The sequence below is a fragment of the Ornithodoros turicata genome, chromosome 1, assembly GCF_037126465.1.
Source record: "Ornithodoros turicata isolate Travis chromosome 1, ASM3712646v1, whole genome shotgun sequence".
Taxonomy (NCBI): Eukaryota; Metazoa; Arthropoda; class Arachnida; order Ixodida; family Argasidae; genus Ornithodoros; species Ornithodoros turicata.
The window spans coordinates 101,886,233-101,958,321 of record NC_088201.1 but is presented as its reverse complement, the minus strand read 5'-3'; the positions used below and the strand labels follow the sequence as shown (position 1 = coordinate 101,958,321).

The 72,089-nt window shown below is 45.1% G+C and overlaps 1 protein-coding gene and 1 long non-coding RNA gene across 2 annotated transcripts; one reads left to right on the top strand and one right to left on the bottom strand.

Annotated features, from left to right (window-relative positions):
• Nucleotides 1-35,975: 35,975 nt before the first annotated feature.
• LOC135367157 (uncharacterized) lies at nucleotides 35,976-37,186 on the top strand. The gene is made up of 3 exons (XR_010414376.1): nucleotides 35,976-36,041; nucleotides 36,616-36,676; nucleotides 37,085-37,186. It is a non-coding gene; the product is annotated as an uncharacterized LOC135367157 (long non-coding RNA).
• Nucleotides 37,187-40,972: 3,786 nt separating this feature from the next.
• On the bottom strand, nucleotides 40,973-64,244 carry LOC135367149 (galactoside alpha-(1,2)-fucosyltransferase 2-like). The gene is made up of 3 exons (XM_064600278.1): nucleotides 64,079-64,244; nucleotides 53,579-53,912; nucleotides 40,973-41,689 (listed from the first exon to the last, which is right to left on the bottom strand). The coding sequence occupies exons 1-3, from the start codon at nucleotides 64,164-64,166 to the stop codon at nucleotides 41,044-41,046; spliced, it is 1,068 nt and encodes a 355-aa protein (XP_064456348.1). The 5' UTR covers nucleotides 64,167-64,244; the 3' UTR covers nucleotides 40,973-41,043.
• Between the last annotated feature and the right edge of the window lie 7,845 nt (nucleotides 64,245-72,089).

Sequence of the window (72,089 nt, the reverse complement as noted above, 5' to 3'; positions counted from 1 at the left end):
TAATGTGAAACGTTTAAACGTCTTGTTAATACGAGACGCAACGCCTTTCGAAACGGATAGCTATTTAAGCAACTTCTTGTCTTTAGTAATGGGAACCATGGATGCGCCAATCATTACGGGGACAGACACAGAAGTTGTCCCCGTTATGCCTGGCGCGTCCATGGTTCCTATCAGTAATTACCAACTACGCCAGTTTCTCACTGTCTTATCAGTAGCTTATTACTTCAGTTCACATTTGGCTTTTAAGCAATCCCTATTTGTGTTCATTTTCGTCGTACATTTCATAATGAACCAACGTGTTTCACTATAGTTCTAAACATGTCAAGCTTGTAATGGCGGTGATGACGTTTGAATCTTTTGGGTAGTTTATACCAAAAATTCCGTATTTATCTTCTTTGCGCGAGTAGTATTTTGGTGAAAAGACCAACGCGGCAGATTGCCATCTTGAGCGACTACTTTAGCCTGAAGCATGTAACCTGTTCTTTCCTACTGGTTCCCGCAATTGCAATAAAAAAAACAGAACATTTGCAAGTCACGCGTTAAGAACCAATCACTGTCCCGAATGATATCATTCTTGCGCCAGAGTGGGAAAAAAGGGATGAGTACGACTTTTGTGGCATGATGAGCTGACGCGAATTCCTACAAAGAGCCGTACACCTCCCGTTATGAACAAATTGGGATGGAGAAAAGGATAACACCCAGAATTGTAATTCTGCCGGACGATGTCGATGAGATAAAGCTCCGTTTTTGGAGTGTCAGCGATCCCAATGCCATGAGTGCGCGCGGAGCGGAGTTCGGTGTACGCTGTGAACGGGGGTCGTGGCAACGCTCTATTAACCACCAAGAAACGGAATAAAATGCGCCCTGGGCTGTGACTGTTCTTTATTAAACATAAGACGGTCACAAATGAGCGGGACAAAGTAACATGCCACTTTAACGATAACCTGCACTGTCTTTCAAGGAAAGTAAGGTGTAGTGTTTAGAGGAGGAAAGAAAATGATTAAAAACGATTATGTAAAAGAAAACGATTAAACGTCTCCTACGAAAACATTTATATACGTATTCGTGCCGCTGTACGTTTATGCTAACGAAAACGTTTAAACGTATCCTGGTAAAACGTTTAAATATGTATATGTGCTGCTGAACGTATATCTAACAGAACACGTTAAACGTGTTTTAAGAAAACGTTTAATCTGTGAAACGTGTTACGATATGTGTATGTTCTGTTATGTGATGTTCATTGCTTATTGGGTATTTACACTGATAAAACAGAAAGAGATTGAACTCACTCCGTGTGTTCCTGAAGAAGGCAGCATCTCATTGAGAAGTACAGATAAATCGATCAGAATGTGCATGTCGTCCTGGATCATATTGAACGAATATTTCAGACAAACACTGACGAAGGACACAGATGACACACGCTCAACAGCAACGAGACATCTAATGACTACCCCACGAGGGCTAATGACTAATGACACCTAATGACTACCTAGTGACTACCCAGATGATCTAATGACTACCCCCGAGCATTGAGTGGACACAAACGAGGGCGACACATCGGCACAACTGGGAGCGACCAAGTCCGACAGACAAGTGATATCGTTAGATAAAACAAAAGTGAAGCAGAAGTTTTTTATACGTCGTACTTGGGTATAGTTTTCACTTTTCCGCGGGAACGCCGCTTCCTCGTTTGTAATTTTCTTTACAGAGTTTACCCCCTCGTAATTCAGTGCAGGGCATGTAACTAAGGATGTTTTGCGAAATGTCTAGATAAGCTACTCACTCACTATATAAGCTACGCTTACAGTATCGACCCACTTTTCCCCCATTCAAGAAGCCGCCGGGGGCGTTCATTCGCTCCGGCGGTCACTTGGCCGGGAGCTTGTCGAGTGGACGCAGACATCTTGGGGCTTTCGTTTTTTCGGGCGTGCACGGCCTCTTTGGAAGTTTTGTGCCTAAAGCTATACGATATGCTGTGCTGTGCGGCGCTCTATTGTAAAAACAGCAACGCAAGAGGACACAAACTCTACAGATTTCCTCTCGGAAAGAACGATGAGGCTTCGTCTCCAGGATTGGTTGGCGATCGTGAATCGCGAGGTAACAAGGCTCTACCAGGTACGTGGCATCGCGCACGCAAGACTGCAAAAGTTGCGGAAATAATTCAGTTAGTTCCTTTTTCAGGACCATTTTGAACCCAGCCAGTTTGAGCCAAACAGGGCTGACGCGAGACGGCTTCTAAAATGGAATGCCGTGCCCACGATACCGGGAAGCAACAAGAGCGGAAGCAAACCCGCAAAAAGCTACCAAAGGCTGTTGTGACAGAAGTCCAAGAACCAGGTAATAATGGTTGGATTAACACGCTAATAAATCGCGAACAGACGGACCGCGAATCTGGCAGAGCTGCGTAAATGGGGTTTGATTGTTGATTTATTTTGACGTTCGACGAAAAAAAAAAAAAATTAGCGGCCACAAATAATTCGCTCCATTCATACACACAGAAATCCCAAGGCCGAATGAGATTGTCCCTCTCGTGCCTTCTAGAAAACAGCATACTGCACCGCTGGTGCATGCATTCAAGAACGAGTACCTGTTATTCAAAGATGAAAAGTCACTTCCATAATTAACTGAGTCAATTCTTTCACGCAAAAGTCCCACAATTCACAAGTGTAGGTGTTGAGCCCTCCGTTGCACATGAATTGATGGTGATTGATCCTTCACTGTCATACCCTGGTACAACATCTCACTTTCTATCCAAGCTGTCAGAGCACACCAAGATCATGTATTAAATATGTTTTACAGGTCTTGTAGTAGTCGGTGAAGCTGCAGAAATGGAAGATATGACAGCCTGTACAAGTGGTATGAATAAGTGTCAGAAATGAAAATTCAGATTGATCTTGATGCTGTTGATTTTACAAGAGAGAAAAAGAACAGCCAGTTGCTAATTTTTCTGAATTCCACGTAGAAATTCCACTGGAAGATGAAACTGTTGAGCTCGACCCTTGTGCTACACAGGAGTACATTTTCATGAACTTTGTCGATCCACCGATGCTCCTTCCTGGTAAGAAAACTGAAAGTTAGACACGTAGTAGCTTATATTTGCAGAATTGCCTTGATTCGATTCGGTGTAGCTGGAACAGGTTTGAAAAATGAGACATCCGAGAAGATGACACAAAAATGTCATTTGCATTAGATCACACGGTAGTTGGTGAGGTTTCTGAAATGCAATGTGCCTGTGTTGATGAATTACTTTAGTTACATGACTTGTGAGACAATATCATGTTTCTCAACAGCCCACGTACTATTCGACAATGAAGGTCAAAGGGAGGTCAATACTTCATCAGTCTCAGCTACCCATTGTAAGCGCCACTCCCAGTAGCAAGTATGATTTTGATTTCTTGGTGACTGATGATTGAGAAATATTTGTGCAGTTGAAGATTATGATTCAAACCGCTCCCTGGATGTGAGTGGATTGCTGTCCAGCTCTCTGATTGCTCGAGTTCAAGCTAACCTTGCGACTCATAATGCTGTCACAGTATTTCCGGGCAAGCCGTAAAGGCAGCTATACCATGTCAGTGACCGCTCTGATCTGTTGGAGTTTGTTGAACTCAGAAAAGGACTTGTGCAAGAGGAGGGCCACAGCAAACATGACAGTGTTGCAAGTGTGGAACCCGAGTTGCTGGAGTGGGAGGAGAACTCAGCTCTGAGCTGACGCTCAGTCAGTCTGCTACGTAGCAGGGTTTGCTACCAAAAGTGTTGCCAGACTCCACAGGCTCTGTGCAGCATGCAAAGCATTTTTGGAAGACGACTTGGTGAACAATGATGACGAATTGCTTGAATTCAAATCATATTGTGGTGCCGGTGAGAAAAACCCACTTTAACGGCCAGTCAAAAAAGTTGTCAACTTGTTGCACACAGAAAAGGTGTTTCGACAGCATGAAGACAATATTTTGAATATTTCTATACCATGCCTATATCTATACCTGAAATTGTGCTGCAGTCTGCCCCTTCACATGAGTATGCGTCCTGCCACGGGATTGCTAGGAAACTAGTGGACAAATTCCTGATGCGTATTGCCCTCAGTAAAATAAATTCTGTACCATGGGCTGCGTCGTCAAAGTGTTGCATGCCAGTGTTGCAGTTGTAGCCATGCTGAGTGTGGTGTTACTTGCTGAGCGAAGCAAGTAATACCACCACCACACAGGAAAGACAGCACCTCCTCCGGTGATCTGCAAGAAGATGGCTGAGAAGAAAAAGGCCCTTTTCAGGACCTTTTCTTCTCCGTGCCGTGGCCGCACTGCGTGTTTCCCTTATAGAATTCTTAAGCTGCGCACACAGAAGTTGGGAAAATAAAATTTCTGTATTTTTGTATTTTGTAGATCCTACACTCTCGGGAAAAAAATCGGAGAGTAAGAGTAAAAAAAAAACGATGCGTTTTTTTACCCTTATCCTATGCGGTAGCGCTGTACGGATAGACGCCCTGGCGGATATTAAAGCTAAAAAATCGAAGCTTTTTTTTACTCTTATTTTAAGATTCAGTGGTTGACTGTTATTCCATCCGTCATAACCTTACCCTGATACTAACGCTTATTTATCCCCCATATGCCTCATAGTAAGGGTAAAAACGAAGGACGTTGTGAATCTCAAAAAGGCTTTTTGACTGTCGTCTTAAGCGTCTTTTGGGTAAGCAACTGTCGGGAATACTGCCATGAGGGGGGGCTATGCCACATGGCAGAAAACGGTCACCCGTTTTACTTCTGTAGCATAAAACTGCTATAGGCATAGCTTGTTGCTGAGCCAAAGGACGTGGCAGTTGACAGTCACGTACGCCACAACAGCTAGGAATACTGCACTGCAAAATCGTATGACAGAGATAAACGCATTCATCATGTGAATAACTGATATAAAAGGCACGTTCTTGCGCAAAGCAAGTAATGTACAAGCGTTCTTGCGAAGGTCAAAAGAAAAATAAGAAACACGAGTGCATCACTTGAACCGGGTTCACCCTCTCAGCATAGCCCGCGTACGCCGCAATCTTATTTAAACCAGAACATCTGGATACATGGAAGTATTTCCCACAGCGTTAGCAGCATACATCGAAACCGTAATACAACAAAAATTTCACCAAATAATTCCACTTTAGAAGGCAGTGTTCACAGAAGAACAATTGAAAAACAATACGCGTCAATATAGGCGTAAAGGGCTAATACTCCGACGCAGAGCCTCAGTTTATCCGTCAAGACGAAATCTTATACGTCAGAATATAAGAGTAAATCATGTTCCCCGTGCCATTTAGGCATAAAACTCCGCCCTTTACGCTTACAGCGGGCGCGTTTACGGATACTAGAAGTAAAACACAGCTTGACAGATATGGCGTCAGCCGCATTGTCAAAATTTACGCTTAGTAAGGGTAAGATTGGACGTAAGCGCAAATCTATCCGTTTCTTTCGCGAGACTGTATAAGCACATATCACAACCACAACGGCGGTGTCAAAGATTACAATCGCCCACTCAAACTGGAACTTATCTTCAAATTAAATCAGTTTCAAAGAGACAACGCAATGTAGATCCTATCAACACACATAAAACTTTGAGCACCCGCAGAGATCGACGCGAGCGAGCAAATCATACCAACGGCTCCCCCGAAGAGAGTGGGGATTGTACGGGGACCGTATCATAACGTCATAACTGAGAGAAACCGAAACAGGAACCACTTTGCTGCCAGGAGAGGTACGCCACAAAATGTCTGCCGTGTTCAGCGGCGTAGCTCAGTGTCGGTACTGTAAGCTACCGACTGTGTAGGTACTGTTATATGGTGACTGTAGTCTAGATGAGAAACATGACGATATGCTCGTACTCGCTCATGAGGCTTAACTTCAAGGTCATTCTTATCCCCCCCCTCCACACCGCCTGTCGTTCGCCATCGGAGCACAGTGTCGTCTGTGAAATGGCCATGTGAAAGTTGTGACCATCTGCACATCTCCTTCCTTTTCCCCAAAGCAACATGCCGTCGGCTCACGCCCAACGTTACCTCCCATATGGGAGGTAACTCGTAAGTGTACCTGTACGAAAGGCGATAACGTACGCAGAACTAAACCTCCGTATTAGGGAGCTTTAGTTGCGCTATTTTGCACCTCCGATAAGCCTCCAACTCAGCGCTGCGGTTACTGCGCATGCTTCGCATGAGTGGGAAAGCTATCGCGCTCCCAACCATCCAGCATTTATCGGGAGCTTTTTGGGTCTGCCTCGGACTTCTGATAAGTTCAAAACCACTGACGACAGCCTGCCCCGTGCTAGTAGTGCTAGTGGAACAACAGTGGAAGAACAAAAGTTTCTTTATCGGTCAACTTTCGTATCGTCAACTGAAACACGGAAACAGAGCATCACCGAAATGCCTGCTGATCGCCGCGGCAATTCCCACTCGTATCTCACAAACTGTCTTATTTGATAAGTGCTCCACGTAAGAATAGCCTTAAAATGTCACTAAAATCGCTCTCTTCTCCGTGTCCATTAAAAAAGTGTTTTAGGCGCTGCAAACCCGCGCTTGCATACGAGTTAATCCACTCACGCGAATCACTGTATTTTTAAATGGGAAAATACGCTCGCAGCCTTCACACTTTTTCTTCGTGCTGATATGTCAGGGGACGCGAGTCTTTCACCATCCTTGAACCACTCCTTCTTCTCCAGTGTTAGATTCGACTTGCTGACGCATTTCTTCAAAAATCCGTTAACTGCTTGAAACGATTGGACACCTTTACGTATCGTTTTCCATCAGGAGTTCCCGTACGTCGTTTCGATCTTGCGCAAGTCAAACGCATTGATCAAGCATTGCATTCATTGGAATCACCCGGTTTTCTTGAACACAGATGACTTTGTGTTATGATGACTTCTTCCTATACTATTCTATACACACAGAATGAATTGGAAATGTTAGCTCAGCTTCCTCACGATGAGAACAACCTTACCTTCCCGACTCTCTGTTCGAAGGATACCTGTGGAGTCGGCTCAGGAATCTCAGACAAGTAGCTTCTTGAAGAAACGCAGATCTCGAACGACTTACAACATTCATATAAAGCCCCGGTTGTGGGAAGTGACTATTTTTAGACCACGACGAAAACGGGCTAGCCAGTGCGAGCGGGCCGCATGATGCAGCAGGGGTTAGCAATAGGGGATCATGCAAAGAGTGTGATGCCACAAATGGTTTGATAACACCGGAAACAGGACTCCAAAAGCGTGGGGAGACTACTTGTACATGATATAACTTTTTTGTTTGTCTGTTTAAGGAAAGCCTCCATCGTTCGAGAATGCAGGAACGAGCTATATAAAACAGGCGGCGAACATACACGCGCCTTGAAGCTTGCAGGGTTTAGCAGTTTTCTTCTTTCCATTGTGTTCGGTGACATGTTCGGTGATGCAGAACAGTTTTACTTTTTTGGGATATGATATCAAAAAAAAAGAAAACAGGTTGCGCGTGGTGGGTTTGAGAGTGGATTCGTGGTATCCCGAAATGAAAGTTCCACCCCCATTTTCGGAACACAATGGCGTTGCATGGTTCAACATGTTTACGGGGAAGACGTCTGTTTTATATGACAGATCACTTGTTTCCGCATTCTCAAACAACCTTTTTATAACTAAATAAAAAAAAAAACTTTGATGTAAAAGTAGTCTCCACCATATTGAAGGCTATAAATTACTGAGAAATGGGGGTAATGGAACTTTCATTTCGGGATACCACGATTCCACTCTCAAACCCATCACGCGCTACCTGTTTTCTTTTTTTTATATCATATCCCAAAAAAGTAAAACCGTTCTGCATCATCGAACATGTCACCGGAACACAATGAAATGAAGAAAACTGCTGAACCCCCTCTGCAAGCTTCAAGGCACGTGTCTGCTGGCCGCCTGTTTTATATAGCTCGTTCCGAACGATACATTCTCAAACGATGGAGGCTTTCCGTAAACAGACAAACCAAAAAAGCATATCATGTACAAGCAGTATCCCCACGCTTTTGGAGTCTTTTTTCCGGTGTTATCAAACCATTTGTGGCATCACACTCTTTGCATGATCCCCTATTGCTTACCCCTGCTGCATCATGCGGCCCGCTCGCACTGGCTAGCCGGTTTTCCTCGTGGTCTAGAAATAGTCACTCCCCACAACCGGGGCTTTATATGAATGTTGTAACATACTTATAAGTCGTTCGAGATCTGCGCTTCTTCAAGAAGCTACTTGTCTGAGATTCCTGAGACGACTCCACAGGTATCCTTTGCACAGAGAGTCGGGAAGGTAAGGTTGTCCTCATCGTGAGGAAACTGAGCTAATATTTCCAATTCACTCTGTGTGTATAGAATCGCATAGGAAGAAGTCATCATAACACAAAGTCATCTGTGTTCGAGAAAACCGGGTGATTCTACAGAATGCAATGCTTGATGCGTCTGACTTGCGCAAGATCGAAACGACGTACGGGAACTCCTGATGGAAAATGATACCTAAAGGTGCGAAATCGTTTCAAGCAGTTAACGAAATTTGGAAGCGTCAGCCGTCGAATCTAACACAGGAGAAGAAGGGGTGATTCAAGGATGGTGACAGACTCGCGTCCCCTGACATATCAGCACGAAGAAAAAGTGTGAAGGCTGCGAGCGTATTTTGCCATTTAAAAATACAGTGTGTCGCGTGAGTGGATTAGCTCGTATGCAAACGCAGGTTCGCAGCGCCTAAAACACTTTTTATATGGACACGGAGAAGAGAGCGATTTTAGTTATATTTTAAGGGCTATTCTTAAGTGGAGCATTTACCAAATAAGGCAGTTTGTGAGATACAAGTTGGAATTGTTAGAGCGATATGTGGAAGCGGAAGAGACAGTCAGCCGGATCCCCGTAAGACGTGACTATGCTGGAAAAGGAACCACACAACGTCGCCGATGGAAATAACTGAGTTGTATCCACGTGCTTACTATAGAGTCTCGTAAATAAAGGACACCTTGTTTTTATGCCACAAACAATTTTTTCATCATCTTTATTGATTTTAGCGACGAGATTATTGGAAACAGGGCTCTTCAAGCGCGAATCAGAAGTGAAAAATAGTTTGCACACACATCCACGTCCATACTAAAAAAAATATTTGACTATGATTTAGCGTACGCCTTTTTGTGACAAACGTGGCGACAAATGGAGCGACTATGTTGTAGAACATCGCCCTGTGCGCACGACAAATAGAGCAACTTCCTCTTTCTGCGGGGCGCGAGCCAGCAGCAACATCAGCGTCCTAACGAGTGGTGGTTTAGCCCGGCACTTTCGGTCTCGAGCTGGTTGCACATGGTCATTTTTTTTCTGTGGGTTTTGTACAGCTTTCCTTGAAGCGCTTGAAACCCCATGCAGAACCCGCCAATGAAACTGTTGAGCCCGGAATGGCGCTGTGTAAACTTCGCCTGCTTGGATAGCCGGGAAGGTAGACGTTGTTCTGTATGGAGAATCGTCGTTGTTTACGACACTGTGATCATCCACAGATTTTTTTAATGAAAAAAAAAAAAACGTTTATTTTACCGAAGCGTTGTACAATCCTTGGAATAAATAGACATGGATGTGTGTGGCGAACTATTTTTTCACTCCTGATTTGCGGTTGAAGAGCCCTGTTTTTCAATAATCTCATTGCCAAAATCAATAAAGAAGATGAAAAAGTTGTTCGTGGCATAAAAAGACGATGTCCTTTATTTACAACACTTGGATAATCCCATTTGGAACTCCTTGGAAACCAAACTGCAAAAGCGAGCCCTTTGTTTTTGGTTATAGAGAAGCTTGTTTCAGCAATGAGCAGGCTATGACAGGTGGTCTGCTTTGACGTGGGCTGATAGGGATTTTTTTCTTCGCATAGCGTTGTGTGATCACAGTTTACTTTCGGTATATGTTTTAATACGAGTGGCCTCAATGACTTGGAAAACGTGATTTACGACCTCCGAAGCTTTGATATAAAACAGATGGCTCGAACACGTAGTGGCAGGTTCATCCTCAAGGTGACCCAGTTTTTTGGAAAACAACCTTGGGAGTACGAGGAAACAATCGAGCACTGATATAAAACAGATGGCCCCAGCATGTTGGGACACGGACCGAGAGAGGTATATTACGCGCGTGCGTTCCGGCCATCTAGTTTTCTGTGCGGATTGGCAAGTGAAGTGTCCCTTGTTGACATGGGGGTAGGTTTGTGAACCTGGAAGGTGCGCGATAGTTTAATGTGTCTATATCGGCGCATGTTGAGCCCGTGCGTCGCTATCATCCACAGAGCGTGTGAGGTGTGCGCGGGCAGGTTAAATTCGCGTGAGCTGTCCACGCGCCGCCGGAAATTCTTGTTTCAGATATTGCTGCATGGTGTCGCGTGACACGTTTGTGACTCTATGTGGTGTGAAACCTGTCAAATTTGTAACTGTGATACTCTTAAGGTGAACACATGAGATGAACTTGTTCATAGTGCGACGAATATTGCACATTTTGTGTGATCATCCTAAGTTTATATTTCTAGTGGTGTTTCTTACTGTTCAGTAGTGCTCGTGCGAACGCGGAGGTGTGTCGCGTGAAATATACGCTGGCTCTGTTTGTGGTTCACACATGGGGTGTGATGTAGATTTGTAAACCTGGAAGGTGCGCGATAGTTTGATGTGTCTATATCGGTGCATGTTGAGCCCGTGCGTCGCGATCATACGCAGATTACGCATTCAAAATTGTGTTGTGTGTGTGTGTGTGTGTGTATAGCTACGTGATAACGGTGTGTGCATGCCTCTCAGGTGAAATTGCAATATACACCAGATATGGGCAGGCTAAAATCGCGTGTGCTGTCCACGCGCCCGAAATTCGTGTTTCAGATATTGGGTGCTCTATGGTGGTCGTGTCGCGTGACGCACGGTGAATCTATGAGGTGTAAAACCTGTCGTATTTGTAACTGTGATACTATTAAAGTGAACAGATTTATTCTGAGATAAATTTGTTTATAATGTAATGAACTTCGTTCATTTTGAATCTGTGTGATCACCCTGAACTTATATTAATGGTGCTTCTTACTCTCTAATAGTGCTCTTACGTACTGTTTTGAAGGAACGCGTGCTAGGTGTGTCGCGTGAAATATACGCTGGATACGCTTGCACAGAATGCCTCCGTGAGAGCTCTGAAGGGTATCTGAAATTGTGTTTCGTCCTACTCAGCTTGGGTTGAGTCTTCTTTCTAATATTGAGTACGTGCGGAGTTTCACTGCATAGCACTATGGCACTATGAGTCTACTCGATCACTTTGTTTAATAAGCGTTGGAAGGTCAGTGAGAGAAACAATCTTGAGCTTCACCGCATAGCATCACTACGCTTCGCCAAACGCACACCGTCTAAAGCAAAAATCATCCTAAGCGTCCTCTCAGGTGCAGCTCTACAGGGTTTCCTCATGATCTGCTCAATCGACATTGAAATCGTTTTTCTCTAAAACGAGCTTCTGCACAGCATCAATTATCCATGTTTCTCGATCATGTGCACTTTCCTGCTCAGCAGTACAAACGTGTCCGGAGCTAGTGGGTTTCACTGCTTGGCATCACGATGAGTTTTTTTTTTTTTTTTGCGCTCTGCTTATTAAATATTGCAACTTTTTTTTTTGTTGTTGCTGAAGCACACTATCTGTGACAAAATCCGTTGTTCAGCTTTTAAGAATGAACGCGCTTCACTCTATAGCATTATTTATGTTTTTTCCTCGCCATTCTGCTTGATAAACACTGAACTAAATTTTGATGTTGAAGTGCAAAGCACACTATGACAAAAAAGAAAGCCTGTTCCCAGAGGTGGGTTTCCCCCTGAGCATGCATCCAACATGGTTAAGCCAACTTTACTCGTGTTCTATGGAGAGATGGGTAGAGTGTGTTAAGATGTGTTCATCGTACCCTGAACATTTTTTTTAATTTACCGTTAGCACCGCGAGGCAACCGTGGCTATGAGGGGCATGGATAGCATGAAGGAGGCTGACTTCAGATGGTGACCCCGAACATGTTGATGTAAGCTGTTTTATTCATGTTTTGTAATGTTCAGCAGCAGATTTGGCTTCTAATGCTGGCTCTCTTGCTAGAAGTATGAACCAATAAGCAGTTGGATAAAAAGGAGTGACCAATGCAGTTAGAATGGACATTATCAACACTCGCGTCGCGGCTGCCCATCGCCAGCCTTAGCCTTCTTTGCGAATAAGGGCCGGCGCCATCTATTGAATATGTAGGGAACCTTCTTCGGCGCCGTCAGAGCACGTGCAGAAGCATTGTGACAAAGGTCCACTGTGAACCAATGAGCAGCAAGGTGGAGGCATGGAGTTACCAATGGCTAATAGCAGTTGGAGTCTACCAGCCTATGAGGGAGCTCTAGAGATGATAGAAGTGACCGTCTAGAAATGTGAACCAATTGTGTAGAAAGTACCAATCTTCTTCTTGATGCAGCTGAACCAAGCCGTGCCCTACGACGCAACTGGACCGATAGCATAATTTCTATTAAATGTGTAGGGAACTTTCTTCGGCACCGTCAGAGCATGCGCAGTAACGTTGTGAGCCAATGAGCAGCAGAGTTCGACCGAGGAATATGACATACCCATCACCGACAGTGACATGAATGGCGACAACTCTATCGAACTTGCCTTTAATGCCCCAAGCACAGAGGGGCAGGAGCATCTGCTATCTATCATCGTAGGGAGGGATCAAGAAATATTGAAACTTCCAGGCAAGTGTGCTGCCTTACAGGAACAGCTTACATCTGCCAGGGCAGCCATTCACGAACTGCGGGCACAAAATGAATCTCTAGCGTGCCAGCTTGACGAAGAAAAACAAAGGACATCAAATTTTTCCCTCGAAAAGTTCAAGCATTCAGATGAAGATATCATGCTTTACACCGGTTTGCCCTGCTATGAACAGTTCATGAGTTTGATGGAGTTCTTGGACCCAGGTGAACGTGGTTGTAATGTTTTGCGCAATGAGGGCTGCAGTAGTACAACAAAGTCTACTGCAGGCCGGAAAAGAAAACTTAGTGTAGAAGATGAACTCTTCTTGGTCTTAGTTCGACCGCGACTTGGTCTGCTTGAGGCTGACCTAGGTCACAGGTTTTGCGTCACGCAATCTACGGTATCCAGGATATGCACATCATGGATAAACTTCATGTATGCCAAGCTCTGCACCCTGCCTCTTTGGGCCCCAAGGGAAGTCATCGATGCAACAATGCCGACTGAGTTTCTGCACAAATATGCTTCAACAAGGGTGATCCTTGATGCGACCGAAATACGCTGTGAAGTGCCTTCATCTCTGTCACTACAGTCAAGCACGTACTCGTCTTACAAGTCGTGAAACACATTTAAAGGTCTCATAGGGGTGTCACCAAATGGGCTGGTCAGCTTTGTGTCCGAGCTGTTCACGGGATCCACGTCAGACAGAGAGTGCGTCTCACGGAGTGGGTTCCTGGGGCTAGATTTCGAAGAAAATGATGTCATAATGGCGGACAAGGGTTTTCTTATTGCGGACCTCTTGGAAAAGAAGGGAGTACTTCTGAATATGCCCCCATTTCTGAGAGATGGGACATTCTCAAGGGAAGAAGTGCTTCGAACACAAGAGATTGCTTTCCTACGGATACATGTGGAGCAACGAATACAGCGCATCAAGGGATACCACATCTTCGACAGGCCAATCCCACTTTCGTTGGCTCCTGTCATCAACCAAATCTGGACTGTGACAGCTATTCTTACAAACTTTCAAAGCCCTTTAATTCAACACTCAAGTAGTGCAGTTACAGAAGAATAAAAATTGGCGCACATTTGGAATCAACAGGATGTGGAATATCCATGATGCCCTTCCATAAAAGAACTGATGTTCTGAGGCTGGAACAACATAGAAGGGAATATTGGTAGAGCCCTGGACCGGCAATCCAGAAGATGTGGGTTCGAGTCCTACAGCTGGCTAACCTTTCCAGTGACTTTCATTTTTCATGCCCTTCCATGTTATTTGCATCACAAAAAACAGCAAAATGAATAAGAGAGCTGATGTTTGACTGCTCTACAGGACATCCGAAGGCGTAGTGCACGGGAAACGCCATTCACATCCAACCTCCTCCACAGCTGCGGAACTCTATGCCATCCTTTTCTTTCTACAACACATTGCAAAAATGAAGTTGTTGTTGACTGCTCTACAGATCGTTTACAGAACTGTGCTGAAGGCATCCAGAGTTTGTGCAGCACGTCACGAGGACTTTATTAATGCTTTGAAGTAGTAGAGTAGCACAGTGGCATGGAAAGCAGGAGAAAATTAAATCGCAAATTGACAATATGCCCATGGTGTTAGAAAGACATCAGCATTCAGACAGCGCACAAAAGCAGGCAGGGAGAAGCGTTCATAGAGCATGTTTGAAAGCAGGGAAAACGCATTTGGTGGGATAGTCTCGATAACGCATTCTTTCATAAATGGCACAATTTTAGTGAGAGTTTCACACTATACACATTGACACAAAAACGTGCCTCTTGTGGTACAGTTTGCATGGCTTGAGTAGCTGCATGCAGCATTCAGAGCCCCGTTAGCCAGGCCCTCCCACGAAGAGGGCCCGTTGCCCAGCTCCCACCACGAGGAGGAGAGGTTGAATGCTGCTGTTTATGGGAGCTGTGAGTCCGTAGTCAAAGATTCCAGGGCCAGGCAGTTGTCGTTAAGGGTTCAGGAGAAGTTGGATGCTGCTATTTATAGGAGCTGTGTGTCCGTAGTCCGATTCTCAGGGCAGGCAGTTTTCAGTAAGGGTTATCAGGAAGGGAATCTGTACTTGTAGTTCAGAGGGGGAAAAGCACAATACATCTTAGTGAATACATAAAACACGGTCAAGGCAGATGCTGCCAGCTCTTCACAATGTAGGGAAGCATATGGGAGAAATAAAACTCGTCAAGTTTTGACTTCATGTCCCTCCATGCATGTTCATCGAACCTGATGCGCTCGATAGCAATCCAGTTTTTGGAGAACACAACAAAGTCAGCCCACTGACATCCTGTTAATGCCATTTGTCCGACTACTTGAGCGTAGTACATGGTGGTTCCTTTTGAGGCTTGGCTCCCCATTCTCACTAACACTCATGCACGATAGCTGCAGTGTAGAGATATCTGGATCAGTGTCTATCTCTAAATGTATCTAATCTCTCAGTGTCTAAATCTATCAGGACTGGCACCTAGCCACGGGCACCCCGGATGGACGATGAGACCGGTGTGTCGCAGTGAGACATCGTGGCCACAGCGCTTCATAACTTCGGCATAGCGTTCTGCTGCTGGCCCTTCATTTTTCCGCCCGTACTGTATGGCGCGTACTCGTGAGAGGTCCTTTGGCTCGATGAGGTTCCGCAGGCCTTTCTCGCTCCACTCTGTTCTCCTTGTCACCTGACCGAAGCACGATGACGTGAGTCTGTGTAGGCGCCCTTGATGCCAGCATGCACTAAGTGCCTGCTGCCTCGAGTTCTGCTCCAGCTCCCTGGCCTCTTCCACTGATACACTGATGTCCTGGCAAAAGCAAAAAGAGTGAATATCAATTTTGAACCAGACTTTGTGAAGAGTGATGTGTTAAAATTTGGGACAACTGCCATCGATCATCCTCGGGTCAAACAGCATAGAACATCGAGACCGAAGAGAATATCGTCGAGGGAAGGAAAGACAACCACGCTTAACATGACTATTACCATATTCCAATGCTGTAGCCAGAAAAAAATGTCAAGAGGGGCTGTATGGGAGGTTTATATGGCAGGGGAGGACTCACCCTTTTTTACTCTTTCCCAAATGCACTACTAAAGGTACGGTTTCAGGGGCCTTTTGGCCCCAAAGCGCCCCCTCACTGCACACCTGCCGTATTTCCCCCGCATTAGCCGGTATACGCTGGGTTATCCAGGGGGGACAGTTTTTGTGACTCTGAAAGTTGGTACTTTACACCCGAATGCCGTCAAATATGGGGTTTTGCAGCGTGCCAGTTCATCTTGGCCTACTCCAGCATGCAGTCTGATGAAGGGGAATATGGTATCATTTGTTGTCACTTTTGCAGAGAGCATGACCCAGGTTATTGATACTGACAACGAGAACAGTCTCAAAGTTCTATGTGCATGGACCCATGGTGCCTGTGCGAAAGATCCGCACCGAATAGTGGAGTATGTATCGAGGCGAAAGCATGTGCTTGACCCTCCAAATGACTCCTCTTCGAGGGTGGCCAGGTTGCAAAAAAGCACAGCCCTTGACCCGTAGCATAGAATATGTGGTTTGAGTCCTGCAGCTGGCTCAGTGACCATTCCAGTGGCTTCTTTCGAAGTGTAGAATATTTCCTGCCACTGCATTGTGTTTGTTCTTATCTGCACAATTTCCAACAATGTAAGCACACACGTGATATGCAAAGATACATGTAAGGGTATGAACAAAGTCATACACTTACCATCAGTATTCTTTGTTCTTCTGTGGCGAACCCGTCCGGAAAGACATACTGTGTTGCTCCGCAGAAGAGTGGCAGTTCCGGCACAGAGCTGACCATACTGGACCCTGCCGAGATGTCAGCAGCGATCCACGTCTTAAAGTTTGCAGGCAGGCTTGCCTGCTGGTTGGTCAATGGTGAGGAAGGAGGCACCACTCCAAGCTTCGTGTTGGCAAAAGGACTCCTTGCAGCCCGCAGCACAGCAGCGAAGTCATGGTTCCCAAGGCCAGCTTGACGTTCACTCAACTTGTGGAAAGACTCCAGCTTGTGCTGTTGGTCCATACTCCTGGCCTGAGCATCGAACAGCTGCACCGGCATTGGCAGAAGTACACCACCTTCACGGGGGCTCCTCCAATCTACCTCCTGTATCCTCATCGGTCCAATATTTTGACGACGAGGACGCCTCCACTGTTGAGGTAGCTCGGTACATGACAGCTCCGGTGGTGCCTCCTTGTACCCTTTCTTCTCCAACAAAATAAGCAGTCGTACTGCTGCAAGGACATGACTGCATGGGCTTTCCTTTCCAATAGCACAGTCACAGTATGCATCGGTTACTGAACAGCTTTCAAATTTCAGCTATACTTTATACTCCGGTCCAGTTTTCCTCTGGCTCCTGTAGCAAGTTGCCCGAGCATATATGATGCCACGACTGTAAGAGAGCAGATGTAATGTCTCAATGTCAAAGTCTCAATGAATCGGCATTCAATGAAACGTCCATTTTTCGACGAAACGATGTTCGATGAAATGTCCCGGAACCATTTCGTCCACGTCAAAGGAACGAGACGATTAGGCTTATCATAACTGCTGCTCAAAATGTTGACAGAAGTGGCTCTCCCGTTACGCAAAAGTGATGTCAAACGTGAACAAGTGAGCGAGTAAATTTTCACGTTGGGCGGATACCTCACACACAGGCATTTGCAAACCGCGCCTACTCCGTTGAAAATAGTGGTAGCAAAGCTGGACGTGTCCCTCCTTAATTGAGACGCTTCACACATATTGCATTGTAAACGAAAATATGGGACCATTCCACAGGCTTAATGTGCGCCTACGACAAGCAAGTAGCAGCAGTTATACGCATATTTGCTAAACCGTGCGAAAATGCAGGCTCTGGTCTCAAATATTCCCGCGTCGTCATGATCTACGAACGCTTAACTTCAGAAGAGCAAAAAACGTTACGTACCTGATGTCGCACGCGTTTGTAAATATCGACGAAGATTGGGCGTACGCCTCGACGGTGAAGACGTAAGATTTCTTCTGTTGCCGGACCGACGGCTCTGCCAGCGCGCACAAGCCTCCCAGCGTATCATCTGACAGACAGGGTAGAACTTCCAAGTCGTTTTTCCACATGTCATGGCCAAAAGATGGAAAACGCAGTCGAGCAGTCATCGTAGAGCCGATAGACTGCGATAGAAGCACGTTTACCGGGACGATTGGGTCGACGACACAAAGATGGCTGACTAAATCTCGGCGCTCGTTGTTGCCAGACGCAGAGTAATTTTGCATAGAACCTATTGGATTAGAATGGCCTTCTGTTGGATTTGAAAAAGATTGCTCTTATACAGTATGCAACTATACTACTCCGTTCTCGGTTTTTTGGCTTTTATGGGTAACAGAAACGACTCGGTGGCAGCTATATAAAACTTGTCGCAGTTCACGTGCAGAAACGGCGCTTGGCTGCGTTTTCTTTTGACCAACATGAAAACTAAAAGAAGAAAAAGGCATTCTGGAACAGATAAGCTGTCGACGAGCCGCACCTTCCAGTGGTTTCATGAAGTCATGCGGGTCAGTTTCACATATTTTTTGTTTATCTTGCTTCATATCTAGCCAATCGAACCATTGATACCTACGGAAGAAACATTTGTTGTAAGTACAGCCGCGTCCGCATGTGAACGTTATTTGTGATCACGAAGCCGCCGTCATCGCACGGTGAAGTTGACCGGTTAACGAACACGGAACCATGGGAGGGTTTACCTGCTCATGACGAGTTGCTCTTTCACGCTGTTCATTTCCGCCACAACTACGTGTATGCGTTTCCCAAAACGTGCATATATGAACCTAGAAGCGTTCCATGTCGGTGTATTGTTTCGGGCTTGTCTATGCTGAAGGTTATCGCCCCTGTTGTAGCACTGAAATATTTTTCTATGTAGATACCTCCCGTCGGAAATGAACACTACTGCCCTATAGCGTGGCCACCTCCAATGGATTCTTTCGAATCCTGCTCTCCGGGTAAGGAATACAATTATAATTCCATACTGGAGCGAAATCTGATCGCCTTGATACATTCCTTTGTTTATTTGTCCCATTCTTAGGCGATAAGCAAGTCGGCCCGCAACCACACCAGCTTTACTACCACACGATGCAATTTTCCATGATGCCTACACTAGCATGCCCAACAAGTGCTGTAGCCATTTCACACAGTAGCATGCAAGGGCCACGCGATCGCCGAAGCACAGAAATATCGTCAGGGAGCCCCTACAATAAGTTAAGTATGTCAATAAGAGTAATTCATCTGGAAATAGCAATGATAGCGTCATAACTCATAAGCCGCAAAAGAGATGGCAAATGTTGGAGCCCAATAGGGGATATAGGGCTATGCAGATAACTCAGGTATTAGTGCTGCTAAGTAACCATCGTATTGCATTCCAGATCTCGCATTCTACGGAAGCGAGTGAGGTGCCATAAAGGGGTTGCCTCAGCTAAGTATGCCATCACCTTCAGCTACGAGCGCGGCGCTTGCTCAAGAGCTGGTCATTGTGCCGCTGCACAATAGCTTGCGTCCAAGCTCCTGGTCTTCCCTCAGACATGGTAGTACTTTTTCCGTGTTCGCTGGACATATGCAGCTGTACCACCCGAATGACAAGTGCTACCACAGGTGTACCCAATGCCACATCGGATTTTCGTGCCTAAGTGCTTACTGAACACATTGTCGTGAATGTCGTGCCATAGAATCTGGCAGCGCGAGAGCTATGTCGTCGTTGTCGCGTCGTTCATCTGCAGCCCCTGTTATTTCGGAGCAATCTGCAGAGCACACGCTAAAACCCCGCATATGTGACGCTCAACGTACAGATGGAGCAACTGTGCCGTGAACTAGAAGGACATATAGAGCAGTGTTGGGGTCTCAGAGAACAAGGAGCAGTCAAAACAGGGACAACGACACAAGAAGACACACAAACAGAGGCTCCTTGTGTGTGTCTTCTTGTGTCGTTGTCCCTGTTTTGATTGCTCCTTGTTCTCTGAGTCATGTACCAACAAGCCCATCAAGCTACTCTAGTGTTGGGGTCCCCACTCCTTCCTGTTGTCCTCTCTCCATCTGTCCACGTCTGTACACAGCTGATAGCCACAGTTGCTTCGCGGCGCTAACACGCACGGTTGGTTACCGAAAATATTATTGTTTCCGGTTCCGTTTCCGTAAACTGAAAAACTCGGCTTTTCGTTTCTGTTTCCGTTTCTGGGCGATTTTCGGTAGCGGTTTCTGTTTCCGTTTCCTTTTAAGAATTTCGTGTCCGTTTCCAAGGTAATTTCGGTACTGGTTTCTGTTTCTCGTACTCTCCGTTTCTCTCCGGAACTCGTACTGTCTGGTTTTGGCTTTTTCATGTCAGATATTCTAGTTGCATAATGGATGCAAAAGGACAACCACACCAAACAAAACACTAAAGTCCTTAATGCAAAGTTCGTCACGAATCTTATACACCGCAGGTAGATACGGACGGTCTAGGTCCGGACACAGAGATTTACGCTCTATGTTGCGGAAATACGTGCCTTTAAAGGGACTATCGCATCCACCCCGGTCGATTCCAAAACTTCAGTACCACAATATTTCTCGGTGGTCTCTGATAAGAGTAGCAGAAACCCCAAGTGAATAGGTTGCGTATATGCTGAGCAATCTAATGAAATACATCGAAAGAGCAGACGACGGACAAGGGAGTCCCTATCCACCAGCTCTCCACAAAGTATTGATGCCGTCACGCCTAACGGGGCCAATGAGAGCGCGCCTTCTTGCACAGCTGATCGGTGGAGTCGCCGAGCATCTGAAATGCGAGGCGGCGAGCAGACAGCCAGCGGTATGACGGAATCGTCGTAATGCGAAAGTGACGTCCGGGATGCTGTGCCAACCTTATCTGCAGCAGGAGATTGCAGAGGCAGGGCTAGGCAGCACATAAAGGTAAGTCATGTAATGTTAGACAAGTCAGTCATGCGGTGCAAATGCCATCACATAGAAAAGAAAAATACGCTATCTGTCAGTTACTGCTTAATCTTTTAGAGATTAGGCCCCAGCTGGTGTATTCTCAGAACAGATTTGGAATTGCTTTATTTGTTAAATGATTTCACAGGCATTCTGGCACCACCGAAAAGCTTGCACTCCACGTCTCATCATCTTCTGGGTTTCTAGCTGAAGGCTGCCACCAGTGCCAACCAGACGCCCCTTCAGAGTTCATCTGTTTTTGTTGATGATGATGATGATGTTTGGTTTTTTTTGGCGCAAAAGCAACGAGGACTAGAGAGCGCCAAAACAGAGGTGAGATATGTTATGGTCTAAACTAAACTAAAGGGCTAAAGTGGGGATATCTTATATGTCACTGAGACAACCAATGTCTTTTAAAAAATTGCATACATTACTAAAAGCAACAACAGCCTGATCACCGAGCAAAAGGGCTGGGTGAAAAGGTAAATACTGATCATAAAATTCTTTAAAATATCTACGGCGGTGCTGTTCATGCAATGGGCAGGTGATCAGCATGTGCAGCACAGTGAGCAGCACACCACAAACTGTACAACAGAGTGGGTCCTCCCCACGAACCAAGAATCCGTGCGTGAGGTATGTGTGGCCAATTCTGAGGCGACTTCGCAAGACGTCATGCAACCGACATTCTAACCTGCTTACACGGGCCCCACAGTGGGGCTTGATGACATGAAGCTTATTTTGTTCCTGTGTGTCCCAGAGGTGTTGCCATTTGGTGTCTATGTCTGCCTTTAAAGAGCGCCTGAATTCTTCATATGGGATGTCAAAAGGGGTAATGTCGGCGGTGAGAGCAGCAGTGGCCGCTCTATCTGCACACTCGTTGCCATGGATGCCCACATGGCTTGGCACCCAGCAAAGGATCAAGGAATACCCTTTATTGCAAATTGTCCATGCCAAACACTGTGCTCTGTGTACAAGGAAGTTTTTCAGACTACATATAGCATGTAATGAGCTTAAAGGAACTGTAAAGTGAATTTCAACCCAGGGTTATCTTATGATTTTATGAAAGCCTGGGAAGAGTACACCTCAGTTACGAAATATTTCTTTTTAAATCCTTCCTTTCTTTGAGTAATCGAATTTCAAAGGTTGCATTCGAGCGCAAAGCTCAGTACTCCCTCAGACACAACACTGGGTTGGCTCGTGTCGGCTACGGCTAGTCTCGCTTTTCTAATCCGCCTCCCGGTCTGTGGCGGAAGGTGGCGAAGGCGTAATGCTGTTTTGAGGTCCACGTCGTGTGATGTTGATTTTTCCAAACTTGTATGCCCTCGAGCTTGCGATAGTCCAGCAGTCACGCCCGCAAAACGTTTGTTCGTACGAGTGCACGCGGTAAACGCAGTATGACACGACATCATCCCCAGAATCGTCGACGGAGGATGAATTACCGTCATTGCAGTCACCTACGCGCCGTGGGAAACACTCTTCATGTGTAATGAAAATGTTGAGAACCTCGCAGCGGAAATATGGCATTGCTCTTTCGGTTCAGGAGTCCTTGTGGCAGATGCGTGCTGATGCCGACGGTAGAAGAATGCCTTTGTTGCCGCGAAATGAGACGTTACTGAAGCAGCGCAGCGGTTGCATTTCATGAAATATGTACTTTAAAATACTGTGGCTGAAGACTGAGTTGCTCCAGGTATCCTACTGACACGTGATAGAAAGCGACGAGTACGATGTTAGGAGGAACAGCAAAGTCAACAAGTAAGTTCATCCATGTGTGCCTTCGGTTTGTTATTAGTGAAGTTACATATCATAATTTCACACTGTCCATGATACATGCAGGAAGTTTCGGTACGTTGCCTACAAACAGTTTACCTGGTGGTTCAGGGGGACCATTAGGAAAGAAAGCACTGCAGAAAAGTCCTCGAAGCATGTGCTGTACATGCCATAAGGGACAATTTTCCTTCTGAGGCATACAAAGGTTTTTGCCTTTTTGACGTGTGATGCAGTAGGTGCTGTCTGACCATGTATATGTCTGTTTGCTTTCACTGAGATGAAGCTCTCAATTTTCTTTCAGGTGCTTGAAGGCAGCATTGAATGCCTCCCATCTTGACAGCAGTACACTGGATGGTTTGGTCGTAAACACTGCTTTATCACAACAGTATCCCTGTCATGAACAATAGAGGTCTGCCATATACCCTTCTGGAATAACCAGACAGCCATTACACAGTAAAATACATTCTACAGACACCAAGGCCTGTAATGTTGCTTTATTGATCACTGTGTTTATGAATGAGCATACAAGTGATAGCAGTAAACAAGCAAACAATGAAGGAGAACATCCCCATACTGTATTCATATCAATTTCCAAGTGCTACTTCGCACCAACCAGTAACGCAATGTATGCTTTTTTTTTATTCTGTGCAGCGCACAGGTGTTTGCCGCAAACACGTTCCAGTCCATAAGCTCTAAGAGAACATAGGCTATCACCTTGCCTATAATTGATTTATATATTGCTATAGATATATATCGATTCAGCTGCGATCGTATCAAGGGTCAATTTCTATGTTCCACGTTGAAACACTAGAACCCACAAAACATTTTATGTATGTGGTAACAGTTAAAAAGAAATCGCCTTCTTTGAGGCTTCAGATTGTATATAACTCCCATTCCGGGGTTTTTGATCTGTTCAGTGGTGACCTATTTGGCGTCGTACGCCAACTTCGATGCCTCATTCATGATGGGTCCAAAGCAAGGCCAGTTGTTGCCTTGCCATCTACACGGTTTTGTCTTTGTCGTAGTTTTCGTTTTATCTTATGTAATTATGGTGTTTTAATTCATTTCTTTGTATTGACTGTCTGTATGGTGCACCATTAGGGAGGCCCTCTGGCCATTCATGGGCACCAGAAAAATAGAAATAAATACATACATAAATATAACATCTCGCGTTCATGACTTTATCAGTATAAGAAGGCCTTACGTGGGGTCATGCCAATGGCATCAACAGTGGCTTCTCTTCAGAGGCATCCCTATCGTTGACAAAAATTTTAGACCTTTTCTGTGTCTGTGCACATCCATCTTTGCAACACTTTCTCAATTTCTTATTATAAATTTCCCATGTTTTCCCTCATACCAGTCCAATTGCAGCCATTGGTGCGGGCTCAAGCCTTTTGCAGACCGCTACTATTTCACTGTAGCTCACATCTTTGCAAGTTGTTGGTGTTTCACTCAGGAGGTGACCTACATCCTCTGCGAAGATAAGATATGGTCATGGCTAAGTGTCTTCCCTATGCTCTTTATATCGAAACATGGCCCCTCATGGCTGTCATGGCTGTTGAAAGCGTGCCAGGTCAAACCTAGACACATTATCTCGAAGCTTGTATACATTGTTTCCTGAATGACAGCTCATTTGTATACGTAAGCTCATACTTCTCCACAGGCTAAGTAGAAGCTCTGCATTTCCCTCAGAATTGGAACTACACCTGTAAAAGTGGTTACAAGTACGCTGCATCCACTGGTTTAGCTCAGCACATGCACGGCACTTGACTGCATGTTCAAGCTTTTTCTTAACCCATCGGTATCTTAGCCCTCTGTTGCAAGATCCTCTTGTGGACTACATGGCCACTAAGGATTCCCGAGCATGGTATTTGCATATTGCAATTGTACAAGCTTGTTCTTTTTACCTTTTACTACATGTACCTTTGATGTCATTGTTGCAGATAGAATTATTGTAACTGAAAATTCAACTACGCAATGCCTGTGTGCCTTGTTTTGTATTATTTTTTTCGTGCCCTCAATACTTTCTAACAAGAATTTGGATTTCCTCCTCACTACCTTCTTTGTTCCCTTTCTCTAATGTACATCAGTATAAATATCTGTACCATGTGTGTCTATCATACCTAATGAAGGACAGACTCTATTCGAAAGCTTGTGTTTCAGTAAGATTATTTGGATGTTTCAGTCTCTCATGACCGTGAGTTGATAATCCTACCTGTGTCGCGAAATGGAGCCTGCGACCTTTCTGGTAGGTGTTGTAGGTGAGGTCTGTTGAGGTGACTTTAATATTAATTAGCTCGAGTAACCACAGAACTGGTCTACAGCAAATACTACAAGGTGTCATTTGTATCTGTGAAAACATAAGGCGCTATGAATTCACACCTTGGCTACACTGGTCCAATTGAAAAGGATTGTGCAGGACAGCAGGATGTTCCCTGAAGCCATCTTGTTCACTTCTGGCCGACGTTTCCAAGATAAATTGTGTTCACTTGGGCACTCTGCTTTTGTGGTGAGAAGTGTGACGCGAACATCTGTGGCCTCTTTGTGAGATGCACCAGAAGTTCTGAATATGATGCACATTTGATGTACTTCTTCTGGTCTGGTGAAGCAGAGGGCACAACACTGCGAAGTAGAAGAGATTTTGGTATCTGCAAACTTGTATCAGCAGGCCATTCAAAACTGTTGTCTTCAGATTTCCAGAATGACTCAACAGCTGGTTCCACCAGTGGTGAAGATATTGTCATATCATGCACCTGCAAGGCATGCAGAAGTTAAAATGTTAAACAAAACAAGAGCTTGACCCACCTGTCAGCATGAGTGTGTATGGACAATAGGTGTTGAATTCATCACTGGATAAAGGTTGAGAGGTGTTGACGGTAAATCATGCGTTGACACGCTTTACTTCTGAGTTTCACATTCTTGTCAGTCACGATGGAAGCCTGTATCGCTGATATGAATGAAGAATGCGATCAGTATCTATAGCGTATAATTTATTTGACACTTATAATCTCCTGCGAGAGCTCAGGGCTCCCCAGGGGAAGGGGGATATTGCGTTTGGTACATTACGCAGCGTAGGCATCACAAAAATCGATTTGAATTTCAAGTGAACCACACATATGCATTATTCCTGTGTATCGGTAAATACATACCTCATCTGCACTGGTGTTCGCATTCTCAGACGCCACATGTTGAAACACTGGTGTCGGGGCTGCCGTCCGTGTGAGAAGTTTTCGACCGTCCGCTGGTACCATTTCGTACGAGCCGTCAGAGAAATGGGTTGAGCAAATACGGCGTGGCTCACGAATGTCTTGACCAAGCGCTTGCAACAACTTTCGTTTCCGTGCATTTTCCATTGGAATCTTGTGGTACACAACGTCCATTGTCGAAAGAGCACACTTGGTGTATCCCCGAACATTACAGTAGATACCTGGCATCGTCTCAGGTGAAGCTTTGTTCAATTTCGGAACGAAATGAACTTTTTTGCGTACGCAAACCCCGCAAGGCCGCAATAAACGCCGTCGCCGTGCAATATTGTTGGGAGGAGAGAAGACAGAGGGCGCAGACCGCGCTGACAGTATTTTGGTATACTGTTTCTTCGATATTTTGAAGAATTGTCTCGGTAGTTCTTGTGATTCTAAAAGTAGTGTTTATTGGAGATTAGTAGCCGGTCGTAAGTTCATTGTGTATTACTTAGGTATCACGTGACAGGAGTACTCCCATCATGACTTTTTTAGCTGTTACGGGGCGCAACCTACCGACCGATTTAATTTTTCTAATTTATGTTGTGTAATAATTAACCCGCTTTGAGTGCTTAGGCTCTATGTGAGGCATCACACCGGCAAACGCTACCAGGTCGAACACAGAAACAGGGGGGTCAAATTTCACTTTACAGTTCCTTTAAGGAGTCTGTGTAGATTACTGAAGACTTCATGCAATTCTGCAAAATGAAGTTCAGTGCTAGGATGATTGCATAAACCTCAGTACACAAGATAGATGCAACATTCTTTAACCTGTGATATCTTATTTCTCTCTCGGACACCATGGCGCAGGACACCGCTGTATTTGTTTTCGATCCGTCAGTATATATCTCAACATGGCCTCCAAAACTCTCCCGCAGATGCTGAAACTCGTGTTGAAGCTGAATCAGAGGTGTTTCATGTTTATTGTATTTTGCCAGTGTGAGGTCGCACCTGGGGGGTACTGCCCACGGAGGAATTCTTCGAGTGAACTCTGATAGCATAGAGTCATAGGCAGTGAAATTATAAAACTCGATGGCTCTCTGCATCCGCATACTGAACGGAGGAATGCTCCTCGGTTTTCTTATGAACAGCTGTTTTAAGTGCGTGCCTTTGACGCAAGGGAGGGCAGGGTGTTGCGGGTAGCTCCGGATTCTTAATGCGTACATGGCTGCAAGGTAGGACCTCCGCATCTCCAAAGACAACTCATTGGTCTCGACGTAAAGACTCTGGACTGGTGAGGTTCCGTAGACGCCGAGGACAAGTCGCAGTCCTTGATTATGCACAGGGTCTAGTACCTCTAGGACTGACTGACGGGCCGATCCACACACAATAGAACCATAGTCAAACCTTGAACGGACCACCGAGATATATATATACGGTATAGCGTTTCGCGATCGGCACCCCAGGACCTGTGTGACAATACCTTAAGTATGTTCAGTGATCCGACGCACTTGACCTTTAGTTGTTTGACATGTTGTAAAAAGGTGAGCTTACTGTCAAAGTGAACACCAAGAAATTTATCTTCGTGTGCAACAAGCAGATTGTGACCATTCATCTTGAGGTCAGGTTCCGGGGCAATTCCTCTAGCCCTTGAGAATGGCACACAAACTGTCTTATTGGGTGAGAAGGTGAAACCATTCGGAGAGTTTGTTTATAGTTAGCTGGAGTTGTCTCTCGCACATGGCCATGCTTCTGGAGCAATACGAGATTTGAATGTCGTCGACATATAAGGAGTAGGCTACGGAAGGTGGGATTGCATTGGCAACAGAGTTCATCTTGACGATAAACAAGGTAACACTAAGGATCGCCCCCTGTGGTACACCATTGTCCTGGATAAAAAGGTGTGATAAAGCTGTACCAAGCTGCACTCTGAAGGTCCTTCCTTGAAGGAAATTGGCAATGCATCGTAACAAACGGCCTCGTACCCCCAACGAGTGCAAGTCTACGAGGATGCCGTGACGCCACGTGGTGTCATAAGCTTTTTCGAGGTCAAAAAATATCGACACGCAGTGCTGTCCTTTTACAAAGGCTTCACGAATGGTAGTTTCCAAGCGGAGGAGATGGTCAGTTGTTGAACAGCCTGCTCGGAAACCGCACTGGTATCGACTAAGGCACTCGTTTTCCTCAAGAAAGTGTACCAAACGGTTGTTCACCATTCGCTCAAAAGTTTTGCCTAAACAGCTAGTGAGCGCGATAGGCCTGTAGCTACCAGATGATGATGGGTCCTTCTCCGGTTTAAGGACAGGGATAATTGTAGCTACCTTCCACTGAGATGGAAGACATCCTTCTCTCCAAACCAGGTTGAAGAATTGTAAGAGGCGTTCCTTCGATGTACCCGACAGATGGCGCAGCATAGAATAAGTTATCCTGTCTGGACCCGGTGCTGTGTCTTTTGAAGGAGGTAGCGCCCTTAAGAGTTCAGACATGTTAAAGGGCATGTCATATGCACTGTTGTCACTACCACCATTTAAAATGCTGCGTTTCTCAGCACATTTTGACCTTAAGGAACTCCCTGCTGTAGTGGGAGGAGCTAGAGATATTCTGAAAGTGTTCCCCCAGGACATTAGCTTGTTCTTCCAAGCTCTCACAAGGGCGATTATTAATTTGCAAGAGAGGAATAGAAAGGCCTCGATAATCTCCCCTGATTTTTCTCAGCCTTTCCCATACCTTTTTGGAAGGTGTGTTACTATTCAGTGACGAGATAAAGTTTCTCCAGGATTCTTTTTTAGATTGTTTCCTTGTCCATCGTGCCTTAGCTCGAGCCTTTTTAAAAGCAAGTAAGTTTGCCACAGTTGGGTACCTTCGGAAAATACCCCACATGCGATGTTGCTCCTGGCGGGTCTTTTTGCACTCATCCGTCCACCAAGGCTTCGGCCGCCTTGGTAGACGACGAGATGTTTGCGGAATAGAGAGAGAGGCTGCGCTTATTATTGTATCTGTAATGACGTTACTTGCATTTTGAGCAGTCATTCCCTCTAAAACCAAAGACGACAGATAAGAATGTTGTGCGAAGACGCTCCAGTCTGCCGAACACAGCTTCCACCGTGGTGGGATGGAAGTTAAACTACTTTCTGTAGAGCAATAGTTCAGTACGATCGGGAAGTGGTCACTGCCGTAAGGGTTTTCATCCACTTCCCAGTGTATGCTCTGAAACACAGACGGACTACACATCGAGATGTCAATTGAAGAAAATGATTGCGTGGAGCTGTTTACATACGTTGGTGACCCTGTGTTCAACAGACAGAGCGGTCGTGCAAGTAGAACTCGCTCGAACATCTTGCCACGAACGTCAGCCTTCCTGCTGCCCCACAGTGGATTGTGCGCATTGAAGTCTCCCAGTAAAATAAACGGCTCGGGTAGTTGATCTAGGAGTTTCTCAAATTCTTTTTGTTCCACGGCAACTGAAGGTGGAAGGTATAAAGAGCATACTGCTATAACAGTATCGGAACAGATTTGTACAGCAACTGTCTCGAGTGTTGTTGTGAGTGGGACATTTCGCGCAGGAAGTTCCTTTCGAGTCAGCACTGCAACACCTCCTGCTGGTCGTCCTGCGTCTACCCTGTCTCTCCGGAAGATGTTCCATTGTCTTAAAGGATTGGAAATTTCAGGGTAAAGGTATGTCTCTTGCAAACAGAAACAGATGGAATTATGTTTTTCTGAGAGATCATGGATGTCATCAATGTTTGTGGTAAGACCTCAGCAATTCCACTGTATAATGCTAGTAGGAGCCATGAAGAGTAGAGGAAAAGGAGGAGAGTAAAAGACCACTGTTTCATTTGAGTGTGTGTAGGGATTTGCTTAGGCATCTTGTAAGAGAAGAGCATTCAGGGAGGTAGCACTCTTGGTGGGGCCGGTTTGCTTTTGTCCCTGGGTTTATTCCCCCTTCCTCTGCCACCAGCTCTTTCTCTTTGCTCTCTCACCTGAGAGGTCATGCCTGGAAGGCTGGATGACGACTTCTGCGACATGCAGTCGTCGCCATCGAGCTCCATGTCCTGTGCAATACTCTGGGAAGGCCTTTCAGCAAACCCATCCCAAAGAGAAAGCGTGCTGCCAACCTCCTTCGAGGTGCCAGCTGCTTCTTCCTGCTCAGCACTTTGGCTGGTCAGGGAAACTGAAGGGGACACCTGAGTGTCCGTGGGAACATGATGGGGAGTCTGCAGTGGAGGCCCAACAGTTTGGGTCTCCACCAACTTTCTGGGTGGTGCGACTCCCCTACGCACCACCTCAGAAAAAGTGCCTTTTCTTTGAAAATCTAGCTGCGCACGTGCCGCTTTGAAGGTCAAATTTTGTTCAGTTTTTATTTTGAGAACTTCTTTTTCATCTTTGAAACGTGGACAAGTTCTAGAATATGCAGGGTGATCGCCCTGGCAGTTCACACAATGGAAAGCGTTGCCGCACGACTCTTGACTGTGGTTGGTACTGGCACATTTCGGGCAAACCAGCTGCCCACGACAAACCTGGGAATGGTGGCCAAAACGTTGGCACTTGAAACACCGTTTAGGGTTTGGTATGTACGGACGGATGCGACAGTTAACATACCAGGCCTTTATCTCCGGTGGGAGAGCATGAAGTCGAAGTGTCAGAATTATATGCTTTGTGGGCATCTCTTTGTTGTCCCTTCGTAGGACTATCCTTTTTGCACTACACTTTGACACCTTGCTCTTTAAGTCCCTCCTCAATCTCAGACTCTGTACATGACAGAAGCTCATCCACAGAGATGACCCCCTTCACCATATTCAAAGTACGATATGCGGTGACAGAGACAAAAGTCTCGCCAATCTTTCCAAGGGACATTAGCGCTCTGCTGTCTGCTCTGGATCTCGACCTGGATGTCACCCGAGCCAAGCTTCTTGGCGTTGTATGCCTTTCCGATAGCCTGTTCAAGTGTCTTTGCAACAAGAAAGGGAGATATCTTGGAGAGTGGTTTTTCTTGATCATCAGAATGTATAACAAGGATCTTAGGGAACCATGGCTCTTCAGGTGTTGCTGCGATCTGCAGTGTGCGTACTTCGTTGCGGCTCCTCTTAAAGGGCCGATCTTTTTTTTTTTTGGCTGTTTGATGATCCATGCAGTGGGAGTATGATTCGGTGTAGAAGGCGTGCCACCCACCACGGAGCCCAACTCAGGGAACGTGTCCCACACGCTAACACTACCTCTACACTATACCCAAGTGCAGCTTCTCTAAGACAGAAAGCACTGCCCAAGGTTGACCCTTGCCGCCAAAGAGGGTGAAAGGAGGAGGGGGATAGAAGAGATGGGTAAAAAGGAAAAGCAATGAAAAGGAAGATGGCGACTAGCTGAATAATCCTGGCCCGGCCTTCCAGGACCACCCGTCTATGGGAAGCAGGGGCCAAAGCGGTGTGTTGCTTTCCCGGAGGGGCCCCGAAGGGTCCTAAACAACCTCCGGGTCCACTCAACCGCCAGGATCCCCCTTTCCCCAGACACGGGAAAGCCACGCACAGCTATACGTGGGGGTCTCCCTCCTGCGGCGACCCAACCGTGAGTGCAGGAGGGCGCTACTGCGGCTGCTGCCGGTCGATGGGGGCGCCAAGTTCCCGACGCCGGGTCTGTTTTTGTTGACGGAAGAGTGACACCTGGTACTGAGACACTTCATTTTCTGATAAATCAAGTGCATTGCATCACTTGTGCTCGACTTCGTTTATTCGCATACCCTTGCTGTTGCTCGCTAGCTTAGAGCAACCGTGCCTGAGCTGTTTGCGCTTTCAGCAATCCAGCGCTTTCAGAGTACATTTGAGCAGTATCATCGTATCATATGCACGGAAGCACATCTTCTGTATTTTCAGTACGGTATAAATTTAAATGTTAACTCAGCTGTTGTATTTTGGTTAGAAATAAGGTGTTCTTCCAGAGCCAGCAAGGGTTACATTCAAGCAGTTTCACGTGTGCAAAGGCACATACTTTTTCGCAGTTTTGAGTAAGGTAAATCAAAATCTTCCAGTTAATGTGTTTCGGTCATAAATTATGTGTTTCGAGACGTTTCAGGATTACATTCAAACAGCAGCATGTGTGTAACAGTACATTCTTTTTCTCAGGTTTAAGTAAGGTAAATCTGTCCGCTGTTGTGTTCTGCCAATGCAGCAGAAGCTTGTGTTGCATTCAAGTGGTATAATGTATACAAAAACTTGTTTTATGCCTCTCTGTAGCTGCTGTACTGTTAATTATTCAATGACTTCAGCTAACATTTACATTTCTACTTCCAGGTAAACCTGTCACGCAGATGCCCTACCCCTTGGTATGCTTAGTTCAAGATTGTATCGAAACAATCCACCTGGAGCATTACTTTTCAATTGGCAGTGGCATTACTATCCCAACACACCACACACTGGATTTCTAAGATGCGTGTACAATGCATCACACTTATTATCAGGTACAGGCGAGCTGGTACGCAATTACAACATGAAACAATTGACACAGAGATCATAAAATCATGCCTTTTCCTCCGCGCCTCGGGTTTCATGTTGTTATCCTCACATGCAGCTCATTTCGGACAAGACAAGAAGAGCCTCGAAGAGCCATGATTTCTTAGGCGTCATGACCGACTTCACATGTCCTCTCCAAAGCGCCTCCATGCGTTTCAATACCGTCAACAAGACGTGGGAAACGCAGGCCTCCAAAACTTTTGCTCAACACGCTAGACACACAAGGTTTCCTCCCTGTGATCGGTTGTTCGGAATTACAGCCGACTGATGACATTTCAATGGTGAGCTTGTATCAGAGGAACGAGACTAGGTCGGAGCGAAAGGAAGTGGGTTTGGGAGGATAATATCAAAATTCGGGAGGTTTTTTATGCTCAGGCGCTTGTCCCTCGTGTTCTCGAAACCGTGAGCTTTACAGAAACCGGGACTGAGATTTGACCAAGCAGGTGGAAAATTTCAAAGGGAGTATTATTGATCTCAGGCACCGCTTCTCGCGCTTCTGAAAGAAACGCAAACAAAGGCGAAGAAATTCGACATTGAAGAGTCATATGTCCGGTTTCACGGCAAAGGGAGGTGCCACGGTGATATCATGAGGGATCAGACGCTGACGTGTTCCAGTTAGTCGAAGGCATATGGACAGAGCTACGAGGGGTGTTCAAGTCAAACCAGGACATTCTGTCTCCTTCAGGCTCAGTATGGTCATGATACGCTTAGCCGCAGCAAAGCGATTGAGTGGTGCAAACGGTTCGGAGATGGCCGTACAACAGTGCAGGACGATCCCGGCCGGGGCGGCTCAGAGCCTAATGTCAGAGTTCCTGAGAACTTTATCCAACTTGTGGAGCGCCTGATCCTCAAGGTCCGACGGATAACATGTCTCGAACTGGCTCGAAAGACGGAACTTTCTGTGGGAACGTTGAACACTATCATTCATGAACACATCCAGTTTCGGAAAGTTAGTGCTCGTTGGGTCCCGAGGCAGCTCTCCGTGTTTGACCGGCAGAGAAGACCCCAAGAGCTAAGATCCGTTAAGGCTAAGAGCTAAGGTACCGTTTCGACACTCAAGGACAGCCGTTCCTTGATCGGATCAACAAGAGCGATTAAACGTTGGTGCAACATTTCACTCCTGAGTCTAAACGCGCATCAAAACAGCCAAAACAGTGGAAGTATCCGTGTTCGCCAGCTCCCAAGAAGTTCCGAAGCACGCCATCTGCGGGTAAGGTCATGGCGACGGTTTTCTCGGACAAAGGTGGTGGGCGAAGACGCCATTGTTGTGTGGGCAGCCACACGAACGCGACTCCCGATTGCCGTATGTAATTGCAGATTGATTCAGGTGTTGTCGAATGGTAATTTCTGGCAAACTGTGTCACATCATTCTCATTGTCCCGGACTCTCTGTTAATTTGTTTTGCCCACACCGGCCTTGTGACGTCACCCGCGGAAACTGGTTTATAGTGCATATTCCTGCCAGGTTCTCGGGGATGTGGATAACGCGGAGAAACACAAGCGGCCGGGCCTCATCACGAAAGGAGTCCTCCTCCTACAGGACAATGCACGCCCGCATACCGCGCATCTCACGACACGTACCTTACAGGAACTTGGCTGGAAGATGCTGCCACATCCTCCTTACAGTCCAGATCTCGCCCCTGCGATTTCCATCTCTTCAGGCCACTGAAGGCGTTCATTGGGAGCCGCCACTTCAGCTGCGACGATGACACGAGGTCAAGAATGCGGTCCGATCATGGTTGCTACGCGCCGGTAAGGATTTCTATGCGGCTGGCATCGAAGGCCTCGTGAAACGCTGTGACAAGTGCACTAGTGCAGCTGGAGATTACGATGAAAAATAAAACTAATTTTTCGCCTGTAGGTTCATTTTACTTTTGCGAAAAATGAAAAGTCCCGGTTTGACTTGTACACCCCTGGTATTACGAGGTAGTCGACACCGTGCAATCATCGGCATACACAGCATACAGCATATGCAGAACCATAGCGATGGGGGGGGGGGGGGAGCAGTCCGGGCGCCCTCCCCAGAGAAGGGGCCGAACGGCAGGACCTGACAGGTTGTGTGTACAGTATAAATCGGGAATGAGGGGAATTTGAATTTACAATCTCGGCAGTGCGAACGAGCGTTCTCTCTTTTTTTTCTTTTTGTTTCCAGCGCTCCTGAAAGCAGTGACAAAGGAGGAGGGAGGGGCGCTGCACGTTTACCCTGCCTCTGGCGAAAACTCGCTTTGCGACGGCTCTGAGCATATGGCACACATTGAGAGTTTTGTCAGAGGGAGAAGCGACAGAACTCACATCTCTAACTTTTATGGTGCAGATTTTGATGCGGGATGCCTTGAGTTACACCGGGACATGGTGATCGATACTACTAAGCAGCGTTGCGTCCCGATTTTGAAAATATATCAATATGTTGTAGAAATCTTCAAGGGCGATGATGGCTGCCATATGAGTGACCTTTTACAGGAAATGACAGAAATCGCACTGACGTCGTGTGCGTCAGAAAGATCGTTGTCCTGTCTCGGTCATCAAAACATATTTGAGATCGACAACGTCCCAAGCCCGACTGCACTATGTGGCGCTTCTACACGACCACAGACAGCTCGCGCGAAAATTAAACCTTAATGCCATTGCAGACGAGTTCATAGGACGGTCCTCAGTGCGGAGGAACACATTTTTCACGACTACGTGAGAATCGTTCCCAATCTCTCAGTTCGTTTCACTCGTCATTTCAGTGTAGAAATCTAATAAAAATTACGAGAAGCACACACAACAGTCTATAGTCTTTCTAGGGACAGTTACTCCACTCTTCCTACAACAACTACATCTAATCTTTCAGCCCCATGTCAATCAGACACAGATCACTGCGAGTTTTGGAATAAGTGCATTCAAAGCGGGTAACAACAATACCGGAAAACGTATCCAAGAAAATTTTGCCTGCGCAGTACTTACAAATCCCGCGCACGGCAAAAGTAAAGGAGAAAGAGTTGCCCTGCAAGAGGGAAGTCCGGTGATGCCCCGACTGTACCGTATACGCACGCCTAACATGTAGGAGGTCATCGGGGGAACCTCTTATCACCCACGTACCCACCCACCCAAACACATGCACACTCTACGTTCACTAGACGCATCGATAGCTGCCATTTATGTATTCGCCACTCTTCTCAACACAGAACCATGAAGAAAGTAACCGTTCTGAGCTTGAACAAGCAGACGTACGTCGAAAAACACCGCCTCTGTTTGGCTTTTCTAACGACTGCGTTATTTCAACAGAATCATACACCGTACGCTCTCCTGTAGCGCACGGTGCAGGAGGCACGTGTAGCGCACGGGAGATCTCCTGTAGATCACGTTAGGTTAGACTTGGGTGTGCCCCCCACTGCCGTGAAGAAATTCCGACGCCTCTGCATGCGACTGTATTGAATATGCAAACTAGCTGTACTGTGCTGTGTATTTCTCTCCCCCTTGTACACCCGAAGTATAGCGTTCCAATCATTGACATCTCAAATAAGCATGAGAAAAATCAACAATCCCCGAATATTTGTGTTCATTTTCGACTCCACTACAGCTGTGATCACAACAAATCGCAGGTCCAGGTGCTTCTGATTTGAGACATTCATGACGAGAATTCAGGGACACGACACAGAAAGCAGGCTTCGCGGGATAACAGACAACCATGCAAGAAAGCCGACTTGACAGATTTGCACGAGGATATGGGAGGAGGAAAAATTCGGGAAGGGACGAGGAGGAGAGATAAGAAAGAGAACTTTAACGTCATCTGCACGGCAATAACCACTGATCTCGATTGTAAAAGGCTGGATCGCGAATAGGGAGCGCAAGCGTGAAGAAACCGGCCGCCATCTTACTGTACCCACAACAGTCGCCGCAGCGATCATGGCAACTTCTTGCAATTACGGTCGTACCAACCGTACTGGCAAGGTTACATGGCCTAAATTTATACAGGTGAGTCACTCTTTATCGAGGAATAAATAGTCGTCCATTCTGTATATTCAGTTGACCATTATGAAGTGCTTTTTTTTTTTTGCCCAAAACGAGCACTGTATGCAGGTTGCTTGATCGCTCTTCCGACGTTCAATCGAGCACACTTGCATTTTACCCGGCGGCAAATACAGTTTGAGTGCATAATATGCTTGAAAGAACACGTTACACTACACAGGTAGTGTTGTCATCAATATATGTGCGAGCACTCGAGCGCTTTTTTGCATGCATTGCTAGCATGGTACACCGTGTTCTCTGCGGAAGCAAGTGCCACATTCATTTCTTTGAATTACCTTCACGCACAAGTTCGGTATTACGTCATAATGAGACCACGATTGCCACCTTTTTTCATGTATTGGTATTGTTTTGTGCCTTGGTTTGATTTGTGACAAAGAATACTACGTAACGGTGGTGTGGCGCGACTTGAATAACGCCTTTGTGTCTGAGCTGTATCGTCAGCTTGTTACGATAGTAATAATTTGTAGCGTGGCGTGCTATTTGAAACAGTTTTTAAGGCAAAAGTGGTCTCTCAATACAGGTTTCGTCATGAGGGCTACCCAGTGAATAATCTGTGCAGTGTGATACGGCTGGGTGTACAGGTAAGTATCACGTTCCTCATCCACTGGTTTCTACTTTACAGGAAGGAACAACCTCAGTGCACGCACTGTGGTTAGTCTCTCTCAGTTTTGCATATTTTCTTACATGTTCATATCAGAAACACACCTTACGCTTTAGGCTCCTTCACCCAGCAATATAATAATTAGAGATTATAATTCTTTTTAGAAGAGTTCCCCATATTCTTTTTAGAATAGTTTTTAATCTTTTTAGTTTTTAGAAGATACAGGGATTGTAAACCATGTTTTAAACTGATGTTTTAACATTTGTCCAATGCATTTATTAAACAACATATTCATTTTTAACTGGTTGCACCCGAACCAATGTTCTGATGTATTATTTCCTTTGTTGTCGATGCACCATAAAAATTGGAATAATCATCATCAATGCAGGTTACTTCACAGCTGCCTCGACATACTCAAGAAATGGGTGCAGAACCTGCGTAATGCCCACAAACTTTGACTACCACAGCACCTCCAGAAAGTAAAGGCATATGTGTCACATGGGATTTTTAAAGGCATTCACAGTATATAATACCGTGTATGAACTGTTGTAGATCTAAGCAGTCTCTACAGTACACTCTGAGAAATTAAAACTTGTCAGGGAACTGTGATAATTGTTTCAGTTACTAGGCATGCACATATACGCTATAAGAAGAAAATTATTTATTGAGAATGCACTTCTCTGGCTACTCATGTTGTTTACATCTACTGTTGATCACATTCATTTATCACATATTATATTCTTATATATTATTATTATATTATCACATATTCGATCACATTAAATTTAAAATTTAGCATATATGAGAAAATATCAGGAGGGAAGTTGCTATTCACTGCTCATTCCAACCTAAAATTGAGTGCTATAAATTTAGAGAGCGTACCTGACCATTATCATTCCTAAAATATATATTGCCATTGTAGCAAGGTTACAAAACAATAAATGTAGTCTTTTGCGATCTCCCTGCACGTTCATTGTATCCTGAAACGCATAAGTGCAAGAAATAAACCTTGAACTTCAATAAACTTGATGTTGTATAAACTTGACATACAATTTTGAATGATATAATGAACAATATAAAATATTGAATAAACTTGAACTCGTATATTCTCTTCACTCATCATCAGTGATATGCATTACAAAAGCATATCGTGTCAGACGTTTTTGTTTGCGTTTCACAGCCTGGGTACACGAGGGCCAAAATGACAAAATCACAACTGTTTCAAGCTCCAAATAGTCCTGTTGCAATTTGAAAACCATACGTGGAGCTGCATTTTTTGGAACATGCTCCACATAACAAGCATGACAAAGTCAGCACTGGATAGCAGGACCCCGTCCCCAAGCAACTTTTCTCACGCTGCAGTTGTATTCAACAAAAGCATGTGAGTGCTGGAGAAGGACATTCAGTTTGGCACAACCGCGCCTGCAAATAATCAGAACAAATAAAGGAAGAAGCAAACAAACATAGAAGGGCTGTACTTCAAAAAAAGATAAGTCCTGTGTCTCAAGGAGGTGTTACCACTTTCTAAGTAACTTAATTGATTAAGCTTACATCACTACCTGATTAACTGTCCTAACGAGTGTGATCTAATTGTGTGAAGTAATTATTTGGGCTGCTTCGGTGTGTCCATATTTGCGAGGCAAAGCACCGCTGTCGTTTACTAAAAGACTCTTTCTAAGGCGATGCTTGATATAAATCATACTAAACGCATACACGGCTAAAACAACGGCTGTGATTCTACAGAACGATCTCTTTCTGCCATGCGAGTATATCTTTTTCCGGACCGTTCTTTAATAAACAATTTTTGTCCAGAACGCAGTACGGGATATTATATACATGGTTGTTGTTAACCTCAAGTCGTCTCTTATTGAAATATTGGCTGGGAAATGTGCTGTAGTACAATCCCCAGCGCTGCACTGCAGTGACGGTCTAGTTTCGGAATGCAAAACATAACGTAATTAAGAATCGAACGGCAGGACACCTGTGAAACACTGTTAGGATACATCAGTATACTGGCACCTTACAAAATTGTGTGACGACAAACAACGATCAACGCTAGCAGCGCAATAAATACTCACAATCTCTGTTGCCTCCCATTGTTTTCTATTGGCACACACAGCACTTTAGGGCCCACCAACATGGCGGCACGAAGGCACGCCTCTCCCACACGAGCCCCTCTCCCATGCGCGATCCAGCCTTTATACATAGAGATCAGTGGCAATAACACTGTGGGCACGCGGGGCACGCACGAGAGCTCGTGCTCAGGTAAAAAAAAACGCGACGCGTGGCTCAGAATTGAAATATGCAACAAGCCTTTTCTGTTGGTTGAATGTCGTTGCGAAATCGAAAATCGCGCTATAGAAGCTTGTGAAGCGAAATGATTGGTCAGCGTGAGAAAGGCATGATCTTAATATTAATAATTGGTGGCGCAGACTATGATCATGAGCGACGCTACGGTAGATAGATTGGTCTATTTGTGAACAATTTCATGATGCAAAGACAGCTATGACCTTAGTGTAACCTTTAGTGGAATTTAATATGAACAATGTTCTCGAGAAAATTTTCTATCGCAATTAAAAAAAAGTAGACAGGGACGTCCAGAGATCGGTATTGCAGACCTGCTGTTCGTCAATCAGTACCAATGTAGTACCGATGCGCTAGCTGTTGGGCTGTCGCCGACACACAGGAGCTGCAACTACACAGGTTAAGCTAGTTAACGAAAGAGTCATACTGGCGAATGTTCAGCCGTTCTGCTTCTACAGGGACAGGCATGAACTAATCCTATACTGTGCTATCTTATCGAAACTACTAAATTACGTCGCACCTACGGTAATGAGCTGCAGGCAGGTAAAGCCAATTTTATGATCAAGTGAACCTGAATTCTAAGACATGAAATAAAATACTATATGATATGTGTATAAAAAAAAGTACCACATCAAGGAGTGAACCCAAGAACGCAAATCCGTAACGCGCTCACTATACCACGAGACCAGCAACGCAACAACACAGAGCGTAGAATTTGGTTAGAAATACTCTGAAAGCCATCGCAGGCCTATCGTGTACTTTTTTCGTCGTGGGAAAAAAAATAGGACCTCCTGCAACTGCGCATAAGGTGGCAGAGCGCACAAGACAGGCCAGTCATTCATGTCCAATGTGGACACTTTTTGGGGAAGCCCTAGTTTTGAAGTAATTAAAGGATTAAGACACGCCAATGTATTCTGCCATGAAGCCAACACGGCGAAAAGAAGTCTCTCAGGAAAAAAAGTGTGACGGTCTCAGGCTACCAATCCACTTGTGGACAATCGGGGAACCTTCTGCCGTCACGCCTAGATGTGGACACTTTTTTCAAACCCTCAGTACTAATGGATATTTTACGGAAAGCAGACGGAATGTATAGCTAGGTAGTGTATAGAGTAGGTGTCCCGCAATTCTGGGAATGCTGGCAAAACGTTCTGGCTGAACCAGCTTCGTCAACTAAACCAAATTAAAAATGTGGGAGCAAGTCGTCGACGCAAGAGAACGAGCTTTCTACGAAATCATTGCGAAACGATGCACCTACTATAGCGGCCGCCGATGCGAGCAAGCTTGCCAAGCAACGGCTCTGAGGGAGGCGCATGCGCACAGCCCAAGTCTTACGTATACGAGCCCCAGCGGTCTCCGCGAAGAAATGAGATATAGAACCCAGAGAAAAACTACAGGGTCGCGCCACAGCGCAGAGAATGATGGCACACTGCAAAACCACTATTTGTATGCGCAGGAATCTGGAAAACTAGTGTAAGTTTGCAGAATTATTGAACTCGGTTCCTAGACTGTTACTCTAGGGAATGACATATTATGGCCCAGATATCGCAGTCGTGGGTGCCGTGAGAAGCGATTTTGTTCCATCTCCCATAAACTGCCATGTATTAGGAAGCTGACAAACTTTAATTCACAAAAAAAAAAAATAGAGGTTCGCTTCAAGCCTTCAAACATGTGTCATTCCCTAGATAAGTTCGAGAGGAACACGACTGTAGCTGTTTCGTGTAGAAATTTAGCGTGGTTTACGAAATTCCTGTGAACAAATGTTCCCCATAGACTTTCTTAAGGAACGAGTTCGCCTTAACAATAACGAAAACGTTTGCTATATGAAAGTTCAACATCGTTGCTGAGGAGCAGACCGATGCCTTTCTGGATGCTAATGGGGTTCGAGCGGTGCGACGTAGTCAGGTTCAGTGTTAAGAGTGCATGCTTTTTGAGTGCCGCTGGAGATTCTGCTCCATAAGAATGCACATTAGGAGACGACACTTTATGATATTGTATTACAGAACATATCAATATAAATGGAAGTTAATTTTCCATAGCAGTGCATTAAGCTGATACATGCAACACGGTAGAGCTTTTCATCGGTTTACGGGAAAAGTTACGCATCTTCTGCTTCAGCGCTCCAGTCCGAGTCCTCAATTCTTTCCTGTGCCGTCTGTAACGATGCCGGTGACATTCGCGGCGGCTTGCTGAGTGGTTTCGAAGATCATAAATACTGGCTGGTATCGGGATCCACTGCGGTAAGCGCTGCTTCGATGCTGGCTTGTCTCTTTTGCAGTTCGAATGAGGAAGTGTGTGGTTTGCCAGATAAGTAACTTCTCCTCCGGCAAGGTAACCTCCCCAGAAACCGAACATCCCGAGAGTAATGATTGTATGATTGCAGTGAACCAGCAATGCGAGGTCTCTGCCAGGATTAAACTTGTCGCCATTTCCCACAAAATAGACGTCACCGCGGGAATTGCCTATGTTCTTTTTACACCACAACATGGCATTGCTGACAACCACGAATACTACTTCCGCGTAACGGCCCCGAAAATAACCCATGGCTCGCTGGAGGTAACCGTTGTCTGCTCCAATGTCCCGCAATGACACCCAGGTGTCGATGTCATCGCCACGGCGGACGTGGACACCTACGTAAGTAGGTCGCGTCCGGTTACCTCGAAGCTCGCTCAGCGTTCTCCACGCTTGCAATCTGGAATAGAAAAGTAACAGAATGTGAAAAACTAAATCCGAGGAAGTCCGCAACTCATGTCCTACAGAAAACTCTTTACGCTATATTTCGAGAATCTTTATAATGGCGAAATGCGCTGGTAAACTTGGAACAGTAGACAATGTTACATACCGTCTAACCGTAATACAGTGTAGGTGCATTCTCACTAGATTGATCTGTTCCATAAACTGAGGCCTCAGTACCCTTACGTCAGAATTTTCGTACCTGTTGTACTCAGTTTTCACATCATTAAGATTGAAAATTACCTGCAACACTGTCTCGAACTGGTCACCAAATCCGCATTGTTTGTCAAGTATTGTAGAAAACTACATTTCTTTGCTCTGAGTCTAAACCGAAAGAAATTGGCTACGTGTCAACCAAACAGCAATCACGACCAGCAAGTCAGTCGGGAACATATGTAGATTAACTGTTGCTAGACGAATTGGGGATTATTTACCCCTACAGACTTAGAAATGAACTTCACCGCATAGCACGCTTCTAGCCAACCCTCATCTCGAATGATATCGTTATCTGCCCTGACTGGTTGAAAACGGGGGGCGTGCGTCTTTTTTGTGACAATTATGAACAGCATAAGTGTCGCAAAAAAGGCGTACGCCTCCCGTTTTCAACAAATCAGGACAGATAACGATATCATTCGAGATGATGGTCGGCTAGGAGCTTGCTATGCGGCGAAGTTCATTTTTAAGAGTGTAACGTCGCTCCGCGCTGTTTCTCCTCGATTTTGCTGGCAATTAAAACGAGCGTTCTCTGTCACATTTCTAACTTCTTACGCTGGGTTTACAAGCAGCAACCGGTTAAGTACATAATCCGCCTGGATGCTGTACAGGGTCGGCCACACTTAAGAGTATCGCGGGAGCGCATGACCTGCAAGTACGCCAGCGCCGCGCAACGGATGATCCTGGGTTTGAGACCTCGCGCATGCCTCGCGCCTAGCGAACGTTCGCCACCTCCCGGTTGGGTCCGTCATTGCTCTCGTAACACTGGCGGGCGGGGAGACCCACCAGTTATTGCTATTCAATCTCTGCTGGCGATGTTTTGATCAGTGCGTGGCGCGGCGTATTCTTTTACTTTTCTTCTCGGTTCCGATAAGACAGAGATTACGTCGCGCCACGCACTGATCAAAACATCGATAGAATAGTGTTACGAGAGCAATGACAGACCCAACCGAGAGGTGGCGAACGTTCGCCAGGCGCGAGGTCTCAAACCCAGGAGCATCCGTTACGCGGCGCTGGCATACTTGCAGGTCATGCGCTCCCGCGACACTTTTAAGTGTGGCCGACCCTGTACATTTAAGGTAAGAGCCTGAGGACAGGAGCCGATATTTAGAACAGAGAGTTCTTCAGGGCACCGTCCTCATCATTATGTATCGTATTTAAAAGGTTAGGGATGATATGTTAAAAGGTTCACGGGTCAACAGTATGCGCGCATGGGTCAACAGAATGCATGAAAAGTCTGGGTAAGCCCAGTTTTTACCATCCAGGCATGCTGCTGAACCCATAATACGGTACCCAGGACGGGTGACGGGACGACAGTACCCAGGAGAACAGTCTGTTCTTAATATCGCTGGCTCTCGCCCTGACCCTTAACACTGGTCGATCCAAATCGAATTCGCTTATTATTATGTCGCTCGGCGGCGGAGCGCTCTTTCTGGCTCTGTCGGGAAAGCCTGGATCCGACTAGGACTCCAGCGAAGTTCGGCAGTTGCGTCTACGTCTTCAAAACACCGAGTTTGCCTGCGCGGAACGTTTTCTGGTACTTTGGATCACAGCATCCACTGCAACTTCCGCCAGGCTTTCCGCACGATTTGGTCCCTCACTTAGGTCTGCAGCACAGGATTCGGGTAATCACTCCAGATCGGCCAGTGCAATCCGCCGAAACTCTCTCTACCAGAAACATTTACTGCGTGTTGGCGCCATTACGTGTGCACTTGATTAGAGCAGACAGAGGTAGACCAGCTGAAAACAACACAAGGCTGGTCTGGTCTTTCCTAGTGTTTCCTGGAGCACACACCAGGCTGCCGTGGTGTGCCCTGGTGTACACATCAGACTGCTTGATGTGCACCCACCAGCCAGATGTGGTGTGCCCTAGCGTGTACACCAGCAAGCTGTGCGAGAGGAGCAGAACCAAAAAACGTAACACAAAGTGACATGTGAATAATAAAGAGATGTCGTTCTCACAAGCGCATGTGCCTTGGACGAGAGTGCGAGCAATACTATACCAAGAACATTTTCATTTTTCTAGCCAGTATCGTAGCGCCGTAGCGCCAGTGACGTTACATACATCTAGCCACTGCGGATCTCACTCTCCGCGCACTCTTTGATTCTTAAGCCCTGTAGAAGGTCTCGATGTTCGTTAAATAAATTCTAAAAGTCGCAAATATCATAAATCGAAGACACGTTAAATAAATTGTTGAACAGGCGACGACGAACATTTTGGATTCATGAGCACCTACGCACGACTGTTCTCTTTTTTTTTTTTTTGCATTTAACTAACACCTCTCGTACCAAATAGCTGCTTCTGTTACTGTTGCGCCTCAGCAGGTTATGGGACCGGAAACTTACTGCACTCTTAAAGGAGTACAGAGGGCCATAAAAAAATAAGATTAAGACGTCAGATGAAAGTGTATGTGTTGTTTCACCGAATAGCGCGAAAGGTTTTGACGTGTGCAATTTGTTTCCCAGAAAGGAACTCAGAAACATGGCTCCGCGCGTTCACCCTTAACTCACCACTCCGGGTATAACGAGGAGGAGAAGGCATGATGACACGTCATCGATGACATTACAGGGAGAACTCGTTCTGGTTCGCCGGTCAGTGGGGGTCACGCCTTGTCCCTTTGGCGCCGTAAACCAGTTTTGCCCGTTTCCCAGAGAACTGAGGATTGAAGGAGCGGCCGAATCATGACCGAACCAGGAGCAAGGCTCTTTCAGAACCCCTAACAACCGAGTAGCAGACGACAGTGGAGTAGCAGACATTTCTCTGGACCAATCAGCAAGCGTTCTCCTTGTAGCGTCAGCGCGAAGTTCAGGCAGATCACTGGCTGGTACTGCTCTCCACCGCCGTTGCGCACGGTCGCTTTTTGCGGTGTACTTTAAATTCAGTTTCTGCGATAATTATGACTCTGTGGTATGAACTACTTCGCACGGTGCATCTTACTGGCCTACTTAACAGTTTGATAGGAATAAAACAGGGTGTTAAAAATTACTTCTGTGCTTTTTTAAAGGGAGTATCGTAACCGGGAACCGGCCTCGGTGGCTCAGTCGGTAGCGTGTTCGCCTTCTGATCCCGAGATCGCGGGTTCGAACCCGGCCGAGGACGCCAGCAACTTGGTGGCAGGGTACAAGTTGCTTAGACAAGCCGTCTTCCGCGAGGGACGTTAAATACGGGGTGCCGTGTGATGAGCTTTCATCGCATGTTAAAGAACCCTCAGGTGGGCAAAAGCAATCCACAGACCGACCGCTGTGGCGTAGCTCATGATCTCAGTTGTCTCGCGACGTAAACACCCAATTATTATTATCGTATCCGGGAACGTATGTATGATACCGATAGGCTAATGTTCGTCACCGCTTCAGAGTCAATTTAGCCAAATTTCTCTTCCGAAAACAGCTTACATATTAAATAAACGAGCTCTAAAGTCCGCATTCCATCTGCAGCCAACACGATGATGACGTATGGCAGGCACACGAATGGGAGCGCAACGCTAACGATTGTCTCCGAGGTCGTCTGCTTGGCGTTCGCACAGCCATATACTAAGTGAAAGTCCTCTGTAAATACGCTGAATTTCGCTTATCAGTGTGAGTCGTGATGTAACCATGCTGCGTGAAGAACGGTGTTACGCTCCTTCCTAGCTGTACGAACACGTTCGACGCTAACCAGAAACAACATTCCGCGAGCCGATCACAGAGAAGACGCCGTCCCCTAGCATTCCGGCTTGCACGCCCACCTGTCGGTCGGTTGCCAAGGCTACCAAGATCCCTCCGGCAGCTCCATCATTGGTCTCCTTCGCGTCAAACGGCGCGCAGTGATTGGCCTCGTCCGTGTGATGTTTCCAGAGAGGGAATCCCAGAATGCGTCGTCTGCTCTTGGCAAGTTTTAGATCAAACTGCACAGGAACAACCCCACCAATTCTCGTCGGGTTTTCGACGTTATTATCAGTGATGAACGTGGAGTAAAACGGCACTATAGTTTCGGAATCGACCGGGACGGATGCGATAGTCCCTTTAAAAATGAACTTCAGCGCATAGCACACTCGTAGTCAACCATCAAACGCGGTGACACCGTTCTCGCCCCTTGATTTGCCGAAAACGGGGAGGGGTGGGAGCTTACGCCATTTGTGTGGCATTATGCAGTTCATAATTGCCGCAAAAACGGCGTACGCCCCCGTTTTCACCAAATCAGGGTCGAGAACGATGTCACACGGATTGATGTTTGGCTAGGAAGGTGTTATGCGGTGAAGTTCATTTTAATGCGAAGCATTCTTTAGCTACTAACACCGAAAAAGTGGTACGTGTTCTGGCCTCGTAAGTCGTAATAATACAAAGCTAGGGGTGCTAGACTCGTCGTTTCGTGAAACACGAAGAAAGTTCAAGAAATTGGAGGGAGCGCAACCATTGGATGCTTTCCGTGGCCCACGTGAGCGCTCCTGACTGTCAATCAAACCTCAGGTCAAGGCTACCGAGACGCACGCAGTTTGAAATATTTTCATGACGTCAAAATGACGTCTTGGCTTCCCGGGAGGATGGTGTCTTTGCAGATTTCACCAATGTAAACAATTCGGGAGATATGAGGAAAGACAGCCGTTGGACAGTTTCTCTGGCCCACGTGACGTCCCGTGTTGTCAATCAAACCAAAGTACAAGGAAAGGGAAATGCAGCTTTTGGCAGAAGTTCCGTGACGTCAAAATGACGTTGCGCAACATTTTTTTCTACCGAGAAAAGTTCAAGGAAAGATAGTGGCGAACTTGATAGAAAGAGTTGCGGCCGCTTTTATTGCCGTGCCTGTACTACTGCGCCTCTGAGTCCACACTTATCATGAGTATCGTTTGAAATGCCAAACGATGATTTTTACCAGTGTTACCGACTGTCGAAGAACGCTGTTCGTTCGCTGTGTGACCATCTGCGCAGAGCCTACACTCTCAGAACAGAATTCACCGCATAGCATGTTGTGCGCCAACTACAGACACGAATGATATGCTTATCGCTTCCGATTTGAAGAGAGAGGGGGACATAGGCATTTTTATAGCAATTATCATATATCCAAATTGCTATACGCTCCCTAGCTCTTCGAATCAGAAGTGGTACATAATCCTATCATTCGTGTCAATGGTTTGTGGATAACATGCTATGCGGTGAAGTTCTGTTCTGAGATGGTAGGATTCACGCAAGATGCGCTTCTCGTCACGGATAATGATATCATTGCGCACAAGATTGTTGTGTTCTCCACGTCTGACACTGTACCACCCATGGCCGCAGGTTCCGTGATGCCCTCTTGTTTTCACGTAGTTTCCTTGCTGTACAAAAACGAGATATTCAATATAGACGCGGAGGAGGACAACAGCGTTCCTTCTGATTTAGAGATGCACCCTAAATATCAGATGCACACAACAGAGACATGAACACTGCATGTGCAGGACGTTGGAAAGCGTCGGTGCTCTTCTATGCAGCGGAGCAGCACCTCGAAATGAGCGCTTGCAAGTGCACGGACCCAGAGTTTTTCGGACATGTGACTTTTCCGTCCCTTTTACCATGAAGTGGTTGTGTCGTCGCAGTGCGGGCACTAGTCTGTTTACATGTGCTCAAGTGTACACATGGTCTTTTTGAAAAAGAAGCCAGCAGATACATAGAAAAAAGAAATAGGAAACAAATATAGTTTTCAACCGAAGCGTTGTTGTGTTCATTGATCCCGAATACACGTATAGCGCACATGCCGATACAGCGGGTGTGTCATGTAATGGGGCACAAAACAGAGGCTTAGAATTCTACTTCGGGGTGTCACTGACGCTTGTCATCGACAAACTTTTGGTGTGACTTGCGCGCACTTGTTCGATTTTCAGTCGCGACAAATATTCTGAATAGATCTCTGAAATGTGCCAATTCAGCGCAACTTTTTTTTATTTCGTTTGTTTGTTGTCTTTCTTTGTATTTTTCCGTGTCCGAAACAGAAAGGGCATTTCGTTTTCTCAACCCATTTCAACACAAAACACATTACATTACTACAACAAAAATAGCTGGGGAAATTTTTCTTTGAGCAAAATCTCGACCGTGTTAATTACTCCGTCACGTAATGTAGAATACTGCGGAAAGAAACGATGAGTCTCCCCTTCAGTTCCCTGGCTTCTGCTGATAGCGGCAGCAAGGTTGAAATGACGCAGCTATCTGAAGCAGCAGTGAGGAGGTTGCAAGAAAAGCCGTGTCACCGGGTGCTTCGTCTTTTCGAGTTTTTTTTTCTTTTTTCGTACAACAGATTTCCGTTTCCTTATTACCATTTCCTAGTAGCGCGGGTGTTTTGTGATGCTATGGGATCAGGCCTCGAGTCATGCTGTTCCTGTATGTATTCAGTTTGGAAGAAATATTGATTCGATTCAAAATTGAACATATAATTCCGTATTGGATTCGGAACACAGTCATGCGCCTCGAGATCCGAAATATTCTAATGGTCGCACAGCCCAAACATATTTGACAATGCATGATTTGACCTTAAGTCCTTCAAAGGTGTATTTTGTTCTCCATTTCACTCTTCACCGGAGCGGACAGAAGTGGTGCGCTTTCTCGTTCTTCATTCTATCGCGCTCGTGCCAGTGGGCGGGTCGCGCACACACTGATATGGATCATGCACTGACGTAGAAACAACTTCAGATGCCGGGAAAGGGAAACATTTTACTTGAACTTCGGAAGTTCAAAACTCCTCCCCGCGCGACGTCATCTTTTGAACTTAGTTCTGCTTTGACGAGTCTAGCACCCTAGGAGGTATCCTCGGACCACGTGTAAACGGAGGGGCTGTACGCACTCCTTCACAATCGCACGCGATTGCCTGCGGCGTAAGTAGCTATACACGCGCCGCGCGTACACGGAGCGGTCGTACGTCAATGATTGCATCCGTAACCGTTTATGATGTGTCATCGATATGAGGGCACTCTTTGAACTAGTCTAGGCTGTGCAGCACTTCTGTATTCGTTTCGTCAGTGCCGCTCGCACCCTCTGCATTCTCGTATTCGTTCTGTAACGGTGCAGCACTGCAGGTTTTCTCGCTCAATTTAATCCAATGGTCACTCAATTTAATCCTGTGGTCACTCATTTTAATCCCATGGTCACTGAAATTAATCCAATGGTCACTGAATTTAATCATATGGTCAACCAAATTAATCCAGTGGTCAGCCAATTTAATCCGTTCGATATCATTGCATCTGCCACCATTGGAATCAGTATAACCCAGTAATTTATGACTACTGCTGCACGATAAGGAGATAAATTGCGAATACTTGGTCATTTATTACATTGGTATTGCGTCATGAGTTATGACTATGCAGGATTTTATGAGCTTTTCATGACTATAACCTACATTATAGACTATAACTGGACTATTTCGGAGTAACGTCATTGCAGAGAGTATAATACGATGATCTATGCATAGATCATCGTATTATACTCTCTGCAATGACGTCATAAAATCCCACATAGTCATGACTATGTGGGATTTTATGACTAAACCCTGCATTGTATACTGTGACTGCACTATTTCGGGCTACTGTTGTTGGAAATTGAATAATGTCATGACTTATGACTATGCAGTGTTCATGAGCTTTTGATGACTATAACCTACACTATAGACTATGACTGGACTATTTCGGACTACCCTTGTCGCAAAAGGTATAATGACATGAATTATGACTATGCGGGATTCTATGAGCCTTTCATGACTATAACCTACATTATAGACTATAGCTGGACTATTTCGGAGTAACATCATTGAGAGTATAGTACCATGATCTATGACTGTGGGATTTTATGGGCTTTTCATGACTCAAACCTGCATTGCATACTGTGACTGCACTATTTCGGACTACTCTTTTTGGAAATTGAGTAATGTCATGACTTATGACTATGCGGGGTTTTATGAGCTTTTGATGACTATAACCTACACTATAGACTATGACTGGACTATTTCCGACTACCCTTGTCGGAAACTGTATAATGACATGAATTATGACTATGCGGGATTTCATGAGCTTTTCATGACTATAACCTACATTATAGACTATAGCTGGACTATTTTGAAGTAACCTCATTTCAGAGAGTATAATACCATGATCGATGACCATGTGGGATTTTATGGGCTTTTCATGACTCAAACCTGCATTGCATACTGTGACTGCACTATTTCGGACTACCCTTGTCGCAAATGGTATAATGACATAAATTATGACTATGCGGGATTCTATGAGCCTTTCATGACTATAACCTACATTATAGACTATGACTGGACTATTTCGGACACTACCCTTGTCGGAAATGGTATAATGACATGAATTATGACTATGCGGGATTTTATGAGCTTTTATGACTATAACCTACATTATAGACTATAGCTGGACTATTTCGGAGTAACATGATTGAGAGTATAATACCATGATCTATGACTGTGGGATTTTATAGGCTTTTCATGACTCAAACCTGCATTGCATACTGTGACTGCACTATTTCGGACTACTCTTTTTGGAAATTGATTAATGTCATGACTTATGACTATGCAGGGTTTTATGAGCTTTTGATGACTATAACCTACATTATAGACTATGACTGGACTATTTCGGACTAACCTTGTCGGAAATTGTATAATGACATAAATTATGACTATGCGGGACTTTATGATATTTTGATGACTATAACCTACATTAGAGACTATGACTGGACTATTTCGGACTACCCTTGTCGGAGATCGTATAATGACATGAATTATGACTATGCGGGATTTTATGAGCTTTTCATGACTATAACCTACATTATGTACTATAGCTGGACTATTTCGGAGTAACCTCATTGCAGAGAGTATAATACCATGATCTATGACTATGTGGGATTTTATGGGCTTTTCATGACTCAAATCTGCATTGCATACTGTGACTGCACAATTTCGGACTTCTCTTTCTGGAAATTGAGTAATGTCATGACTTATGACTATGCGGGGTTTTATGAGCTTTTGGTGACTATAACCTACATTATAAACTATGACTGGACTATTTCGGACTAACCTTGTCGGAAATGGTATAATGACATGAATTATGACTATGCGGGACTTTATGAGCTTATGATAGCTAAAACCAACATTATAGACTGTGACTGGACTCTTTCGGACCATCCTTCTCCGAAATGATATAACGACCTGAATTATGACTATGCGAGACTTCATGAGCTTTTATGACTATAACCTAAATTATAGACTATAACTGGACTATTTCACAGTAGAGCACTGCACGGGCCCAGGCTTACCCGAAATCCCGAGTGCGGCACGGCCCGTGGGCCGGGCTTTGCCTTTTTTACGCGGGCCTAGGCCGGGCTCGGATTTCAGCCACTGGGTAGGGGCTTGGCAATGCCCGCCATGGTCGGGCATGTACGCGAACATATTTCAGGGGACCAGACAGCTGAATTTTCATGTCACTCTTTTTCTCCTTATGCAAGCTCATAAAATGCTGAAATAGCAATAGGTCATGGCATTAGACCATTTCCAACAAGGGGAGCTCGAACTGATCCGGGGATAGCCTATAATGCAGGTTATAGTCATGAAAACTCATACAATCCCCAAATAGTCATAAGTCATGGCAGTACTCAATTTCCAACAAGAGCAGTTCGAAATAGTCAGTCATAGTAAACAATGCAGATTTTAGTCATGACAAGCTCATAAAATCCCACATAGTCATAGATCATGGTACTCTGCAATGAGGCTACTCCGAAATAGTCAGGATATAGTCCATAATGCAGATTATAGTCATGAAAAGCTAATAAATTATGGCATAGTCATAATTCATGTCATTTTACCATTTCCGACAAGGGTAGTCCGAAATAGTCCAGTAATAGTCTATAATGTAGGTTATAGTCATAAAAGGTATAAAATCCTGCATAGTAATAAGTCATGACACTACTCAATTTCCAGCAAGAGTAGTCCGAAATAGTTCAGTCATAGTGCACAATGCAAGTTTTAGTCATGAAAAGCTCATAAAATCCCCCATACCCATAGATAATGATATTATACTCTCTGCAATGGGGTTACTCCGAAATAGTCCAGTTATAGTCTATAATTTAGGTTATAGTCATGAAAAGCTCATAAAGACCCGGATAGTCCTAATTTATGTCATTATACCATTTCCGACAAGGGTGGTCCGAAATAGTCCAGTCATGGCCTATAATGTAGGTTATAGTTATCAAAAGCTCATAAAGTTCCGCATAGTCATAATTGATGTCATTATACCATTTCCAACAAGGGTAGTCCGAAATAGTCCAGTCATAGTCTATAATGTAGGTTATAATCTTAAAAAGCTTATAAAATCCAGCATAGTCATAACTCATGACATTATTCAATTTCCAACAAGAGTAGTCCGAAATAGTTCAGTCATAGTATACAACGCAGGTTTTAGTCATGAAAAGTCCATAAAATCCCACATAGTCATAGATCATGGCATTATACTCTCTGCAATGAGGTTACACCGAAATACACCCCATAGGTGTCACAAAAAGGGCGGACGCCTCCCGTTTCTAACAACTAAGGGGGCAGAACGGTGTCATTCGAGATTATGATGCGCTGTGAAGTTTATTTTGAAGTGTAGGTTGTCGCACCGGTTGCTTCCTTCTTCTTCTTCGTCTTTCTCGGCAGTGGCGCATAGCACGGGGCAATTGGCCACGGATCATGACATGAGGGCCCAATTAATGACGGTTACGTGAAGCGATGAGAGGATGAGATGAATGAAATGACTGAATAAAAGATGAGCGGGGGAATGGAATGACGACCTGACAATCTACCAAAAGACAGAATGGAAGATGCCGACAGTGGAACATCGTGGGCACGGAGCGGGACGGCTAGGAACATGGCGCGTTGGGATGAGTAGCACGAACAGTGGAGAAAAAAAGTGTTCAATAGTTTCGTCTTGCTGGCAGTAGGGGCAAAGAGGAGAGACAGAGCGGCGAATTCTATGGAGGTAGTAGTTTAGTTTCGCATTCTTCTTTGTCATGTTCGTATGCTTCTGTTACGAAATTATATGCATGTAGTATTACGTTTTATATTCTGAAGTTGGAACTTTAGTCGTCCCTCACCTATGTCCTTGCTCATGACAAAGAACGCTGCTAGTGGCTCCGAAGGACAAGCATCGCCGACGTCGCGCAAGGAACCGTCCAGAAATGCCCGTTTGCGGGTGGGCCCGGCGGTTTACCGTCGGGCTGACATCATGACCGCGATGCTCGACGCTTTTCCGTCGAGGAAAATCTAGTATGTGGAGCCCACTTAGGAGGCCTTGTGTTCATCGATGCGCCGTGTTTTGGCGAGAAACTGCGAACACTGACTCAAGATTTGAAGCCATTGCTAAACCACAACCCAGAGATACGTCTGTCGTGCGATGGTTCATGTTGCACAATAAGTGTTCTAAAGGGACGGCCATGCACAGCTTCCTACACTTCACTAAAACTTTATGCACCGCAAAAATGTCCCGTGGACGTTTTACCGGACGAAACAACGAACGCGTACAGATCACGGGTACACCACTCTGAATGATCGTCCTTTGAAACTGTGAATGCTACTGCTAAATCGCATGCTTAACTACCATAGCACCCGAAAACAGATAAATTTACCATTCAGACTGACATTTCGTACCTGTAGGAATAGTGAAAAGTGAATTCCCTGATGATGTCTTCTCTCGCATGGTGGAAAAACGTCCAGGACTCGTAGTGGCCGGTGAATTCGACACAGGGATCACTCAAGTGATAGTGCTTTTCAGACATCCAGTCATTCGCCTGTCGTACGTCGCACTCCAACGTGGTCTTATTTAATATGACTGGGAGTGTGATGCGGAAGTACCTTGACAAGGTCTTGTACATCCTCGACGCGATGATTCCTTGCCGGTTGGTCATCTTTGCCATTGCGTACGTCGAAGCGTAGCCGCTCATTTGGTTTCCCAAGCGACCAGGCGTTGACATAGTTATGAATTCTGCGGAACATAAGTAATAGAGAGCGGATTGTTGGGCACTGACATGTAGCGCTCTTCGTCGCATAAATCGCTCTAGACCAACCAACCTTCAGAATCGGATCGTTTTACCTTACGATTGCAGGGAAAGTTGATACATAAACAGGTGTGCACCTTCTCTTTCAGCTTGTCGGCAGACATTCGGGAGACCATCATCCGTGATGATGGTTGTCATACAGCGTGTTATGCAGTGGCGTGCATGCCAAAGGGAGCCCTGCCATTAATTGGACCTGCTTATGCCTGAGGCTCCACCCACTTTTTGAGATACCTAGCCAATCACAGGTCGAAATACAGTTGTCTATTTCTACATCCATCCAGTATTTATACCTCACTCTTATTTACTGGGTGCCACTATTTTGGAGAAACTCGATTGATTCGGACTGAAACGAATATCACTGGTGATAGACCAGAACAACGGATTTTGTGCCCATGCAGGCAGCGAGGTGGCATGCATCAACAGCTCTGCAGTGGACTTTCTAAGGCGAGCTCAGTGCACAAATTGTGACCAATGAGACGCGGACGGTGACCATCGGCCACCGTGCTTGCAACAAGTCCCTCCGTCCTCTCACCTGGAGAAGGGCGATCTGGCGTACGCGAAGTTCTATACCAAATTCTACGCCACGTTCTACACAAATGTTTTAACTGTCAGCCAAACTGTTCGCTTCCAGATGTTTTAGTACACATAATGCAGAACATCGAAGTTGTAGAGCTGTCAACTGTCGGCTGTGGCACATTAGTGTTGCCGTTCCCTGTAGTATTTTACCCCATGAAAAGAAAACTAAGCAGGCATGTTAACGCTGTGTTATTTCACTGAAACTCACGCATCCCTCATACAGCACGTCCTAATCCACAAGGACAGTTCAAGACAACGTAACGCTGGAGTGTTGTCTATAACAGGATGCGACTGCCGCACACAAATGTGATTGGGCAATAAGCTGACCAACTACAGCGTTGTGCAGGATGCGCATATTTCAGTTAAGCGGGATACCGACTAAGAAGAGCTCATATATGTGTATATAAAAAACTAGTATATAAAAAACAAACAGTTAAAAAGGTGAATACAAGAGATAAGCTTCAACAATATGAAATCCACAGTATGATATCCACGCTTGAAATCTGTTGAACAAGTGCACATAGCCCACAATGCTTCGCCCTTCAACAACACATTGTCCTTTTCCGGACGTTCCTGCAGACACGTCTTGCGTACTGTCGCTTCTGCTAGCTCTCGATAGCTTGATTCGTGAGAGTCTGATACTACTGAAAGGTTATCCAGATGCCTTCTCTTGTAAGGCTTGTTCTATGAGTCTCATCTGTTTTCCGCAGATAGGTTTCCTGCTATGCGACAAACCGTGACTGTCGAGGCACAGTCACGGAACGAAGGATTCTGAGATGAGAGCGATAGCTGCGCGCCCACACTCCATTTATTATCACATGCCAAAAGACAGATTGTGACAATTCAGCCGGTTTTCCCCACTTGTGCAGATTTCTGTGGCATGCAGACAGGTGGCACCACCGCGCACAGCCAAAATCCCAGCGGGTCAGCATTCGCTAACCACAGCTCACAAGAATCCGTGTAGCAACTGTATGCTTCGACGTAAACAAAATCTTTCGGGACACATCGATTTTAGACATATTTTTCTACTACTTAATGGGATTAAAATTCTCACCTTAGGTCTATTTTGTGACCGGCCAACAAAATTGAAGGAAGCGCGAAACACAATTTCTGACGTCTGCGGAAACATTTCCAACATAATGAATTTCTGGCACCATTAAAGGAACTGTAAAGTGAATTTCAACCCAGGATTATCTTATGATTTTATGAAAGCCTAGGAAGAGTACATCTCAGTTACGAAATATTTGTTTTTAAATCCTTTCTTTCTTTGAGTAATCGAATTTCAAAGATTGCATTCGAACGCAAAGCTCAGTACTCCCTTAGACACAACACTGGGTTGGCTCGTGTCGGCTACGGCTAGTCTTGCTTTTCTAATCCGCCTCCCGGTCTGTGGCGAAGCCGTAATGTTGTTTTGAGGTCCACGTCGTGTGATGTTGATTTTTCCAAGCTTGAATGCCCTCGAGCTTGTGGTAGTCCAGCAGTCACGCCCGCAAAACGTTTGTTCGTACGAGTGCACGCGGTAGACGCAGTATGACACGACATCATCCGCAAAATTGTCGACGGAGGATGAATTACCGTCATTGCAGTCACCTCGCCGCCGCGGGAAACACTCTTCATGTGTCATGAAAATGTTGAGAACCTCGCAGCGGAAATATGGCATTGCTGTTTCGGTTCAGGTGTCCTTGTGGCAGATGCGTGCCGATGCCGACGGCAGAAGAATGCCTTTGTTGCCGCGAAATGAGCCGTTACTGAAGCAGCACAGCGGTTGCATTTAAAGAAATCTGTACTTTAAACTGTGGCTGAAGACTGAGTTGCTCCAGGTATCCTCTGCTACGTGAGAGAAAGCGACGAGTACGCTGTTAAGAGGAACAGCAAAGTGAACAAGTGAGTTCGTCCATGTGTGCCTTCGATTCGTTATTAGTTAAGTTACATATCATAATTTTACGTTGTCCATGATACATGCAGGAAGTTTCGGTACGTTGCCTACAAACAGTTTACCTGGTGGTTCAGGGGACCATTAGGAAAGAAAGCACTGCAGAAAAGTCTTCGAAGCATGTGCTGTACATGCCATAAGGGAAAATTTTCCTTCTGAGGCATACAAAGGTCTGTATGACCTTTACTGTGGTACCAGTACTGTGGTACTGTCTGACCATGTATATGTCTGTTAGCTTTCACTGAGATGAAGCTCTCAATTTTCTTTCAGGTGCTTGAAGGCAGCATTGGATGCCTCCCATCTTGACAGCAGTACATTGGATGGTTTGGTCGTGAACACTGCTTGATCACAACAGTATCCCTTTCATGAACAATAGAGGTCTGCCATATACCCTTCTGGAATAACCAGACAGCCATTACACAATAAAATACATTCTACAGACATCAAGGCTTGTAATGTTGCTTTATTGATCACTGTGTTTATGAATGAGCATACAAGTGATAGCAGTAAACAAGCAAACAATGAAGGAGAACATCCCCATGCTGTATTCATATCAATTTGCAAGTGCTACTTTGCACCAACCAGTAACGCAATGTATGTATGCTTTTTTTTATATTCTGTGCAGTGCACAGGTGTTTGCTGCAAACACGTTCCAGTCCATAAGCTCTAAGAGAACATAGGCTATCACCTTGCCTATAATCGATTTATATATCGATATAGATATATATATATCGATTCAGCTGCGATCGTATCAAGGGTCAATTTCTATGTTCCACATTCCAACACTAGAACCCACAAAACATTTTATGTATGTGGTAACGGTTACGAGAAATCGACTTTTTTGAGGCTTCAGATTGTATATAACTCCCATTCCGGGGTCTTTGATTTGTTCAGTGGTGACCTATTTGGCGTCGTACGCAAACTTCGATGCCTCCTTCATGATGGGTCCAAAGCTAGGCCAGTTGTTGCCTCGCCATCTACATGGTTTTGTCTTTGTCATAGTATTTGTTTTTGTTTTATCTTGTGTAATTATGGTGTTTTAATTCATTTCTTTGTATTGGCTGTCTGTATGGTGCACCTTTAGGGAGGCCGTCTGGCCATTCATGGGCACCAGAAAAACAGAAATAAATAAATACATAAATATAACATCTCGTGTTCATGACTTTATCAGTATAAGAAGGCCTTACGTGGGGTCATGCCAATGGCATCAACAGTGGCTTCTCTTCAGAGGCATCCCTATCGTTGACAAAAATTTTAGACCTTTTCTGTGTCTGTGCACATCCATCTTTGCAACACTTTCTCAATTTCTTATAAATTTCCCATGTTTTCCCTCATACCAGTCCAACTGCAGCCATTGGTGCGGGCTCAGGCCTTTTGCAGACCGCTACTATTTCACTGTAGCTCACATCTTTGCAAGTTGTTGGTGTTTCACTCAGGAGGTGATCTACATCCTCTGCGGAGATAAGATATGGTCATGGCTAAGTGTCTTCCCTATGCTCTTTATATCGAAACATGGCCCCTCATGGCTGTCATGGCTCTTGAAAGCGTGCCAGGTCAAACCTAGACACATTATCTCGAAACTTGTATACATTGTTTCCTGAATGACAGCTCATTTGTATACGTAAGCTCATACTTCTCCACATGCTAAGTAGAAGCTCTGCATTTCCCTCAGAATTGGAACTACACCTGTAAAGGTGGTTACAAGTACGCTGCATCCACTGGTTTAGCTCAGCACATGCACGGCACCTGACTGCAGGTTCAAGCTTTTTCTTAACCCATCGGTATCTTAGCCCTCTGTTGCAAGATCCTCTTGTGGACTACATGGCCACTAAGCATTCCCGAGCATGGTATTTGCATATTGCAATTGTACAAGCTTGTTCTTTTTACCTTTTACTACATGTACCTTTTATGTCATTGTTGCAGATAGAATTATTGTAACTGAAAATTCAACTACGTAATGCCTGTGTGCCTTGTTTTGTATTATTTTTTCGTGCCCTTTCTTTCAAACACTTTCGTGCCCTTTCTTTCGTGCACTTTCTAACAAGAATTTGGATTTCCTCCTCACTACCTTCTTTGTTCCCTTTCTCTAATGTACATCAGTATAAATATCTGTACCATGTGTGTCTGTATCATACCTAATGAAGGACAGACTCTATTCGAAAGCTTGTGTTTCAGTATGATTATTTGGATGTTTTAGTCTCTCATGACCGTGAGTTGATAATCCTACCTGTGTCGCGAAATGGAGCCTGCGACCTTTCTGGTAGGTGTTGTAGATGAGGTCTGTTGAGGTGACTTTAATATTAATTAGCTCGAGTAACCACAGAACTGGTCAACAGCAAATACTACAAGGTGTCATTTGTATCTGGGAAAACATAAGGCGCTATGAATTCACACCTTGGCTACACTGGTCCCATTGAAAATGATTGTGCAGGACAGCAGGATGTTCCCTGCAGCCATCTTGTTCACTTCTGGCCGACGTTTCCAAGATAAATTGTGTTCACTTGGGCACTCTGCTTTTGTGGTGAGGAGTGTGACGCGAACATCTGTGGCCTCTTTGTGAGATGCACCAGAAGTTCTGAATATGATGCACATTTGATGTACTTCTTCTGGTCTGGTGAAGCAGAGGGCACAACACTGCGAAGTAGGAGAGATTTTGGTATCTGCAAACTTGTATCAGCAGGCCATTCAAAACTGTTGTCTTCAGATTTCCAGAATGACTCAACAGCTGGTTCCACCAGTGGTGAAGATATTGTCATATCATGCACCTGCAAGGCATGCAGAAGTTAAAATGTTAAACAAAACAAGAGCTTGACCCACCTGTGAGCATGAGTGTGTATGGACAATAGGTGTTGAATTCATCACTGGATAAAGGTTGAGAGGTGTTGACGGTAAATCATGCGTTGACACGCTTTTACTTCTGAGTTTCACATTCTTGTCAGTCACGATGGAAGCCTGTATCGCTGATGTGAATGAAGAATGCGGTCAGTATCTATAGCGTATAATTTATTTGACACTTATAATCTCCTGCGAGAGCTCAGGGCTCCCCAGGGGAAGGGGGATATTGCGTTTGGTACATTACGCAGCGTAGGCATCACAAAAATCGATTTGAATTTCAAGTGAACCACACATATGCATTATTCCTGTGTATCGGTAAATACATACCTCATCTCCACTGGTGTTCGCATTCTCAGACGCCACATGTTGAAACACTGGTGTCGGGGCTGCCGTCCGTGTGAGAAGTTTTCGACCGTCCGCTGGTACCATTTCGTACGAGCCGTCAGAGAAATGGGTTGAGCAAATACGGCGTGGCTCACGAATGTCTTGACCAAGCGCTTGCAACAACTTTCGTTTCCGTGCATTTTCCATTGGAATCTTGTGGTACACAACGTCCCTTGTCGAAAGAGCACACTTGGTGTATCCCCGAACATTACAGTAGATACCTGGCATCGTCTCAGGTGAAGCTTTGTTCAATTTCGGAACGAAATGAACTTTTTTGCGTACGCAAACCCCGCAAGGCCGCAATAAACGCCGTCGCCGTGCAATATTGTTGGGAGGAGAGAAGACAGAGGGCGCAGACCGCGCTGACAGTATTTTGGTATACTGTTTCTTCGATATTTTGAAGAATTGTCTCGGTAGTTCTTGTGATTCTAAAAGTAGTGTTTATTGGAGATTAGTAGCCGGTCGTAAGTTTATTGTATATTACTTAGGTATCACGTGACAGGAGTGCTCCCATCATGACTTTTTTAGCTGTTACGGGGCGCAACCTACCGTCCGATTTAATTTTTCTAATTTATGTTGTGTAATAATTAACCCACTTTGAGTGCTTAGGCTCTGTGTGAGGCATCACACAGAGTCGAACACAGAGACGGACACCAGGGTCGGAGACCAGGTCGCACACAGAAACAGGGGGGTCAAATTTCACTTTACAGTTCCTTTAAGTACTAGAACCCATTGAGATCTTCCATTCAAGACTTATGAGCAATTCCTTGCGGAGTTATGCGGTTTGAAAAATGCATGAGTAGGGCCATTGGGCCAGGAGGGTGTTGCACCCCCTTAAGATAAAGCTTACAAGCGTAGCAACGCAGTGGGTGGGTATAGGTTACACTTTGACCTCTGTGTAAGAGTTACATGGGCAGCAACGTGGAAAGTGACTACAGGTTATGGTTTAACCCGTGTACAAGGCTTATTCAGAGTATAATATCCCTAATGTTCATGTCCCACAGTTTTCGAAACATTGAGCTATACTAATATTGTTACATGTGACACATTGTAGTGTACTGCAGCCAGCTTCGCGGTGTTTGACTGATAATTTGCACGGTTGCTTCTTCAATATTATTGGAATAACTTTTATCTGATACTGTACCATTAAATAGGAATTTTCCATTATGGCTCCGTCGTTACGCCATTTTCTCAGATAGCCTGGTTCCCAATGGTAACCGAACCGCCGAAGTGTTGTTTTCCTAGTATTCATACGCGTAGTTATTTACGCCTATAACTTAATTCAGCTAATGAATAGCTAAGAAATACATGCTGAATACGACGCAGAATTGCATAAAGACTCGTTATTCTGGAGTGTGACCATCTTAAACATTGATTTTCTCACGTGAAACCGTGCTTAACACTGGACTGCATAGACCCAATGTGATTTATTTTGACAGCATGGATTTCAAAGGGATGGATTTTGAAGGGTGGATTTCTTAGCGTGGGTTTCAAAAGTTTTATTATTAAGAGTGGGTAACAGGGTACATCCATTGTAAGAGACCGGATATGTACCGGGACGAGGAGGAAAAGAAAAGTTAGGAAGAAGCAAGGACGTTCGAGTGAGAGATTGGGAACGAACTGATGGCTGGAGGAATTCAGTGTTTATTTGCTTATTTTTAAAGTAGAACGTTACATTTGTGTATGTGTGTGTGTGTTTGTCCGTGTTTCGGATGGTGAAGCCTTACCGAGGCAGATGTATAAGTGGTCATGTAATGGGGATAAATGTAAACGAAGGTAATGATTTGAAATTGAAGCAGTTGAAGGTAATTAACAGTAAGAGGCAAGAGTAATTCAAAGTAATTTGAGGTAATTAGAGGCAATTAAAGTAAGAAAGTTCAGTTTAAAGGTAATCAATGTAAGATGTGTGTAATTAATAGAAATATAAAATTAATGATTACCGATGGTAATTAAATATAATTAACGTCTGTTAAAGGGAAATTGAGAGTAATTACAGCAAGATAGACGTAATTAAAGAGAATCAAATGAAATTCAAGATTACCTGAGGTATCCTACGGTTATCGTCGGTAATTAAAGGGTAATTGAAAGTAATTGAGGCTAATTAAAGTTTAATGAAATGGACTTACATATAGTAATCGAAAGTGTCGAACCAGAAGACACGTATAGACCGGAAGCGGACAACCGGAAGTCAGGTTGGAACGGAAATGGATAATCGGAAGTCGAGTTGGACCGGAAGTGGACACCGGAAGTCAAGTATAGACGGGAAATGGACAACCGGAAGTTGGGTTTGGACCGGAAGTGGATGCCCAGAAGTCAAGTACGGACTGGAAAGCGCTTTTCTAACCCATTCGCCTCTAAATCGCCACTGAATTTTTTTATAAGGCGCTGTGGCATTACACTTTTTGCAGTTAATTGGCGACCAGAATTTGGCGCAAGGACTAGTCGTTCGGAAGTAGTAGCCCATGTCAAAGAATACAGATCAGTTCAGATTCAGCATATAAGTTGCCACCACAAATAAAACGCTTTCTATCGAGCGATTACAACGGCGTTCATGTTACTTTTCATCTATCCATAGGGTTCCGAACTGATGAACAGATCGAATCCATCCAGATTTGATCGGGTTCCGAACCTTGTACACTCTGAAAGCAGAATTTCATATAGCACGCTCTGCGCCAACTATTGCCACGAATGATAAGGTTATCGCTTCTCATAGGGCGAGAGGGGGAGGCGCTCGCCTCTTTGCGTCAACGTGGATGTATGATCATTAACGAGGGGATTTTTAGGCACTAACAGGTAGCGATCTTCGTCGTATAAATCGTTCGAGGACAACCGACGTTCAGAATCGTATCGTTTTACCTTCCTATTGTAAGGAAGTTGATAGGGTAAGGCCGGGCACAAGATGAGACAGAAATTTGCAATTGAATGTAATTATTTTTATATTTTCATATTTTTTAACTAGCCATATACGCGTTCTCAGGGGTCTAGAGCTTCTGACTTGTAAATGCATAACGGCGTAGCAGGTTTAAGGTAAACACAGTACAAGAAATTCAAAAATGCAGATAGTATCATCTTGCCACAACCCTCAGGGCAAGACAAGACATCATATGGGGCAGGATGAGACACGCCGTGGTAATGCCCTGTACAAACTAGTCTTCGCAGTCATAGTAAGGCCCGTGGGCCCCTACACAATCCCCGTGAGCCCAACATCCACATGGTCTGCAATGAAACCACACAAAAGCCGGTGCTCTTTTGCTCCACCGTCCTTTGCAAACAAGGCAACGGCAGTCTGACATGCCGCTGGTCGTTCGCTTCTGAGTAAGCTTCTGCTTTGCTGGATATATCTTAGGAAACAGGAAAATTTGCTGGAAAATCCTAGGCAATATGCAAAAAATAAATATCTGAGGAACTTAACTTATCCGTTTCTAAATTACATTGGATTTAAGTTACATTAGATTGTCGCGTTTGCCCCGCGCATATCATCGGACGATTTTTTATTTATTTATTTTTTGTTTATTTATTTATTTATTTATTTATTTTGTACTGTTCCACACAGGAAAACCGACAGTGCTCATATTTTGCATGTATCGCATAATAACATTGCTTTTACATGTTTTTCTCTTTCTTCAGCGGATACACCAATGCGAACAATTCTCACGTGCAATAAAGCGGACATTCAGAGCCACCTATGAGTAAAGTTTCAAGCGGATGGAGAAACGCGTTTCTGACTCAGGCGGCGTCGAGCAAAGAGTGTCGCGTTCTGCCCTACCTTACGCCACATAAAAAGGTGTTCGCCCCTTTTTTCAGCTTAGCGTGTGACAGAGCGACATCATCCGCAGTGTTGATTGGCATACAGCATGCTATGCGGTCAAGAGCGCCTCCTCTAAGTGTCTAAAAATCCCCTATGTAATGATAATTGACACAGAATAGCGTACGCCTCTCCCATCTTCGAATGAGGTGCGATGTCCCTATCATTCGTGGCAGAATGGTTGGCGCATAGCGTGCTTTGTGGTGCAGAGGCGTCACATGGAGGCGGGGGGGGGGGGGCAGAAGCTGTTGCTCCAGTACAAAATGCACTAGTGGTTCACATTGCATTTACACATTGAATTTAGAATAAATGCTTTTGAACTGGAGTTCTTGTTTGCAATTTTGGAAAGTGACTTCAGACTAACTACGTTACTTATAGCTGTAACTAGTTACTATCTTTGCAGAGTAACTGTGCCTGTAACTTAGATATTTTGTTCGTGTAGTAATTGAAAATAATTATGTTACTTTTTCAAGTGGCTTTTCCCAGGACTGGCTGTTAAATAGTAAGTGCTATTAGCACCTATTGCCTTTAGCACTCAGATATGCTCCCGTATTACTCACTCGTTCCAGCGCTGAACCGGGGATCGATCGCACTACTAGATTCGTTTCTGTTGTTCAGGCCTCTGTTATCAGGTCGCTTCCATGACATTGGGTAGTACGCGTAAATGGCTCCAAGAACGATGACGAGCGCAACCAGGCAGCTACTGCCATTGCAGGGCGGAAACCTGTACTCGAGAAAAAGCTAAAATTGGTTTACTGCATATCAGTGAGTGCATATTTTACCGTTACGTACAGTACAAGCCGAAAGTCTGCGACATTACATCTCTTATGTGCGTTACAAAAAGCTAGACATACATAAACAATTATCAACATTTCCCAGCCCTAGCGAAGTCGCTCCGTACGTCCGACCTGTTGTCCACGCCCCGCTCACAACAGTCAGTTTTGCACGAAACTGAGCGAGATCACGGTTTTAGCGAGATCACTTTTAGTTTACGGTAAGAAACGCAGTCGACGTCTAAAAGTCTCCACACGACTCTACCGGCGAAACGAACAGGAACCAACTGCGCAGTGCGTTTCATCTGCGCAATCCTTTACAGTAACTTGGTGCGAACATTATATAATAGGGTCCCTGTAGACCATGTTACTGATTCGACACCCACCTTGGACTGGAGGAGATAGGTTGCGCCACAGCGGCCTCATTTTGGTAGAATATCATGAAGAATGAAATTGTGTTCAGTACTCCGTTCATTGAGCGCACTTCGATTAACAAAGCTGTTCGTTCCAATTGCTTTACACCCTCAAAGCTATGGCAATGTAACAGACAATGATAATGGCGGCAGAGAGTGTAAAATAAGTTCGAGGAAGCACACGAGCGACGTCCAGCGACTGCTGATAATGATGAAGGATGGAAGTCACTGAAAAGGTTAGCCAGCTGAAGGACTCGAACCCACATCTTCTGGATTATTAGTCCAGGGCTCTACCAATTGAGCTAAGCTAACACGCCTCCTCAGCGACTTCCAAGGGCGCGTCAACTGAAGGACAAATCAACTGCTCTCTCTCTCACTCATCCCTCTTTCACTCTTACATTTTTCTCACTCATACACACAATCACAATTGAAACAGAGAAATTAGAAAAATGTAAGAGTGAAAGGGGGACGAGAGAGAGAGAGCGTGGTTGATGTTGATCCTTCAGTTGACGCGCCCTTGGAAGTCACTGGGGAGGTGTGTTAGCTTAGCTCAATTGGTAGAGCCCTGGACCGGCAATCTAGAAGATGTGGGTTCGAGTCCTACAGCTGGCTAACCTTTCCAGTGACTTCCACCTTCCACCGTTAATTTCTTAGGCACTTGAAGCTTTGTGTATATTTGTCCTTTCTATGTGTTCCCGCCTCAGAACATCAGTGCTCTCATGTTCAACTGCTGATAAGCTTCTTTTTTTTTTTACTTTCTGTATTACTAGGCGAGGCTCAGTAGTTCTCCGAGTACAGTAAGTACAAGTTGGTTTATATGGAGGCTTACAGTCACTTTTCGACATACCTGAACCCCATGAATGTGCTGGAAAGGGTAACCTAGACGCAGAGAAAATGAGATTGTTAGAGACACTGGCGAACAACGTGGCAGCTTTTATTTTTCTAAGACTAAAGAAATAAAAACCGGCGATAACTGTATCTAACGGCACGCCACCCAACAGCAGTAAGTAACCCTTTGCTGCTGAGGACTACTTTAAACCTTCTTGGAAAGCAACCAGATTATATTATTATTCAGGTTTTTATGGCGCACGGACAACTAGGGTCATAGTGCGCCAAAGCTATGGTGAAAAGACAATTGGGATGGTTGGTGACTATGTAAAAGCAACAAGATTAAACTAAAACCATTTAGAAATGTTTAGACAGTAAAACAAGATACATGAGCAGCTGGGTAAAACTATATTGCATTTAAATAGCCAATATCTTTAAAATAGTTAAAAACTCTCATGAAGGGTAAAAGAGGCTCATCACCCAACAACAAGGCTGGATGAAGTGGCAACTGATATCTGTAAAGCTCTTTAAAGTGATACTGACGATGAGGTTCATGTGCAGGACACGTGATTAGGATGTGCAGCACAGACAGCTGCTCCCCACACTGCGTACATTCCGGTGGTTCCTCCCGGCGCAGTAAAAAACCATGTGTGAGGTGTGTGTGACCAATGCGTAAGCGACTAAAAACTACTGAATGGAGACGATTTTTAAAACTCGGTATGCTTCCTAAAATTGTGTTTTTTGACATCCAAAGCTTGTTGTTTTCTCGTGTAGCCCACTCTCGTTGCCATTTCACATTAATTTTCCTCCTCAGGACTGACCTAAGGTCTTGAGAGGGACTCTCCAATAAGCTCACTTCAGAAGAGAGCGCAGCTGCAGCTGCTGCATCTGCGAGTTCATTGCCGGGTATCCCAACGTGGCTGGGAACCCAGCAAAAACCTAAACAGAGACCTTTTTTGATTACCTTGGTTGCAAGATATCGGGCCCTTAATACAAGGTGATTTTTCTGTTTCTGTATTGTACAGATGGCTTTAAGAGAACTGAGTGAATCGCTGTAGATGATCGAAGACTTGATCTGACGGTCTAGGATGAAGCTAAGCGCCATGGTTATTGCATATAGCTCTGCAGTAAAAACGGATGCAGAGTTTGGAAGCCGCTGAGACTTCGTGCAAGATTCAGTAACCATTGCACAAGAAACGGATGTGTGTGTCTTTGACCCATCGGTATAAAAAGCAGTGTGATCTCCAAAGCTTTCGGCTACATAACTGAATTCTTGTTGGAGCACACATGGTGGAGTGCCATGTTTGTTATATTTAGTTAAAGAGTAATTGCATTCTGGAAGTACGTCCCACGGCGGAGCTCCCACACACGCTTGCAAAATTGGTGTGTGATACTCAATGAACTCATACGTTTCGATTCCCTGTAGCACACGCATACTAAAAGGAGGTATAACTGTGGGTTTGCTGAGAAAGAACTGCTTAAACCGTGTCTCCCTCACAGACTGGAGTGCAGGATGTTCTGGATAGCCTTTCACTCTAAGCGCATATGATGCTGAGAGGTAGAACCTACGTCTCTCCAATGACCACTCCTTGGATTCGACATATAGACTCTCAACTGGTGATGTACGAAAGGCACCAGTTATTAAACGCAACCCCTGGTGGTGAACTGGGTTCAACATCTTGAGAGCAGATTCGCGGGCAGATCCATAGACAATGCACCCATAGTCCAATCTTGACCTCACTGTCGAAATGTAAATTCTATGTAACGTGTCACGATCTGCGCCCCAGGATCTGTGTGATAGCACCTTTAAGAGGCTTAGGGACTTGATGCATTTAGTTTTAAGGCTCTTAATGTGCGGTAGGAAAGTAAGTTTGCTATCAAACGTGACCCCAAGAAATTTGTGCTCACTCTTAACAGTGAGGTCCTGCCCATTCAGCTTAAGTGTAGGTGAAGGAAGCATTCCTCTGACCCTAGAGAAGTGAACACAGACAGTTTTCTCGTGCGAGAACTTAAACCCATTTTCGAGGGACCATGTGGTAAGCTTGTTTAGAGCTAGCTGCATCTGACGCTCGCATATTGCTAGATTTGTAGAAGAATATGATATTTGAATGTCATCTACGTATAAGGAGCATGACATGGAACGAGGAATTACATTGGCTACTGAATTGATTTTCACAAGGAAGAGAGTAACACTCAGGACAGATCCCTGTGGCACTCCATTCTCTTGAACCAGAACACGAGATAGCGTCGTTCCAAGTCGTACTTGGAATGTCCTGTTTTGTAGGAAGTTCATGACGCACCTGAGTATGCGCCCCCTGATCCCAAAAGAGTACAGATCTTGTAGGATACCATACCGCCAAGCGGTATCGTATGCCTTCTCAAGATCAAAGAAAACAGAGAGGCAGTGTTGTCTTCGGACGAAAGCTTCACGTATCATTGTTTCTACTCGAACCAGGTGGTCCGTTGTGGACCGCCCGGCACGAAAACCACACTGAAGTTCAGAGAGACATTTGTTTTCCTCTAGAAAATGGACGAGCCGACCATTGACCATACGCTCAAATGTTTTGCCGATGCAGCTTGTGAGAGCGATAGGTCGATAGCTAGTTGGATTTGAAGCGTCTTTTCCAGGTTTTAACAGTGGAACAACGGTGGCAGTTTTCCATGCAGATGGTAATGTGCTGTCTTCCCAGATTCGGTTGAAGAAACGAAGCAAGCATTCTTTCGATGTTTCGGACAAGTGCTGAAGCATGGAATATGTCACTCGGTCTGGACCAGGTGAGGTAGCCTTTGCTGAAGATAATGACCTCTGCAGCTCTATCATAGTAAACGGCTGATTATATCCATGGTCGTCCCCGCCACTCATTCGAATTCTCTTCTTTTCTGCAGTGTCTTTGATCTTAAGAAAGTTTTTACTATAATGAGATGAGTCAGAAATTCTTTGGAAATGCTCCCCAAGCGCATTCGCCTGCTCTTCTAGGCTTTCACATACCTGGCCGTTAACTTCTAAAAGAGGGACGGAATGACTGATGTGTTCTCCTCTGATTTTGCGAAGTCTGTCCCATACCACTTTGGATGGGGTGTTACAAGACAGAGACGATACAAAGGCGTGCCAAGAGGACCGCTTAGCTTGTCTGCGTGTCCACCTGGCCTTTGCTCTTGCCTTTTTAAAAAGTAGGAGATTTTGTGATGTGGGGTACCTCCGAAATGTGCCCCATGCCCGATTTTGCAGTTTGCGAGTTTCCTCGCATTCACTGTTCCACCAGGGTTTAGGTCGCTTTGGGAGACGACCAGAAGCCTGGGGAATGAATTGCGTTGCTGCATCGAGGATGATGTTACTAATAAGATTGCTAGCTTCCTCGATCGTCACCGTATCAATAGGAATCAGAGAGAGGTCACATTTTTCAGAAAACTGATTCCAGTCGGCTATTTCAAATTTCCACCTGGGAGGGCGTGTCGTCAGAGTGTCGACTAGAGTAAGGTATTTTAACACCACTGGGAAGTGGTCACTTCCAAGTGGGTTTTGTTTTACAGTCCATTCTATCTCCTGAAACAAGGATGGACTGCAAAAAGACAGGTCTAAGGCTGAGAGAGTCTGACTTGAAGAATGTATGTATGTAGGTGCCCCTGTGTTTAAAAGACAGATGGATGTTGATAATAAAAATTTCTCTAACATTTTCCCTCGAGTGTCAGTTCTTGTACTGCCCCAAAGTGGATTATGAGCATTAAAGTCACCTAGAACTATAAAAGGGCTTGGAAGTTGGCTGCATAAATCTTCTAATTCTTTCTGTGTAATAGTGTCTGATGGCGGCAAGTATACCGAGCAGATGGTGACGATCCTGTCTAAACACACCTGCACAGCTACAGCTTCCATGTTTGTAACTAGGTGAATTGCTTTTGTTGGGAGAGATCGTCGTGTGATGATCGCTACACCACCAGATGCTCGGGTGGCGTCACTTCGATCTCTTCGAAATATGTTGTGTCTACGCAGTGGATTTTGTGTTTGGTTGTTCAAATATGTTTCCTGAAGACAAAAACATGTAGCATTATACGTCTCGAAGAGATCGTTCACATCATCTAAGTTAGAAAGGAACCCACGACAATTCCATTGGAGGATCGTGTGCTGCATAATAGTTGCAGTACTAAGAAGTAGTAGTAAGTGTGTTAGAAAGTTTTGCCGGCTTTGAAAAGCTTTCATTACCTATTTTTTGTTGGAGGTGTGACCCGCGGCCTTGTGGGTTTCTTCCGCGCAGCCGCAAGCTCCTTGTCAGATATGTCAGGGAGTGACCCACTCCCCGACAAACTAGCTCTATTCTTTTGGAGTACTTGGGAGCTCGTGCTCGCGAAGGAGCGCTCAGAGCTCGTCTCGTCCTCGCAGTCCATGGATGTGGTCTCCGTGGACTGTGAGGACAGAAGTGGCGTCGGTGTTAGGGACGCCACTGGAGTTTCGGGGACTGGAGGTGGACGTGCACCTCCTTGGACTTCATTTGTGGTTGTCTCTGTCAGTAGTGATTGCTCGGTCTGTGTGAACTGTGTTACTAGTTTTACTTTCTGTTTTACGGCTGTGGCAAAGGATTTTTCGAAAAAGATGGGAGCTACTTTTTTTCTGGCTTCTGGGTAACTGATGTTCTGTGTAACCTTGACGTGCAGGACTTCTTTTTCATATTTCCACTTTGCACAGGACCTCGAGTAGGATGGGTGGTTGGAAGAACAGTTGACACAGCAGTCTGGCCCTTTGCATTCTTTAGTCTCATGGTCAGACATTCCACATCGTGCACAACAGGCGGAGCCACGGCACCCGTCTGCAGCATGTCCAAACCTGTTGCACCGAAAACAGCGCAACGGGTTCGGAATGTAAGGTCGGACATCTGCTGACAGGTAGCCTACTTTTAGTTTTGTTGGAAGTGTGGGCCTGTCAAAAGTCAGTACTATATTTCGTGTGGTGATGTACTCCCCATTTTTACGGATTTTGATTTTGCGTACATCAATGACATCCTGGTCCTTTAAGTTTTCTAGGATTTCTTCCACAGGCACGTCAATCAGTTCTGATACTGCGATGACGCCCCTGCAAGTGTTCAGTGTTTTGTGCAAGGAAGCTGAAATATTTTTACCCATCATCTCATGTGTGTTTAGAATGCGTTCACAGTCTATTTCATTGCAGCATTTTACGAGAAGGTCGCCAGATCTGATGCGTTTGATTTCAGTAATGTACTTAGACAGTGATGCCACCGCTTTCTCAATGAAAAAGGGTGACATCTTTCCCAGTGGTGTGCTTTTCTCTTTCTCTGTATCTGAAGAAGAAAGTACGATGTATTTTGAAGTGAACTGTTTTGTTACAGTCCTTACGGCTTCGGTCCGTGGACGCTTTGCGGCCACGATCTCATTAGAAGAAGAATTTTTACCCATGTAGGTTTGATCAATGAGTATTCCAAAAGGGTCACCCGTATTTCATACTCATACATACGGGAAGGTCCCGGAGTTTGACAACCCATCAGCCGGGGCTTGACCAAGTCCCCGACTGCCACCGTTCAAGGTTTCTACCCTTCACCTTAAATCCCCTCGGCACGGTACGGTTAACACCTTAGGACTGGGGGCTGGGGTCCGTGGTGGCGCCACTCACCAAACACCAGCCGAAGCCGGTGCCCCCTGCGGGGAAAGCAACCAGAAGTACAGGCAATAATACAGAGTGTTACCCCGTGAAAGCCTACCCGAGCCGGCATGCCATGCTCGATAACAACTCAATGCAGTGTAACATTATGTTGTCCACATTTAAAGCTCCGAAGGACATTCAGAACAATCAGAGTCGTATTCGGAACGTACTCGACGCCTTCGATATCAATATATTTAGAACAATAAAAATGGCGGTGTTGCGAAGGGAAGTTGCCAGAAGAATCGGAGTCGGGCTCGTATTCAACAACAAAAGTAAACTTTAATGAAATGAGAAAACCATAGCTCGGCGTTTCGGGCCGTCGAAACTGCGGCTTCGAAAGTACGGTTACGGCAAAGAACTCACGTGAAGGTCGACATGGCGTATCGATCATGCCGCATATCAGTTCACTCACCGGATAACATCACACTTATAAGCAGAGCAGGTATGATGTTATCTGGAGAGTGCACTAATATGCGGCAGATCGACCTTCACGTGAGTGCGTAGCAGGGCACGAACTCACGCCTTATCAGATGATTGTCATCGTGAGTATCGAAGGCCCAAAAGCCAAGCTATTGAGAAAACACGTTCGTACAGTCTGAACTCCCAGCGAGCGATTGTCGAATATCCCTCGATTCGCACATCGCGGCCGGTGCTCTTAGTCGTCCTCATCCTCCACGGTAACAAGGTTCGAGTGTTGGTCTCCAGACGCACACCACAAAAGCGGCTGTTATTCCAGAACAGCTGACTGCGACACCAGGGACTTGCGTATCGTGCGTCACAACGGCATCTGGGAAGCAGGGTTTCAACAGCCGTTCGGGTCACCAGTATTTTGATGGTTGTGAACACGGAATTCTTAGCATAATAACATTGCGCGAAGATGGTCAGTCACTCTGAAATTTATACCCCTGTC

Coding starts and splice junctions, on each gene's coding strand:
- LOC135367149 (XM_064600278.1), bottom strand. CDS start 64,166: ATGTCATGGAAGCGACCTGATAACAGAGGCCTGAACAACAGAAACGAA. Junction 53,913..64,078: donor CCGGTTCAGCGCTGGAACGA/GTGAGTAATACG, acceptor TATGTTCCGCAG/AATTCATAACTATGTCAACG. Junction 41,690..53,578: donor ACTTTTCACTATTCCTACAG/GTACGAAATGTC, acceptor TTTCTATTCCAG/ATTGCAAGCGTGGAGAACGC.